The following is a 71,256-nucleotide window of genomic DNA, read 5'->3' on the forward strand; positions in this document are numbered from 1 at the left end:
TACAGAAAGTCTTGTCAAACAATGCGAACGCCAACTTGTGGAGCTTCTAAGGCAAGTTCAACAGTTGCAGAGAGCTTCAAGGGAGAAACATCAGAAATCCATTTTCCTGTGGCGCAAAATGCATAGAGCTTCAAGAGCGAAACAGTTCATTGTGTTTCTAATTTTTCTAAATATTTTCTATTTTTCTTTTATTTTTTCTGATTTTTAAGTATTTTGCCGGGTTTTAGCATCTTGGTTGCCAAACAGTGGCAGAGAATTACACCCGAGTGAGGAAAATCCGTTTGTTTCCCCGTTTATTTCGTTGGAATTGAATTCTATTTTAATAATTATAATTTAGACAAAACTAATTAAGTTTATATATTTATATATGTAATATATTTGTATATTATTCTAAATCACATGAGAAAGATAGTTATATACCACATTTATGTTATAGCGAAGTAAGTAGAATAGTGTGTTATAAATTGTACATCAGAAACATAGCATGTAAATCTATAGAATCAATTTCTATCTCTCACCCCATGAATTTGATATAGACTTATATGATAACTTTGGAAAGTGGTGGAATGTCACATTCTAAAAAAATTAGCCTATTCCATTAGTAAGATTCCAAATCCTCAAAATAAAATGAAACAAACGGGACCTTAAGAAATTGAAGTGTCATTTAAAATCCTCTTAATGGATTACTAGGTGAATGCCCGTGCGTTGCAACGGGACCACTACATTGCAACCTTTAATATCATACAAACTTTTATATATGATAGTACAATACTTGCACATTGCTACGGTTTGTATATATCATGAGAGCTACATGTTAGATCAAGGACACACATAATCGAGAGGTGAACCCGTCGTTTGGGTCGTCGTCGAGCCCGCCACCGACGCGCCCGCCACCGCCGAGGTGCTCCGCAGCACCGGCGTCATGTACATGCACCTCGCCTTCAAGCCCGAGGACAACTTCAACGCCGCCGACGCCGAGGCTCACGTGCAGCAGAACGCCGAGCTCGCGCACGTTGAGAAGCACCGACTCACCGGTGTCCTGCACTTCGCCGACATCTAGAGCTGCACTTCGCCGGCGTCCTGCACTTCGCCAAAAAATCAAGACTTGATCATTGATAAACCAACATGGAAGATAGTTTGTTTTGACACCCACATCTAGAGCTGTTGTTCACTGAATTAGTTTAAAACAAATTTTGATATAAAATGGAAATAATACTGACCAGGCATGGCTAATCGTGAACGGTTAGAAAAACGTTGCCTCTGAGATCCAATTTGAGATGTTCGGTTATTCTGATCAATGCGCTTATTAGATTTCAATCGCTGTTTCTTTGCAGAAAGTAGCCGTACATGAGTACATCCTCTTTCCACAAGTGACGATATGCCTTGAACTTCATTGTAAGAATCTGCTCTTTCAACCTCAGCCTGGTTTTACGTACTCCAAGTCTTTCTTTGCCAATCAAATCAATCTTCCGTTGGCTAAGAAGATCACTTGATGCCAACAAATCAAGGGCAGATGTATCAGCAGGCAATGATTTAAATAGCACTTCATTCATTTCTTTGGCTATATCATTATTTGCAGATGTGAAAGAACTGTGTAAATCAGACATATGATCACAGTATGTCCATTGCTTCACTGGTAGTTCATCACTAACTTTTATTTTCATGGAATCAGCATGGCACAGAGAAGTTTTCGGCCTGTCATTGTTAATATCATTTTGAGACCCAGCTTCTTTAGAAGCTATCCATGAGCTAAGATCAGCAGCTGCACATGCCTTACCCTCAGCAACTCCAGGAGATACATCACTCTTCTGAAGGAACTGTTTTTGCATTGCGAACTGGAGCTGTTTCAACCTCCATCATATCGGCCCCTTTGACATCAGCATCCTGCACCACAGGTACCTTAGGAGAAACAATGAGCTCCCCCGGTTCTTTTATCATATCAAATGTATCACAAATATCAGCACTTCCAGAACCTTTGATGTCCCACCAGAAGGTGACAGTTTTTCTGTATGTGTCACCCTTGTGGGAGAACTTTCTAGAGTAGTTACAGCCTAAGTATTCACAGATTTAAGTTCGCCATCCAATGAATCAATCTGGAGTTCAGTCTTTTCAATCTCCTTGGAGATGCTTTCCTTCAGTTGGAGCAGCTTATATCAAGTAGTTTTATTGCCTGCAAACCTTCAATTCCAGCCTGCAAGCACAGAACATCAAACAATTAAACGAGAGAGTGCCAAGCTGAAACACAACATTATGACAGTCATTATGATAGTTAACCAGGCACGTCAAGGGCTTAATTATATCCCTATAGATTGTATATCCATCATTCATGCCCAAACAATTAGCAGAGACCTAAGATTTTAAAGTCTAGATAAACAGGTACCCAGTTTAGAGGTGAAACATATGATCGCTGATCGGTATATAGGGAAGGACTGATAGTATTTTTCAGGTATTGTAGTATGGTTTCTGCTATAGTCTTGCAAGACTCAGCTAAAAACTACAATAAGAAAACTGTTCCAAAGCTAACACTGAAGCTAATAGGAGTAAATCCAGCCCCTCAATCCTAACCACACTGATGATTTTAAAAACTACATTTCGCCCAATGCAAGGACATTATATGCCTAAGATCCACAAATCTACTCACCTGAAAACTGAATCATAAACCCAAATAGTCAACTCTATCTATTTCAGTTCAAATCAGCACATCAAACAAATAAGATCGCTCACACCTTCTTGAATCTGAAGCTCATGGGCGAGCAAGCAAATCACACGTTCTCGGAGAAGCATCTGTACATTCCCACCGACACCGCGAAATCCTACGCCATGGGCGCTGAGATCCAAGGTTTACCTTCCCAAACGCACCAATTCAACAACTCAACCCGATATGCCACGAGAGTAAAAAATTAGTATTAAACATAATTTTAGAGGAATCATACAGGAATCAGTTCGTTTTCACAGGAAAAACGCAAGAAACGGGAAAAATTCCTCTGCTCCAAATGAGCCCTTAGAATAATTAATTACTCACGTAGGTCACTATCAACCATTTTGCATAAGAGAAATTGCACAATCATACTACAAGAGATCGAGCAGAATGCTACTTACGAACAATGAAACAATGAAACTGTTTTACAAACGATTGAGCATACTGCTAATTTCTGAATAGTGTATGCACCTCAACGCAGCAATCAATCCTAACCTGATAGCCAAACTCTCGCCAAGGCACCACACAAACAAGCATCAGTCACCATGAGAGGAGAATTGACAAAAGCGAGAGAGACCGAGAAGCAGGCAGGGAAATCGTACCTTCTAGGCCTTGTTCGATCCACGAGCTGTTGCAGCTTCTCACTCTGGCAGTGCTAGAGCACGTCCAGCACGCGGATGAGGAGCGCAGCGAGCGAGATCAGAACGGATGTGGGGACCGCCGGCGCCGGTGGGTGCCACGGAAGCCGAACGGCGGCTACGGGCGGATCTGGAGCCGAGGTACGGGTTTTCCTCGGCTTCGCCATCGTCCAGCGAGCAGCCGGAACCACAGAAATAGTGGCACTCCGTGCAAGCGCAGCCACAGCAGGCGGCGGCAGCGGCGAGGCCGAAGCACGCGGGCGTCGCAGACTCCACTGACTGGATAGCCTCGTCGTTGACGCGGCGGTCCGGAATCGGTGCGGGGCTGGCGTGGGCCGGCTTCCTGGCTATCGGCGTCGTGTCGGAGCAGCTCAAGACATGCTTCGAGGTCTCGCAGCAGCAGGCCAACACCAAGTCAGTGCCACCCCCATTCACCATGCTTGCCGCAGGTCGTTAATTCATTCCGTTACAAAACCGCCAATGCTCCTCTCGGTCTAAAAATCTGATCAAACTTGAGACGACTTGACTCTCTAAAAAAAGTTGAAATTACATAATAAAAGCAATGTATCTAGAAAATTCAAAATGTGAAACAGAGCGAGTATATACAGACGGAAGGCTACAGCATAGTGACACCTAGTGTTATGAGAAGAACCAACATGAATGTCATATGTGCATAGCAGCTAAAATAGTAAAATGGCAAAATCAGTGTAAAGGCACCACAGGATTCATAAACTTATCCTCAGTTGCTGATAGATTCTCTTCATAAAGCTATGCACAGTAGATAGACAAAGTGGTGTTTTCTCTTTACCGACTACTACAGGAGGTTCCTGGCAGAGAGTGATGAGCAGCAGTATCAGTATGGATCTAAATGCTGACAACCTTTTCTGACTTACTGAAAGCAGCAGTGCGCATGGATGCAATTCTCACTTTCTAACTGGCAAACTGCAGATAGTGGAATTTAGGAGTATCATATATGCGTCACAGCAATAGGAAAACAAAATGGGGACCAGCGCGTGAAAGGCACCCAATGACTTGGTTTTTTGCCATGATCGTCGATCGACCACGACATTTCCCGCAGAAAGCTAGCATCATCAGTAGAGCGAACAAGCGTGATATTGGTGGGTTCATTTGATTTGTAGTAGGAGTATCTTCCAATTGGATCTAGTATTTGTTTACCGGATTCTCGCTGGCTCGTAAATCGGTGGGGGAGTGATGAGTATGACAGCAGTGGAGGGCCATCGCTCCTGCGATCGAAGAACCCAAGCGACAGATAGGTGAGTGACCAATCCAAGACATCCGAATCCAAGATAAGCCCATAACTTAACCTTGAAGTAGGCGCAGATGGCGCGGAGGTTGCTCTGGTACTCCTTGAGCGGCACGTGCTGGTGCGCCTGCACCTGGTCCGGCAGAGAGGCGTCGTTGGCGCCGAAGAAGACTGTCACGGCCGCCGGGTCCGCGCCCGCGCCCGCCGCGCCCTCCATGGCCCGCGGCAGCACCTTGAGCGCCCACCGCGTGTTGTAGCCGCTGAGCCCGCGCAGCACCACGTCAGCCTGAACAATAGGGGCGCGCAGTCACAGCCAGATCGGGGGTTCGCTAAATCAAGGCCAGCTCGCCCCCACGCTCAACCATCACGTGTGGCCGGCGACGGCGCCGCCAGGGCCAAGGGAGGAGCGCGCAAGGCAGTACCTGGCGAGCGAAGCGGTCGGTGAGCGCAGCGCCCCATCCGCCGGACGTGAAGGACAACTCGGTGATGGAGTCGCCGAAGAGCACCAGCCGCGGCCGCATGTCCGGTTCCTTTTCTCGGGTCGGGGAATCCGCCGCGCGGCACCAACTCGCTTGCTGATCGAGTGGACCGGCGACTTCCACCGCGAGATCCAGAGAGGAGGACTGCGAATCACGGGGCGCTTCACTTCCGAATTCCGATATGCAGCTTGGAGGCTCTGGGGCAGTGCAGTGGGCAGGTGGCGCCGCGGCGACTACCTCTGCTGCATCTGGGAGCAGGCAGATCAAGTGAGGTCGAGGTCGAGGGCGGCGCCGAGGCAGGAAGGACAGGCGGGGAAGAGCCGAGCGAGAGCGAGGGCGGGCGCCCATGCACGAGCAGTGGGGGATTCAGAGAAGCTGGCATGGATGGCGTCGGATGGTTGAGGAGTATTGCGGTGCGTGCATTGCGGGGTACGCCGAGACGTGCGAAAAGGAGAGGCATCACTTGCACGCCGAGGGGAGGGGAGGCGAGGGCGGTCTACAATAGACTCTTAATAGTTAGTAGAGATTTCTCTAGGTTTTTTGTCCTTTTTGTCAAACTAACCTGAAAGTATCTAAAGGCGACGGTCCCGGCAGACGCTGTTCTCCAACCGGCGCTGCCTAGTCCCCCCGGCCATGCATGGGTGCATCTTCCTTCCACGTACGTTCCTAATCGCTCGGTGACGAATAAAAATCCATCGGCCGTGCATGGGGCAGGGCCGGCTCTGAGGGTATGCAGGGTATGCGACCGCTCAGGGCCTCCAAGATCAGTAGGGCATCCGTTTGTCCATATTATGTCCAAATACATATATGTTACAAATAAATCTCTATTCTCGTTTCTTTGTTGCGTCTCTCTGATTTTTTGGAATCATCTCTTCGAGGCCGTGCAACATTCTGCTTATGATGAATACTAAATATTGATTGATTCGGGAAGGTCGTAAGGTAAGGTGTTGTATACCTGTGCCTGTCGCGTTGCTTAATTCTAAGGGTCCACCCTGATAACCTAAGTTGCTTAATCCAAGTTTAGTTTGCTGAAATTTGTTTTCAGAAAATTTGCTCTAATGCATTTAAATTTGGTTTAGTGTGCATTTTAAGGTTTAGGCTAGTTCGAAAAATTAAAAGTAAAATACTCGCCCTCAAAGCAAATGTAGAGTTATATTACATAATATGTATAATTTTACAACTCATAAAATATTGTAATAGTCTCCTGTCATATCATTTTGAAAAAATGTGTAAATCATCAAATTTTTTTATTTTTCAAATATCATATTTGAAAAATAGCAGAATCAAATTTTCGTATAGGGCCTCCATATTTATTTTCGCTTAGGGCCCCAAAATGTTAGGACCGGCTATAGATGTCCAAACAGTGCGGGCCGCCCGTTTGGCCCGTGGCACGGCACGAATTTAGCCCGGTCCAAACACGGCCCGGCACGGTCGGTTACGGGCCCGGGCCGGCACGGCCCGTTTAGCGGGCCGGGTATGGGCACATACGGCGGCCCGCGTGCTTTGGCCCGACCCGGCCTGATAAATGGGTCGGCACGACAGCGGCCCGCATATTTATGTAAATACTAAATATGTAAATACATTTAATTCTCTCATAGTATGTAAATACTAAATACGCGGCCAAACATATATAAAATGCATACATAAATATAAAATGCATACATAAATATTTTGTTGTCTTAATATATATAAATAATATGTTATTATATATGATTAATTCTGTTAAATATATGTATTTATATACCGTTCTACTGTTGGTTCGGGCTAGTGCCCGGCCCGGTCCGTTGAGGCCCACCGGGCCAACGGGCCGGCCCGGCACGATTTTTCCCTGTGCGTGCCGGGTTTGGTCATGTCCCTAGGCACGTGGGCCAGCCCGACCTGGCCCGAAGCATCATCGGGCCGTGCCTGGCCCGACCCTATTCGTACCGGGCCGAAACGGGTTCGGACCGGGTCCGTGCCGGGTGGCCCGTTTGGACATCTATAGGACCGGCCCTGGCGTGGGGAGTAGGATGGCAACGGAGAATAGGTTCAATACTACGTAAAAGTTTCCCCGTGGGGTCTTTACGAATGTTTGTCGGGATATTTTTTCTCTATCCCTGAACTTTAGTAAGGATCCTCGTCCCTGTTTAAATTATAATTAGGATATACAACCTTTGTTATTAATATAAAACATTTTTACTCGTTATGTGTATATCAAAATGAATACATTTATACAATGATTGACCTCTTAATAAGATAGTTATTTATTTTTATCTTTAATTAGTACTCCCTCCGTTTCTTTTTATTTGTCGCTGGATAGTGTAAAATTACACTATCCAGTGACAAATAAAAAGAAACGGAGGGAGTATATAAAACATCATCAAATATAGGTTTAATGGGTTACCGTGAAGAACGGGGAATCCTCATCTCTGATTACTCAATAGGGGAAGAATTTTCCTGGTTTATATATACGTGGGGAATAAATTTCTCCAATCCTATTTTCTAATGGAGGAATTTCCTGCGGGTAATCTAGTATCGAGATTCATTGTCATCTCTAGTGGGGAGCAGAAGTAAAGCAGTGGGGGCAGGTGCGCGATGCTGCCGCGGCCGCTCACCGCAACGCCCGACATGCCGGGTAAAAATAATCCCCGCGGGCCGCGTACGGTGGTGTCTGCCCCCTCGGCGACGGGGGGCAGACTGTGTTCAGCGGTTTCCCCTAAATTTCTCCCCCTATATCTCACTCACGTGTCACGTCAGCGTTCTCTCTCCCCCTATATCTCCACGCTCTACAGCGGTTCCCCCTATATCAAACCTCTATACCCCACCACACCAATATTTTATACTTTCATCATCAACTAACTCAACTACCATCCAATATTTGTTTTATTTTTATTTGCGCTATGAACAGTGCGCGGTCGTAACTTAGTGGCCTGCACCACCGTGTTCGTAATGAGTACGCTTCCATCAAAGACAAAGCAATAGCAATAGCATGATAACTTGCCGCTGTCTGTCATTAAAATATTGAGACATAAGATGGCCTTTCGATGTTAGCCTTAGTTTAAATAACAGACATGTACTCTAACTGTTAGAAGTGTACAGATCAAAACTGATGTGAGCACTGAGTAGGCAGTAGAGTCTGCAGCTGTATGTATATTCATGAGGCATAATACAATCATGCCACAGACAGTGGATGTGGTTGGGTTGCCTACCTATATGTGATCAGCGCCAAGCAACCGTTGGTTACATTTTAGAGCTTCGTGCAGGTAACGGAGTGCAACATGGACATTGCCCAACCCTAGGGATGGCAGTGGGTAAGGTACCCAGTGGGCACACGAAGCCATACCCATACCCACTACCCATCATGGGTACAAAATTACGTCATACCCATACCCACTATGGGTAGCGGGTACCCATCGGGTACCCATACCCATTAACATTACGATAGATATGATCATTTGAATCGCAAAAATAAATACCAGCATAACAAATGTATCGAACCCAACATAATTTTATCACAGGTTCAACAATATTCAACATTAAATGGCAATATCATGCCTTCAAATCACACAAAACATAGCGGTTGATTCTACAAAACTGTGGACAAAACATAGCATTCATTTTATATGAGACATATAAATCTGGACCCACGTGTCATATATTAGCGGGTTCCCCATCGGGTAGCGGGTATGGGGCAACAGAGAACATACCCACGCCCACCATACCCGATGGGCATAACAAATGACCCAATAAAATACCCATTGATATCAAAATCCGCCATACCCGTGCCCTAATAGGGTTTTTACCCATCGGGTTTCGGGTTTCGGGTACCCATTGCCATCCCTACCCAACCCTTCTTCCATCATCACAACATTGATATAAGTTGCAGCGGTGTTACGATGAGAAGGGCCACATGTAAGGTGCAAAAGATATAGGGCACGATTGACATACCTGAAATATAACAGTCAGAACATAAATAAAGTAGTTCAAACATGAAAACGGTAAATGAAACAAGCTCCACAGGTAAGTGGGAAGAAATAAAACTATAGTGTCGTCCATTGTTTACCATGTCAGCTTAAGTAGATGACTCTGTGAACTATCGGAGCCTCATTTTCAAGCTTCTGCAGGCTGTCTGTTAATATCTTCCGGACAAAAGTTTGAGTAGCCTCATTGTCTTCAGGATCACTAGTCTGCAACCGTTGAACTCCAGGTGGTTGAGCACATGACTTATGAAGCAGCATCCTTAAGCTGATACAAGGGAAAATGGTCATCCCATTGGTCTCATCTAAACAATACAACATGGCAAGATGAAGTGTGTTAAGAGTAGACAGCTATCTATGCAAAAACTGAACCATACAGACATAAATTATGTAAATCTATTTGATAACATAAATTCAGCATGTGAAAAAAAACCTGACCTTGTTTTTGCTGATGAGTGCTCGCTTTCCTGCAGGGTTGAATCCTTCTTGGGATGCCACAATCGTCACCGGTTTCTCGTTACAAACTCGCACCTGCATACCTACCCAGATTCTAAGTGGTCTACAAAAACAAACGCGAGCACTCATCAACAAAAACAAGGCACCGACTACTGTCACTTATATAAGAATTTTATTGATGATGCCACCACAAGAATAAGCTAACAAGAACTGGAGAACCAGGAGGGCAGCAGGCAAAATCATTTGCAAATGCATGCAGCTACCGCGATGGAATGCGAAAACATATATTTACCTCGTTTGGTGAGCGAAATCCTGAAGAACAAACCAATAAAGAGTTCTCATCCTCTGTCAAAGCCTAAACAAATCATAGCGGGTTGGTAATATTATATTATAAGTAACTATATTACCTATTTTGACTGCATTAAGCTCAGTAGGACAGTAGGCAACTTACACTTGTATCAGGGATGTCAAATGCTGCCTGTGGGGAACACCTGATCTTATGCCGGGGTGAATAGAATTTGTAATCTCTTGAACAAATAGCAACTTCACTTCGACTAGTCAACCTTTTGAACCTTCACAATTTTTGTTACAATATAAAAATGGGAAACAAAGTCAGTATGACATATCAGAGGATTTATGCAATCAAATGAACAAGCAATGGTACAAAAATAAACAGAAGTTTTTCTAGGAAGGTGTAATCGATTACAAAAAACTTTTCTGGATTCTTTTTGTAAATTCATCCTAAACTGATAGTGTTCAAATATTACGGGTGCAGATGCCATGCCAATCTATTTTCAATGAATGACCTTTAACAAAGAAATCGATTTTGTAGTTTAGCATAGTTTTTTTTTCTGAAGGGGAAGATACGGAGGGGAGAGATTCTGTGCCTGGATTATATTAAGATCCAAAAGAGAGACTTCAGTTACAGAGCGACAAAACCGGTAGGGATCCAGGGCCAACATGGGGTCCTCGCCGCGCCGGCCGTCGTCTTACCGGGCGAGGGCGACCCGTCTTTGGCGGACTCGGTCGCGGCATCCGCCACATCGGGCTTCGGCTGGGGCTTCTTCGCCGCGAACACGGTGGTGCAGGCGACGATGTCGAGCAGCCGCCGCACGTGCGCGATGGCGAGCTCCTCCGTGTAGTCCTCTGCGCGCGACGGCGAGGAGGTGGTGGGGGTCAGTGAAGCTGGAAGGCGGATCTGCGTCGAGGTCCCACCGGTGGTCGCCGCACGGAGCAAGAAAACCGAATCGCGGGAGAGGGCGGCGCGACGGGTACCTTCTCCGGCGGGCCGACCGTCGCACTTGGTTTGCCTCGAAGACCGTCCTCGAAGTATTCCGAACCCGCGGGCGTGTGGGCGAACGAAGCGGCTACGGAGGAGGAATGCGGCGTAGCGTGGCCCTCCATTTAGCGTGAGAGAGAAAGAATCGGGGAGGGAGAGGAGGAGGAGGACACCGGTGAAGGGGAAGGGGACGCACTGTAGCCCCTATATCGTGTACAGTATTAGGGGAGGGGGAGGGCTGCGGACCCCGTTGAAGACAGTCTGATCTCGGTGGGATGACTGGACGAGGCGTCGGCGTGGCTGCCCATGCGATCCGCCTTGCCCCCGTGCAGTGCGGTGCCATTGCCATGCTACCGGTGACGGCGAGGAAAACGCGGCTCGCCCATCCAATCCACCTCTGTATCGATCAGCACGGTATATACGTACTGTTGCACTGCCTGGTAGCGTAGCAGTCGACGACGCCGGTAATAAAAATAATAACGAAACGATTAAACTACAGCGACGACGCTAGCTGTTGCTGTTGACGCGCAGCGCATAATTGAAAGCCGGATGGGGAGGGAGGAAGGCTGCCGCCATTCCTACACGCAGCAGGGCATCTCTGTCCGACCAACACTCTCTGCGCCCGCCATCCCCCTATCCCTCAACCAGGCCCTCACGTCGGCAGATCGGTCGCCACAAGAACGTAACACACAGTACAATCTGATTCGACCTCCGTAGCACGAGCGACGCCGATAGAAGGAGAACAGGAGACGATTCCTTCGTTCGTGCGTGCAGCGTGTCTGCCCTGCGTGCGTCGCCGTGTTTCCCGCCTGCCAGCCTTTACCCCTCCCATATAGTTTTCAAAACATAACAGGCTCGTCATATCAGATATATATGTGCCCAGAAAGTCCACACATACAACAACGAAAGGTACGTAAGGACATTAGAAACAATGTTATATAGCGGAAAAAAACATAGTTACAGTTATATATCACTGTATCAGAGTGTAGCTAGAGGGATAGTTACTGATCTTCTCTCTTTCAGCCTCTGCTAGCTTACAAACAAACGCAGGTACATACGTACTAGGCAATTACAATATAAAAGTTTGAGGCATGGGCTTAATGTTTTTTTAGATAATGGAACAGAAATAAGGTCCCAGCCTCTACACCATCCAAGACAGCGTACACAGCGTATCGATACATCCAACAAGCGCTTAGGCTCACAAACAGACTCAAAAAACCAAGTTTACCCAAGACAGCTAGACGACTAGGCCGCAATTCTATTTGAGAACTTCCACCCAAACTTAGCGAACACCTCCATAACGACCGACTCCAATAAGCGGCATGCCCTGTTCAGATCGGTCCTCGCGTCCTCGTCTCTAAGTAGCAGCGACCAAGAACGTGCCCAATATGTCGCCCTGAAAATAACCTGCATGAAAGTGTTAGCCTTGGCGCAATTGAATACCATATCATTTCTATTCAACCATATAGCCCAACAAATAGCAGAAAAACCTACACAAATCTGATTTCTAAATGCTCGCCGAAAACCAGCAAGCCAAGAACCAAACAAGTCGTGGGTGCTAGAGGGAGGTTGAATTCCAAAGGTGATATGTATTGTATTCCAAATAAAGCGGGCGAAGTGACATTGGATGAAAAGATGTTCAATAGTCTCTAGAGAACTACACGAACAACATTTTAGATTTCCTTTCCAATCCCGCTTTGCAAGGTTATCTTTAGTGAGAGTAACTCCATTTTTGATGTACCACAGGAAAATTTTAATTTTAAGTGGTATCTTAATCTTCCAGATTGGGGACTTAAGTGGAACAATACCATCACAAATCAATACCCTATAGAAAGAGCGTGTTGAGAATAACCGAATAATGTTTATGCTTCGCATAGTTGTTCTCACCCCCAAGATTTGGAGACGATAGGGAGAAGGGTAAAATTGTTCTTCAAGTCTTCACACTTCTTTTGATTGGAGATTGATGAGATATAAGAACAAGGATAGATGATAACCAAATGATAACAAGAAATATCAAGTGTGATCTTCATGCCTTCGTCTTCCCTTCATTTGAGATTAAGGCCGGAGGTGCAATAACATAAGGATCATGTGTTAGCAAAAGACGATGAGGAAGATATATATAGAATTTGGGTCTTCAATTCTTCAATGCCTTGTCGTTTGAGCAGATGTTATGAGGCCGACAACAGGCATTACCCCACTTAATTAACAAGAGCATTGCCACGTCCAACGCCTTGTTTTTAGAGCCCCCTCAAAAAAACTCAAGGACGAAGAAGGCACACGCACACAACACACCAAACAAGGCAAGCATGCATCACAACCTCGACGCTAGGCGTGCTTCTGTTCAAGCGGTAGTCATCCTGAAAGGTAGATTATGGATGATGAAGGACCATCTAACATTTGAACAAGGTAAGATTACAAAACCTCTAATTTTAAAGGAAATGCTGATAGAATAGAGGATATATAAGGTCAATGATATAATAAATACTATCTCAAAGGATCTTATATCAAGGATGGGAGACAATAGGACAAGGATAGAAGATATACAAATCAAAGGTCAAGGATTACAAAGGTTGTGCGGCTACACTAGCTACCGACTACCAGCAACAACATACTTGACGGTGTGGACTCTCAACTTTCCACTATGGCACGATATGCTCGACACTATGGCACATCAAAGACGTGCATTGTATACGACTCCACACTACAGTAAGATATAAGTAGTTGGGCCTCTGCTAGGTGGAACCTGCTGTATAAACAGAAAATATAACTCAAAGAGGCTCTCAGAAAGGTAGTACCTTTAGTATTTGTTTTAAATTTTCCCAGTTTTACCTAGAAAACTATGTAAAGCCGAAAACTTTTTCAACAAGAAACTGTTTCATCAGGATTTGTTTCGACGTGATTTATTTAATAGAAGAAGCTGAAAAAAAAAGTTGCCTGAAATTTCCTTATTATGAAAGCAGCAGGGAAAACTGCTCCCAGAAACGTCCACGTCACCCGAATTATTTTGGCCGTTGGATTCACTCCCTGTGCGCCGTGTGTGTAGATTCTTCTATCATCCTCTCATCTCGCTCTCGCGCTGTCTCCTCCTCCCCAGAACTCCAGCTTCCCCTGCTCGGCCCCGCTCACCTGCGTTCTCCGGCGAACTTCCCCTACTCGCCCCCGCTCACCTGCGTGCTCCGGCAACAACCGCTTTCAGACTTCGGTTTCCCTCCACCGGCGCTCCAAAGGTAACCACGCTTCCTCCCCCGCCCCCTCCGTCCACCCCACCCCCTCCACCATATTCCGATTTCCATTGCTAGGGTTCGTCGTGTTGGGTTGGAGTAAACACGGCAGCGGCAGCGGCTCTTCCCCCTCCCTCCATCGGATTTCTCAAGCTGCGATTTATTTAGGGTTTAGGGTTCGTCGTTCGATTCGTATGCTTCCCATTTTTTCCCCCAAATTTCTTTGCTTCTGCAACATCCGGTGTCTTCCACATTGGACCTCCGTGTCTCCAGAACTCCGTTGTGCGATGGCTTCCACATGCCGACGGCCTCCATGGGGAAAAAGCGGTGAGTCTTCACTCCCATCGTCGTCTCCGCGTTGGACGACTTCCCGGTCGAGTCTGGCGCCGCCCTTCGCTCTTGCCCACTGTTTTACATCGCGGATCTGTAGCTTTGCTGTGCTGATGGTAGTAGATGGAATCTCGCCCCCGAATTGGTGACGTCGTTCCGGCCAGTAACCCTCCAGATCGACGACCAAGCAAACAGCGACGCACAGTGCAGCCTCTCGCCGCACAGGTCTTAGCTACTACACATTTCAATGCATTATTTAATCTCCAGCAGAGATGCGTGATAGGCTACAGGAGATGCGAAGGAAAATCCCTGATCACGTCGTGCTTGCTGATCGTCTCCGTGTCCAGAATCAACTCCATAAGCTGAGGATGCAGCTCCTCATCCCTTAGAATTTCAATCCTCCTTGATACCGACTGAACTGTGTGTATTGACACCTTCAGCCGAGTATGCAAGCTTCTCAATGCTGCACAAATCTTATCAACAGAGGTAGGTTCTTCGCCTTTCACATCTTGGTTCCTCAAATGTGTCAGCCTCTTCTCATACTCGATTCTTAACCGCTCACCTGCCTGCAAGTGACGAAAACAATTATGGCTTTTTCATGCATTTGTCTACTGGTGTAAGCCCCTGACAAAGATCATACCTTTACTTCTTTGTATAATTTCTTCTCCCATGTATAGAGTCTATCCAAGGTAGAGTGGTGACTTCCAGACATGGTACTGCAAGATTCTTCAGAGTAGCAGCTGCTAGTCTCATTGTCAAAGAGATCATCTATTGAGCTAGAGGGAGCAAGAAGGAAACGAGATGATGATGAACGGGATGACGCAGAACGCAAAAATGCAACTGGGTTCAGCATCTTCGCTGCAATACACAATTGGCAAGCAATGTTCAGTAAGTGTCAAATCTGGATCTTTAAGAGTAATTTCAGTGTGGATCATAAAAACAGTACCAGAAAGATCGTTTGAGGTTGATTACTGAGCTCTACTTGCCTCCAACATTACTGAGATTTTCCGAGCAGCGTCACATATCCCCGAGAACTGACAGTCGATATCCTTCATGGCCTCAACCAAGCTTGCTGGCCTTCGATTCAGATATACTGTGAAACCAGGAGTTTCTTCTGCATTTGCTACTCTGTTTCTCATCAACTCTTTCTTGTGTGCCTTTATCTCAAGTTCTACTGTCTCGCAAGGTTCTGGTGCTTCAGTACACTGAATACCTTTGGATTCAAATCCCTTTGTTTCTTGCTTCATATTGGCATCGAAATTCACATTAGAAACCATACACTCAACTGAATGCTCATATTCCTCGCCATCGTCTTCATCATCGTCTTCATCATCATCTGCATTGTCGTGCTCTTCTTTTTCCTCTTTTCTGTCCATCTGTACATGCTCTTGACACTCATCATCTTCCTCTTCGAGTTCTGGGATTCCTTCCTCCTCTCGTACCCGTTGTAACCTCACGAGTTCATCATCAGTGACCACATTGTCATAGCTACTCCGAGGGCGGGGATATGTAAAGCTGTCCAGTGATGAGAATGGGTTCCAGAAGAAGTCCCACGGTGAAGATGCAAATCGGTTGTGCTGCTCCAGTGCCTGCTTCATCAAGTCCCTTCTGTCCCGGCACATCTTGATAGCCTCCTCATCTTCTAACCTGGAAGCAGCACATCCCATCTCTCCAAAGCCTTGTATAGTGTTCAAGAACCAGTCATGCTTGCATCATAATCTCTTGTTACAGAAAAGTTTCAGCATCAGGAAACCAGGTATTGCTTTATCCATCGATGTGGAAATTAAGATCTTCTCGCAATTTTAACAGATTATTGTTGACACCGTCACCATTTGAACGTTGTTGCTTCTCGAGTCGCCTTATCATCCTCTAAATCTTCCGTCTCTCCCCTGCTTCTTTATCACTCCTACTTTCCAGATGACATATACATCGAAAAAAGGGGGTGCTCTTTGTTGGCTTACTGCTCCTGCGTATAACATTCTAATTTCGCTATATAATATACGTATATACCTTAACTGCGGCATCTACTGATTTGTTATAACATTCTAATTTCGCTATATAATATACGTATATACCTTAACTGCGGCATCTACTGATTTGTTTTTTTTTCTCTTCATAGCAGACCAGGATAAACTAGAGTTCGAAATCAAGTTCAGTCTCACTAATCTTATCAGGTCATCTCAAGTCCAGTGACTCATCAACCAGGTACTTTGTACACACTTTGATACTTCACCATCAATATTATCCAATATTCCAGTTCATGCACATATGTACAATTGCAACTCCATTTTTCGTTTAAATTATGAAACATTGCATGTGTTCCTATACAATTGTGATTCTATTTTTGGTTAGAATTATTAAACACTGCATGTATTCCTTATTTTACTGGTACATCAGTATATATTCATATAACATTCTAATTTCGCTATATAATATACATATATACCTTAACTGCGGTATCTACTAATTTGTTTTATATATATATATATATATATATATATATATATATATATATATATATATATATATAACAGACCAGGATAAACTGGAGTTCGAAATCATAGCCCGTGTCAACAAGTTCAGTCTCACTAATCTTATCAGGTCATCTCACGTCCAGTGACTCATCAACCAGGTACTTTGTACACACTTTGATACTTCACCATCAATATTATCCAATATTCCAGTTCATGCACATATGTACAATTGCAACTCCATTTTTTCGTTTAAATTATAAAACATTGCATGTGTTCCTATACAATTGTGATTCTATTTTTTTCGTTAGAATTATTAAACACTGCATGTATTCCTTGTTTTGCTGGTACAGCAGTATATATATATATATATTTATATACCGAAAGATCACTATATACTTGATCTACGTATATATACTTACATATTATTAAAAAACGTAGGTTTAAAGCGTGAAATGTTCCAATTTGCTACATTATTAATGTGTAAAAATTAATATCGCTGATCCAAAATGGAACATGCTGTTTCAAACATCACAAGGAAGAGGAGTAAGCGCCTTCGTACCCTGTCTACATACATCACCCAAATCTAAACGGAAAAAAGGTATCATCCATGGATTGTTATGCTCATACAACAATTTATCATGCCAGAACAAATCAGTACATGTTGCGCCCCATCGTCTGTACCTCCTGTGGAAGCTCGTCGCATACGTAGACAATTGTTGAATGAGAGAAGGTTAATATCCTCAGGTAGCGTGACCATCTACCCTTTTATTTTTAATTTTTAAAAAAGGGAGACCATATAGGTACCTAGTTCTAAAAATATAGATATACTATTTTAGGTGTATTCGCATCCTCTCAGCAAGCCTCAACATTACAATGTGGTCACTTCGACCCAAAATTTGTTGAAGCACTCAAAGGTATGTCCAATTCTGGATGTAACCCATTTTTTAGACAAACTGTACTTACTAGCTACACCTAAACAAAATTTACAGATTTGAATAAAAAAGATGGTGAAAACTGCACCTAAAAGAGTTTATAAATTTGAACATAAAGATGGACGGGAACAAAGGGAATTTTTTTTAAAAACAATTCTTTTAAAAAATATTTGCTAATACTACTTTGTGTAAACGAAATGCAGCTTCTTACCATGCTCGATCTTACTATGGACCGCCATGCTACCAATGCACCCACTGTTCTGCTCTTTTCTGGTATAATGAAAGAATAGGATCGTCAAGTGGAAATCGATCAATTGTTTACAATAATTGTTGCAAAGGCGGCAAAGTCCGTCTTCCTCCTTACAGCCCTAGACCTGAACCATTGTTATCACTAGCCCGGTTTGATGGCGATTCGATATCTAAATCCTTCATGCAAAATATCAGGCAGTATAATTGCTTGTTTGCATTCACATCTATGGGAGCTCATATTGATAGGTCAGTGAATGATGGTCATGGTCCTCCAATCTTTAAGATATGCGGTCAAGTCCACCATCGAATAGGATCATTACTGCCAGTAAACGACCAGCCTCCTAAATTTCTTCAGCTTTATGTGTATGATACAGCACATGAGGTCAACAATCGAATAAACTCTCTATCCGCTGCTGATGGTCCTACCTCTTCTATACGACAAGATATTGTACAAGAATTATTAAAAATGTTGGACGAGCACAATCCCTTTGCTAAGAAATTTAGGCTTGCCAGTGAAAGGCTTAATGAACACACAAATGAAGAATTTATCATCAGAATTATTGGGGCTAGAGAAGGAGATCCTGTGCAGTACAATATGCCAACAACCGATGATTTAGCCATGCTTGTTATTGGTGATTTCTCACTTGATACCTTCAAACGAGACATTATTATAGAAACAAGAAATTCGGAATTGAGGCGTATTTCATCATTGCATCCAGCATATATGGCTCTCCAATATCCACTTTTGTTTCCATATGGAGAGCGTGGATTCCAAGTTGGTGTTGCTTATAGTGATACAAGGGTTAGAGGAACAAATTCAAGGGCTCATATAACCATGCAAGAATACTATTGCTATCAATTTCATTACAAGGTTGGCCAGCCAAATCCATTTCTATCTTATGGTACACTATCAAACCAGGCTAAGGTCGATGCTCGTGCCTGTATTGATGAAAATAGACTTATGTATATTCTAAACAATCAAGATAAATTACGAATGGAAAATCTTCAAGGCATATCAGATGCTGTTAGTAGAGGTTGCATAAACGGTGACGAAATGGGAAAAACAATCGTACTTCCGGCATCACACATTGGTGGACGACGATATATGATACAAAATTATCATGATAGCATAGCCATCTGCAGAGTCCATGGTCCACCCGACTTTTTTGTAACATTTACATGCAATGCAAAGTGGCCTGAAATTATAGATGGTCTTCAACACTCTGGCCAAAAATCTTCAGATGCACCTGATATTCCTGTAAGAGTATTTCATATGAAATTAGAAGAGTTGTTACAGGATATTAAAGGTGGTAACATATTTGGCCCTTGCAAAGCAGGTGCAAATACATTTTACTATGTTTTCTATGACGAAACTATTTATCATTGCTAATCCAGTTCGATTTTTTTCCCTTTTTCCTTTTTTTTTCTTTCCCTCTTGCCCATTTCCCTACCTACATTTACAGGAATCTGTTTTTATTTATGGTTCTACCGTATTTGTAGTATACCTTCACATATTTTTTTATGTTTATTGTATTACGTAAAAATAGCGCATAGGTGTAAATTCTGCTACCAATTTAGATAATATTAAATATAAATTACTTTTGCTTGTCAAAACTATGAATGATGTGCATTACTTTTGTTTATGAAAACACAAACACAACAGCTTATTTACTGTTGATTGCGTTGTTGCGACATTTTTTTAGTGTGGGGTGGTTTGCTACATGCAACTCTATAATCGTAGGAGCAGTTTTCCTTACTGCTTTAATAGTAAGGAAATGTGTTCAACACAAATATTGATTACAACTATGTATCCCTTTTCAAAATAACCTTGCAACAAATTTTGTTTATTCTTAAAAAAAAGAGAGAGAGAGAGAAAATTCCATAATAGTTTAAATGCTTATTGATACTGTATTGTTCATACTTTGTTTTACTTAATACTACAATCAACAGCTTGTAATAAGGCATAAAACTTCTAACTTAACTTTTAAAAATAGATTTGTCCAGAAAAAAAACAAGACCATAAAAGGAGAAAACATGCATGTAAGCTATAAAAAGCATTCATGGTTTCCATAATAACAAACAGATGGCTTCATAACGCACATTTACAGTGATTAGTTATCCTTTACCAAACAATTTTACTCCTCCTATTAGTTTTATTTTTACTCTTCTTATTAGTTTTATTGTCAGTACACGTGTTTCTGCACAATGTGTATTTTCATAAACATGTCTTGCCTTACACACACGTAATCTTCTAGGTATCAACTAACACTATAAGACAAACGACTAAATTTATATGCTCTTTCATCACTGCTAAAAAAATACATCCAACAATTAGTCCCTTGTGATACATTTTGCTTGTAGTATTAGATTCTTCTTGACCAAATATTTCTACATTTCTTAATAACCTTATTGTCAAAACATGCAGTTCTACACACGGTAGAATTTCAGAAACGTGGATTGCCTCATGCACACATTATTTTTTGGGTTTCAACTGACACTACGCAACCAACAGCTGAATTTATAAACTCTTTTATCACTGCTGAAATACCAGATCCTGCCAATGATCCATTAGGATACGCATTGCTTGCTGAGCATATGGTTCATGGACCATGTGGATCCTATAATCATAACTCACCCTGTATGAAAAGAAACCACTGTTCCAAACACTATCCTAAACTGTTTCAAACTGAAACTGTTGTTGACACAAATGGATTTGCAGTTTATAGAAGAGTAAGCAATGCTAGATTTGTCATCAAATCAAACACCAAATTAGACAACAGGTGGATCGTTCCTTACAACATGACATTACTCAAGAAATATCAGGCGCACATCAATGTAGAGTGGTGTAACAAAAGTATATTCATAAAATATCTTTTCAAGTATGTTACCAAAGGTCCTGATTGCAGCAAATTATACCTACAACGAGTTTTAGATGGCCAAGACACTCCTGTCGACGAAGAAACAAACACAAGGAATGAGGTCAAGGAATATCTAGATGCTAGATTTATTTGTCCATATGATTCATGTTGGAGGATTTTCGGCTTTGAAATTCATAGACACTTCCCTCCTGTTACCAGACTGCCGGTACATTTGCCTAATGAGAATTACATCACATATCATGCCAACAGCAACATGTCACATATTTTATCACAGGAATACCTACGTCGAACAATGCTAACTGAGTGGTTTGTCGCTAACCAAGTACATGAGAGTGCGCGATCCCTAACTTACACTGATTTTCCGTCTGAATGGAGATGGGACGAAAAAAAGAGATCATGGGAACAAAGACATAGACACGGTAGCATAGGTCGCATTCATTTTGTACATCCATCGGCGGGTGAAAGATATTATCTTAGAATGCTTTTAATGGTTGTCAAAGGAGCTCAAAACTATGAATCTTTACGAACATACAATAATGTTTTACACCCGACTTTCAAAGAGGCATGTAAAACTCATGGACTACTTGAGGATGATCAGGAGTGGTACAATGCCTTTGATGAGGCCGCATCCTGGGCAACATCCAGTCAGCTTCGCCATCTTTTTGTCACAATGCTCCTTTTCTGTGAAGTAGGCGATGAATTCTCGTTCTTTGAAAAAGTCTGGAAATTACTTGCTGATGATATCCAGTATAACGCAAGACAACTGCTTAACCATCCATCCTACCAGATGAGTGATGAGGCGCTTAAAAATCAATTGATAGAAGAGCTCACAACTTTATTCAGTCGAAGAGGAAGTCGTATACAAGATTTCAATTTACCAAATAGATCTGATTCATATAATCAGGTGAATTCAAATCGTTTTATCGATGATGAACTATCATATGACATTGACACTATGCAGACTGAATCTGAAATCTTAGTTTCAGGATTAAACAGTGAACAATTATATGCTTTCACAGCTATTACAGAAACTGTTTTATCAAACAAACCAGGTTTTTTTTTGTATCAGGATACGGTGGCACAGGTAAAACATATTTATGGAACTCTATCATAACATTTTTACGCAGTCGCAAACAAGTTGTTTTATCTGTGGCTTCCTCTGGTGTGGCTTCATTACTTCTACCAGGAGGACGAACAGCACACTCTCGCTTCAAAATTCCATGTGAACTAGATGAAACAACAGTTTGTGATATTAAATGTGGCACGATGCTTTGCCAATTGGTGCAAGCTGCATCTTTAGTAATATGGGATGAAGCATTGATGACACATAGATTTGCCTTTGAAGCATTAGACAGATCATTTCGTGATATCTTGGCTACTTCATCACCAGCAGCAAGAGATTTACCTTTTGGCGGAAAAGTTATTGTTCTGGGAGGAGACCTCAGACAAACATTACCTGTAATTGAAGGCGGGAGCCGTTCAGAAATCGTTAATGCAGCAATAATAAACTCTCCCCTTTGGTCTCATGTACGCATCCTACATCTTACTCGGAATATGAGGCTTTCAGGAACAACCTTGACACATGAAGAACAAGAAAAACTATCCCAATTCAGTAAATGGATGCTTGATGTCGGAGAAGGCAAAATAAATGCTACAACACAAGAAGGCGAGGATGAACCAACATGGATAGAAATACCCCATGCACTACTCTTGTTGCCACAAGGTGACAAAATCACTTGCATAGTTGATAAAATTTATGATGATCTAAATAAAAGTTATATGCAGCTTGAGTATTTGAAAGATCGTGCCATATTAACTCCTACTAATGATATAGTTGATTCCATAAATGAATACATTGTGTCTCTTATCCCTGAAGAGACAAAAGAGTATTTAAGCTGTGACAAAGTCATCAAAGCTCCCAATACTCATGAATCTTATGACCTTTTATATCCTGTTGAATTTTTGAATACATTGAATGGAAATAGCTTTCCACAACATCGAATAGTCCTAAAAAAGGGTACACCAATTATGCTTCTCAGAAATCTGAACCAATCAGAAGGTCTATGCAACGGTACAAGATTAATTATAACATCTTTGGGTGACAAAGTTATTGAAGGTCAGATAATGACAGGTACTCATAAATCAAAAATTGTGATAATACCTCGTATATCATTGACATTAAAGAATACAAGATGGCCATTTGTTCTACAAAGACGCCAATACCCTATAAAGGTATGCTATGCAATGACAATTAATAAGAGCCAAGGACAAACACTTTCAAAAGTTGGGGTATATCTGAAGAAACCAGTTTTCACACATGGGCAATTATATGTTGCAATATCAAGAGTTACATCACAAAATGGTCTTTTTATCCTTATCGAAGATGATTCAGGCAATTGCAGTACTAAGACTCGAAACATAGTGTACAAAGAGGTCTTCACACGTATTACTATACAAGGCATTGATGGATAACAAGTCGTATTTCTTAACTTCATGTATCTTCGTGCATTTCCTTATTATATATCCATATAGAAAAAAAAATTGTGTACATCTAAACATGTACAGATAAATTAATATATCTTGAATAGGTATGTTTTCCACGCTACATATAGGCAATTTCTTCATAAATCCTGCATATTAAAGATTTGTAACCATTGTTCCATGTTAGTAACAAGTTACTAAACGATCCCGTCTCATTATTTGCAGGTACAACAATTAGCAATGCTGTTCACACCTATCACAGAGCTAAATCCTCAGAAGATAAATGTTGTGATAAGAGTCCGTGTCATCAGAAAATGGGAGTTCCGTGGTGCAACAAATGACGGTCCTCTACGCCATATCAATTTGATTTTAGCTGATGAGCAGGTACTGCTCTAATTATTGTGCGTTGTACATCATGAAATAATTACAAAAGAAAAAAATGTTTTCTTCAAAATTATTAGTACTCAAATTGTTTGGAAAAAAACATTAAAACATCCATATACCTTCTCTCTCTTTTTTTTTATTCTTTTCATTCCATACAGTTGACTCTATTAGGTATTTCAAATGTATACACTTTACAGCATACAACATACTATACCCACTTTGTAAATACATATTATATTACACATGGTACCAATCCTGTTTTCCACGCGCTTTTACATACATTTACACTCTTATTAAGATTATGTAATTAAGAACAACTAGGCTGCAAATCTGTTAAATGAATTGGCAGTTACTGTTTGCTATTTCCTTTTTAGGTAATTATATTTTTTTAAGGTGATGCCTCTCCCCAAAATATACATTATGGTTATCAAACTTTTAACAAAATCTGTCCCAACCATCTGAAATGCACATGGAGAGGTTCTTTGCGTGCCATTTGATACATCTTTGCATGTAACTTACAGTTCATAATGCAATTTTGTAAAAAAAAATATGAGCACCTTGTTACACAAATTTATTTACCAAAATGTCCATATATAGTTTTTTCCTCACCTTTTCTTATTTCATAGTTGATGCACTTCTTCAATTCAATCTAGCAAACATGTTTTTCATGGTCTTCAAACTCCATTTTTTTAATGGCAGGGAACAGCCATCCACGCTGAAATTCCAGCAGCCTTAGCCATTCAAAAGGGCTCACTCATCCAGATTGATAAAGTATATGAAATTAGGCACTTTCGCGTTATGCCTTCCCGAGGCTATTTCAGACCTGTTCACAACAACCTGATGATACAGTTTACTCTTTACACTCAAGCCAAAGTGGTTAATGATCCACCTCATATCTTTCCAATATATATATACAACCTCACTTCTTTTGAAAAGGTAGAAGAAAACGTCGACAACAGAAACTACTTGATCGGTAAGAAATATTTTACTATAGCATTATTATGCCACTGCTGCTAGGTGAAGTATGTTATCCATTTAAAAAAAACTTACTAAACCAACAACACAGATGTCATTGGAATGCTGACACAAATTGGCGCTCCACATGTAGCTGGTTACAACAATTCAAGCATCGTCAGGGATATCTTCATCAAAGATATAAGGTACCGACATATTTTTTAGCTATGTACTGTTGCTATTATCTTGCACCACAAATAATGTATCAAATCCTACAATACCTTTTCCATTATAAGCCTTACAATATATAGTGTGATTATAATTGACTATGTTATTCTTTTTTTTCCCTATTCAGTGATGCTTCTCTAAAAATTATGCTTTGGGGAGATCAAGCATCAGGTTTCTCTATTGACAATGTCTGCAATGAAAGCAATAATAAACCTATTGTCATAATGTTTGTTGGATGCTTAGCTAAGCAATTCAAGGGTATGTTTTAAAATAGTTGAAAACAATGTCTACATTGTTTATATATACAAAAAATCTAACAAATGTGTTATTTGTTACATAGGCCAATCATATCTAAGCAGCACCACAGCAACTACGTGGTACTTCAATCCAAACATTCCTGAGGCACAGGAATACTACATCAAGTAAGACAGAGTAATTAGAAAATTCAGAAGTTTAGAACACTCCATACTTTCGTTTTTTTCACTCCATACACGTATTTCAAATAAGTAATTTATGCCTGCAGTTAATTGTTCCAATATAATATTTTACCACCATTGATTTTTTTATAGAAAGGTTATAATACTACAATATTTTTTATAGCCACTTTTACTCACAAATTCACATATACTCCATAATGAACTAATAAAATGAAAAAAGGATAGAGGGGATGAAAGTTTACGAACATTTATCTGATGCATAACATCATATTACCTGAAGGTTACAAAGCAGCGACCTCCAACTGATTAGACCCACAATAGCAGAAGAAAAATGTGAAGTTTCTCAAAAACCAAATATCGAAGACAAAACTATCCAAGAACTACTTGAAATGGATCCAGATATGTTCCCTGTAATTATTGTCAATCCTTTCCTGTTCCACTTTTTTAATTCATAAAAAATTAAATTATTATATTTATAATACTATTCTTGTCTTATATGATGCAGCCACAAGGGTTTAAATGCACCGCCACTATATCACGACTCATACAAGATAACAAATGGTGGTTTCCAGCTTGCACCAAATGCAGAAAATCTTCGCCTCAAACCTCCAGTGGATACCGCTGCACATCATGTGGCTGTACAGACGTAAAGTTTAGGTAAGCGTAAACATACACATTTTATCTCCTATGATTTGTTTACGTAATGCTAACACATTCACTTGGCAGCTATAAACTCAGCTTCGTTGTCACTGATGGAACAAGTGAGGCTGAGTTCTTCTGTTTCGATACCATAGCCAAGCGAATAGTAGGGAAACCATGTGATACTCTTATTACAGCAACTATGACTTCTCAGGGTTTCCCACCAGATCTAGCCGCCATTGTATCTTTGAAATTTACCTTTGTAGTCACCCTTAATATGTCGGCATTCTCAGTGACAAACAGAGTCTTTTCTATCCTATATGTGCTAACAAATCATGGAAGACAAACCTCAGTACCACCTACAGTGCTCAACTACCCTCAAGAACAGCTACTTACACAAGATGATATATTTGAATCTACGGCCACGCAGGATTCTCCAGCAACATCATTTGCTAAACTATCCACTTCAGCTAGACAGGAAAACACGGTATAAAACTTCTTGCATAATAATGTATTCAATTTTCTGTAAACCATCTCGAAAATACGTAACATATTAAAACATATTTGATAGGTCCGACGCTTACAGTATTGCGACGCATCCAAGAATTCAGAGGTAATTTCCATGCAATTATAATATTAACTTATGTTGTAAGACTGCTATAAACAATGATTAGTTGCTTAGGACATTTAACTTCTTGATGAAACCATTGCCTTGTCATGGTTCATCCATGTTGTGAATGGTTTGCCTATATACATAGCTTTGCCCTGCCATATACTCAGTAATCATATATTTCAAATTATTAATGCTGCTAGTGCTATGGAAAATCAATATTCTAAGATCCAATGATAAGAGATTTTCTTTATCCTCTGCTTATTTACAGTTTGAGAAATGCAAACAATGTGATTACTCTGCAGAAGTATTCACTGAAACTTAAAAATCTGAATGCTACTGCAAATGAGAATTACATGCACATACTGTCTGATGTAAAGATGTTGCCTTGTCATATATCTTATGAAAACCTACAACAATCAGAGGTTACCATGCATGTTCTTGATTATCATACATTAGATCATGAGCTAAGTTTATTTATTCTTACACTTCAGTTGTTTGTAATTTAAACATAGATCATCTTTTATACGATCCGATTTTATCCATTGTATTAAATCTCTATTCTGCACCCAATGTTGTGTGAATCACTATCTTTTCTTTATCCTCTGCTTATTTACAATTTGAGAAATGCAAACAATGTGATTGCTCTGAATAAGTATTCATTGAAACTTAAAAATCTGAATACTCCTGCAAATTACAGTTACATGCACATACTGTCTCCTGTATCCTCTTATCTAACGACCAGAGGCTGAACATTAATATACCTATGCTACAAATACTGACATAGTACATTCAATACCTCAAGTTCTGATTGGGATTTTGAACAAAGGTTATACAGATCAGTATGTAGCTTTTCACTCCTTCTATATTGAAATATATAGAATACAATGATTGAATGTAGCTTACAAATTATTGTTAAAGTTATCCTAAATATGTTATTATCTCATATAACTTACACCTTTTCTTTTAGTCACAGAATGTTGACGAATATACAGATCAGCTGACCAAGAATGAATTATCATCACCACCTAAAAAGTATGTATGGAAACACATTGGTTATACAATAAAAACAAAGCATGCCTTTTAAGCTTACAACTACAACTTTTATTCCATATTAATATAATACACTACATGCAGGATGAAGCACACCCAGGTTAGCCAACGTATGCCAGATTCTACATGTTCAAAGAATGACAACAGTTAGTCCATCATGAAATACATCAAGGTATGGCACCATTTACTTAGCCAATTAATTAAGTGTCTATGTTCTTCAAACTTTTTTTCCAATACTTAGAATTTACATGGTTTTAGCTTTTCGACCCATTTCCTTAGTTTCTGTGCTCGCAAATTCCTGATGAGTCAGCTTACCATTCTAAAAAAAGTATCAATTCTATGGAAAGTTATTGGAAATCTGCATTTCACCAAACTGGAGTAACACCACTAGGGATTTAGTAGTCAATAACCCAGCCTTTCCTTTGTTCCTGCTCTGGGCTTATACCATCTCTCGTCAGTGCTTCCTACGCTTCTGACCTATGGGGCTCAGGCTACCATTCAAACCCTCTTGGAAGCTCACTGACAGATAAGTGTCAAAATTACAAAGTTCAAAAGAACGAAATCAAACATATTTACATAGTTCAAAGCTGAAAGCTGGTCTCTTTCGTATGGCCGTATGGCTCATGTACCCATTTCATCTTCCAAGTCAGGCTCTCAGATTGTATAAGTATATACTCAATTTCATACATGGACAAACTAAAACTTGGAGCACCTGACAATGCATAATGTCTGTCTTCAGATTACAACCTCTGATGATTGACCATAGGTTTGCCATGAACAATAATCTGTACTGCCCCTTTCGAACAAAAGCCTCCCTCTTGTCTATTTAGTCTGTAGTTCAACTATGCTTCCGGATCAATGGTCATAGAATGTTGGATGGTTTGTTTTGGGCCTTAATTTTTTGCTTGCTCACGCATGGATCAAAATAGAATCTTTGATGGTTTGTTTCTGATCCTTTGTTGCTTTGATATGCTGATACATTGTGCTGGTCTGTTCATGAAGTTTTTTGGCTCCGCTTGTGATTCAAATTGTTGCCTGATGATCAGTTCATGCTCTTCAATCTGTAGCAGTTCACTTTTCCTGTATAAAATGCTGCATTGGATAGTTGGTCATGATCAATGCTCCAAAATACACTAGCTGTACTGTCACGCAATCCTAGTCTTAATAAACATTCTGCACATCTGCTCAACTAATCAAACAACAGAATTTGGGATTTGTTTGGAACCACCTAGTTTGAAAAAAAAATGGTTTATAGAGACTGATGCAGTTCCAAACATACCAGTTCCAAACATACCAGTTCCAAACACTAGCTTCAGTCTACACTGGTGTTCCAAGCAAATATTTTAGTCGCTTTTTAAAATATGGTGATTATCACTACTTCATGTACAAAGTCTGCCATACTTTTTAGCCAGCTAAAAGTATGGTGGACGCTGCAAAAACGACACTTCTTTAGTTCTTGTGTTATAAAATTATAACAATGTGTTAGATTATTAGCATACTCATATACCTTATTCGACAAACACTTTAACTGACTTAGTACCTGCTTGCCGTGATCAAAGGGAAAGAGAAAATAGACATATAGTATGTTACTGTTTCTATCATTTCAAATAATGTTCTTTCTTATATAATCCTGATATTGCATTAAAATCTTTAGTGTTGTCTATACTAACATACTACTCTCATTTATATACAGGTATGAGGTTCTATCACTTTTGGCCCTGAGACTTTTATGTACATATTAGTCTGGTGTTTAAACCTTCCTAAAACGGTGTCTATGCAAGAAAAGCTAGGCCACTTTTGATCAACAGACTCATTTGCACCTTGCACACATAAAAAGGCTCCATCACTTTTGGTCACAAAACTTTTATGTATATATTAACCTGATGTTGAAGCCTTTCTACAACTATGTGTGTATCCAAGGAAAACTATGTCACTTCTGGTTAGTAGACTTTTATGTACATATGACTCCCCTGTTGGAACCTTTGTACAACTATACTTGCCTATGTAAACTCTGCAGATACACTATTACTGGACACTAAATTATGCTAGTTCAATGTAACTTGCTACTTATTGTAATCTAAATTTGTAGTACTACTGCTACTGCGTTGTTGGTATAAAAAAAATTACGCGCGCAGGCGCGCGCGTAACGCACTAGTTAGTACAAACGCCCAAGCAAACGTGCCGGTGGCTTTCCCGCGTCGTCCGTATCCGGTGTGGGGGTCCACGCCGCATAGAGGAACGGGAGAGAGGCGTGGCGCGAGGGCGAGGACAAAAGGCGCCTCGCGTCCCCTCCTCTCCTCGACTCCTCCCGCTCCCCCCACTCTAGTGCAGTGCAGTGCGCGCCATTTCCTGCGCTCCTGAATGCTCTGCCTCGCCTCGTCCTCATCCTCGCCGAGCCGCGCCTCTGATCTTCGTAACAGAGCAAGCTACCAAAGAGAAGCACAGCAGCGCACGCGCGGGCAGAGCTTTGTCGCCGTTGCAGCTTGTGTGTGTGCTTCACCCCGGCGCAGGGAGCCATGGGGCGGCACAAGTTCCGGCTGTCAGACATGATGCCGAACGCGTGGTTCTTCAAGCTCCGGGACATGCACGCACGGGGCGGCGGCGCGGCGGCGACCAGCCCCCGCGTGGCCGCGTCGCGGCCGCCCCCGAGCACGCCGAGGGCCGCGGCCTGGCTCCCGCACAGGGCGTCTCACTACTACACGCCTCGGGCAGGGGACCTCGGCGGCCTGGGCTCGCCGCTGCACCCCAGGGCCTCCGACACGCACTTCCCGCCGCTGCAGCTGTCGCCGCCGCGCCGGTCCAGGCGGCGCCACCGGAGGCGGTCCGTCAAGCTGGCGCCGCCGCCCTCGGCCAGCAGCAGCAGCAGCAGCGGCGTCGCGTCCTCGCCGGCCTCAGCCGCCTGCCGCTGCCGGCAAGAGCTCGTGGTGGTCGAGGCGCCCGACACCCCGCCGTGCCGCCGCGACATTTTTGCCGGTTACAGTAGCGACGGCGACGACGAGTGCGTGAAGAAACCGACGGTCGCCGTCCGCGCTCACCACAGGCTCGACGGCAAGGTGATCACTTCCGCCACGGATATCATCTTCGACCTGCGGACCAAGAAGAGGCCCGCAAAGTCTCTCCCGCCGATCGCGACCAAGCCGGCGACGAAGAGGGAGCCCGACGTGTGCCAGCTCGAGGACAAGCACATCGACGTCCTCACACACGCGGCCCGACGCACCTCGCCAGCTGTCCCCGAGCAGAGCACGCTGAAGCCACGGCGGCGGTCCGTGTCGTCGGCGCGCCGCCTCAAGACGCGCGCGAACACCCCGCGCTTAGCGTCGCCGTCGTCCAAGAAGTGCAAGTCACCCACGACCACGACGGCCGCGCGCTCCCCGCCGCCTCCTCTGGCCAAGAGCTTCGCGGTGGTGAAGTCGTCGCGGGACCCGAGGCGGGACTTCCGGGAGTCCATGGAGGAGATGATCGCGGAGAACGGCATCCGCGCCGCCGCCGACCTCGAGGACCTCCTCGCGTGCTACCTGTCCCTCAACGCCGCCGAGTACCACGACCTCATCGTCGAGGTGTTCGAGCACATCTGGGTCACGCTCTCTGACGTCAAGGTGTAGTGTAGCTGCAGAGCTCATGCAGAACGCAACGCACTCTTTTGCATGGTGAATTAAACGACCCCAAGAGCAAGAGTGGTGGTTGTAAATCGTAATTACGTTCCTGTCAATGATCCTAAATTAGGTACGCAGATATATTTGCTAAATCCTGTGACGCCAACCATGATGTTGTTCTTCTTCTTCTTCTTTTTTACCTCGATGATACAGTGGCGCTTGGTTGGGCGGGCCTAACACGACACCTGCGCACTGTACCTACCAGGTACAGTACACTGTAACCGTAAGTGATATATATATGCTGTGGGCGTGTGGTATTAATCTGGAAATCGACACTGCTGCCTGTTAAAAGAAAAGAAAAAACTGGGGTAAGGAACTGCATACCATTTTGATCGGTCTGGTTGAAGAATTGAAGTCGGCCGAGCATCCGAGGCCGATATGTCTCTGCCGTCTGCCTCTCTTGTTTCTTGAATACCCAGCGCCTTCCTACTTGTACTCTGCAATTCTGCATTGTCGGAGAGGCACTGCATATACAGCAGTGTAATACTGAGGCAATAAACGGTAGGTATATCGTGTTGGTATATTACTAGTATATTCGAGTCCAGATGTTTATGGGTCAATCGCACAGTGGTATGTCCATCCACTCCACTGTCTTAGCTACTGTATTTAGTTTAGACGCTTGATGAGACCAACTCCTCAAGACATGAAGGATTTTTTTTTTTTTTTGAACTTGCCTCCGATAGCACCACAGGCACTTGCGTTTCAGTAAAGAGATGTGATAGAGAACAGTACTGTCTGTCTACTTCTTGAAGTAGCGATAGGGAAACTTGGCTTCCTCAGTCACTGCACAAATTTCAGTTTTCAGTAGAACATATTTTACAGATCAAGTTCTTCTTCCCTCGCTTTTCTCCGTCTGTTTCTGAAAGAAAAAAAAAAACTGTCCAGGACCAGTCAATGTGCAGCACGGAACTACTGATGGAGTAGTACAGTAGTAAACTCCCTGTGCTTTTTACCTCTTGACTCTTGTAGTCTTGTTCCTCCTCTTGATAAGGCCGGGTGGTTTTTTTTTTGGGTGCGCAGCTTGCGTGGTGTTTTGGGTACTTGTTACACCTAGGGATCTCTCCTTGAGCCTCGCAGCTGTAGGCTGCAGAACTAGCTAGGGGACAAGCGTGACACCAGCTGAAGACAAAAAAAGGCTAGCAAGTTTTTTTTAAAAAAAAACACTTGGCAATGGTGCTGCTGCTTCGAGCCGGCCGTCAGGCATTTCTACTGCTGCTGCTCTACATGTACATACTACGAGAGAGAGAGAGAGAGAGAGCCGTGCGAGACGGGCCTGTGAGAGCGTCGCAGGTTCCCGTTCCCAGCGACGACGAGAAGCGCTTGTGTTGTGTGTCCGAGAAATACTTGTAGGCGTCTCTGTCCGATGCGGTAGAGTGCAAACTACTGCGTTCTGAAAGTTTTATAGTCTGTTACTGTTAATGAAACAAACAATGAAGTCTCCTTCCTGATCCTTCCACACGACGAACATGGGATACCCCACTGTAAATGGTTGTAGATGCTGTATGTAGCAGCAGGACCGCCATTTGTCCCAAGCGTGCAGCGCAGCGCAGCGTAGCGTATATGGTCCCACGCGATTAGGAAGAAGAAGAAAGAAAGGGGAAAAAAAGAGAGGCGCCGTGTATGTATGCATGGCATAACAAAAAAAACAATAGAGCATGATTGGATACAACCACCGCCGGTCGACGTCATCGAACTATGAGAACCGCCGGCGAGCCCTGTAGCGAGCGCGGAGGGCCTGGTGCGACGGAGTCGGAGGGAGCTAGCGGCTAGCTGCTAGCTGCTGTTCGAAGAGTCCAAGCCACCAAAGTTTGGTCGCGGTAACGAATTCAGTAGGTAGGAAGAAAAAAGAAATTACGGAGTTCGCCGTGTTCTCCAACCGAGCGGGGTCCTGTCCTCCGTCCACGAATACCCTCGCCAACAGTGTTGAGCGCAAAACCGGTCGTGGTCGGTCGTCCTGTCCGAACCACCTGAACCCACACGCAACGCCAATGCGTACGGTACGTTTGTTTTGTTGGTGCAGGGGAACAAGGTTGTTACTGTCGGAAGAAGCTTCGGCTGGGACCAGCAGTGGAAGAGGATTTTACTGCGATCAACAAGATGGACCAACTGCCGAAAGTAAACAACACTTGACACCTCTTCCACTGCTGCAGAGATGAGCAGATAGTACACATGTATTGTACAGCTGCAGGCTGTGCAGCCTACAGCAGCAGCAGCAGCAGGAGTAGATGCGACGCAACGCAACGCAACGCAAGAAGGCTCTGCGGCTGCACATTATCGCTCATTTATTACTTGGGTTTCTTCGGAGGCCTCAGTGAGTGAGCGCCTTAACTTTGAGACATCACATCAGGAACGGCAGGAGTGATGAACGGTTAATTAGCAGTTCAACGAACGAGTGCATGTGTAAAAGAGTGGGAGCGGGCCTTTTTGGACTCGCCGCCACATAGTAGCCAGTGAACGCCACTGACTGGAGCATGGTGCTGCTGCTCGCCTGCTCTCTCGATCGGCAGCGGTCTGACAACACGAGGCAGAGCTCACTGCGCACCACTGTGCGATATTGACAGAGGCAGTAGTAACTTGCGTAGCACAAGCCCAGTATTTTTTACATTGACCCAGCATTGCTTGCTTCGTCACGGCGTTGGAAACACAGTCAAGGATATCAAGGACATGACAAAATGGGCAAAAGAAAAACATAAAGCAAGAACCCCCAAAAAAAAGGGCTTGACGAAGCAGAGATGGCGCCAATGATTGCAATGATTAGCAAGACGCAAGGCACACAACAAACAGGATGGAAGGACGGGGTGGGGGTTGAGAGATCGGCATCAGCCACCGCCTCCGCCTGTGCTTGCTGCTTGGCCCGGGCAGGGCAGATCCCCCTCCGCATTGATGAGGGAAGGAAGGGCTCACGGTCCGCAGGGGTTTCACTGCACAACCACAGCCACAGGGGCCGCCACGGCCTGGACGACTCCGCTGCAGGATCCATCCGCACAGGCCGCGCGGGCCCCTGGCGGTGCACGGATGCATTTGGCGAGACAAGGACCTGACCCTTTGCATTCTCGCGTCGTGGTCGTGGCTGGTGGCAGTGTGCACCTGTGTGTGTGAGTGCGAGAGCCGAGAGACCCCCTACTGTCTGTCTGCAGTTGTAGGCCGGAGCGTTGCGTCGCAGACTTGCTGGTGGCCGTTCAATTCACTTGGACCCCCGTTCCGTCACGGACTCACGTCACGGGGGCCACTGACTGGCGGCCGCGATCCCGTCACAGCGGACACCAGTACCGTCGTCTCTCCGGGTGATTAGTCAGGATCGGACGTGCCGTTTTTTGTTGCCACCGAAAGAGTGCCAACCCAAAGGACGCTGTACTGTACCAGCATGAAAAAAGGACGTGACAAGGCAGGCAGGCGCACGGCGCAGATGAATGACCACGCGAGAGGCCGCCTAGCCACCAGTCAGTCTACCACCAAGAGTCCACGGTGATAACAGCATCGGCGCTGTTCGCACCGCTTGGTCAGCAGTACGGCCATTGTCACTTGCCGGACCGACAATATCGACAAACTATTATAGCAGTAATAGCACGAAGACAACGAAATGCAAGGAAGCAATTCATTTCTTCGTTAAGAAATAGTTACAGTACAATCCTTTCTTTCAGGCAACCATAATTACACTACAGGGCTTCACATTGCAAGGAAGCAATTTCCCTAGTATATCCTTGCCACACAGCCAACAAAGACCAACACACATACAATTATTACATACATGATTCAGCAATGTACTTACAAAAAAAAGAGAAGAGAAACCACTATCACAGTAAACACTTCAATCGCAGCGTCGTCAACTCTCTCAATCGGGAAAAAAAAAATCAACCAACCCCACATAGCATGTCCCATTTCCCCTCAACTATCACAAACTAACAGCAGTATGTACCGGACCTATGACCTATCCCTCCAAGAAAAGAAAAGCCATGCAAATCACCACAAACACTCGAACCACCTGTTGCATGCCACCGCAATCCACGCGGTGTTTTCCCCCATCATCTCCGTAGCCAGCCAACAGAGAAGGGCAGGCAGTCGTCACAGGTCCGACAAGGCTGTAAAATCTAGCCATCTCGGACGTCGCAAAAGGAATCGACAATCCAGTCCAAACGGATCGATCCACCCGGATCAGCCCCGGAAGAGGTAGAACAAAGACAGCAAAACCAGAGCGACCAGTATCTGGTCCCTAAAGGAAACGATCGTGGCACGGTCAACGCGGCGGCTGGCGTACCGGCCAGCCTCAGAGAGACGCAGGTCGTGTGGACAGTAACAGTACACGATGAGTTCCGCGGAGACGAAGGGGCCTGGTTCGTCGGTCGTCTCGAACAGTACTACCTCTCCTCCAACAGCGGCCTTGAACTGCCCGTTGGACCATTCCTGGGTTCAGAGCAAGCGCACTGTCATGGTTTCAGTTTCAGACCTGGGACAGAACATCCGACAGTGGAGCATACACATACACTGCCCGAACTGAAAGCGCTGGACGTATCTCACAGCACGCGACAGTAGTAGCTAGGCTAAGCCATTTATTTACGTGCTATAATTCGAGATGTTTGTCAGTTCTTAAATGAGACAGTAACGACGGTGGCTAGCTTGTTACCTGAATCTGCTTGCCGACTGTGACAAGCATGCAGCCCGCAGGTAGAGTGGAGACGGTCGAGCCCCCCAGACTCCGCCGCAGACAGATCCGCCGGTCTTGTCCGCAGAGGTGGACGCTCAAAGCGTGCGAGTTAGGAGCAGTGGTGCTGTCAAGCTCGTTCCAGCACGTACTCGACGTGTCACTGCTGTACAGTGCCAGGCGCAGGATTGACGGGGCGGCTTCTCTGGGCTCGGCAGAGGCTTTAGGGTTTTTGACGTTATCGTGTAGAACCCTGATGACAGCTTTTGCTATATCCTCCATTTTGGACGCCAAGGTGTCCACCTTCTCCCTGGCAAAATCGAACGGGCTTATGTTAGTGTGGTTGTGACGACAGTCAGAGTTTGCATGGGCCGTTGTGCTGAATTCGAATGTGTGTGTATATATATATATCCACATGGGCCTACCACACTCCTTGCATAGTTGGTCCTTAATTTTTCTTTTCACAAGAAGGCCTTTGGGGATTGGTTTGGTTTTGTCAAGTAAACACACATCTTCATCTACCTAATTGGCTATTTTGTAGTGCTTACAAGTTTGACTGCTCGCTTGATATCTATCATGATAATTCAGACCTCCCTGTCAAACAGAAACTGATCCCTATAAAATTTCTATGTGATTCTTTTGAAATTCCCGTTCCAAATAGGTCTTCAATATCGGTCGTGAAAGTCACGTCAGAATGTGAGCGGCAAGCTAGCTATATTTGTTTCTGAAGCCACTTGGCCAATCATCTACTACAGCCACTACTTAATCTTCATTTGATGGTATCATTCTGAACTAGTGTGCTTCTGATGAAGTCGTATGACACTACTACGATGCAAATTACATGGCTACTTTGTGAAGACTTCGAGTATTATGGCTTGACATGAATAATAAGGACTGCTGCTATTTTTTTAATATTTGCTACAACAAAATAGCAAAGTCATGAGATTAAGAACCTGTTTGCCAGATCTCTAGAAATCTGTGGATTTTCTACAGCTGTTCACCATTAGCTCTAGGAAAACCCTAGACTATTTAAATGACTCATTTTGCTTATATTTTAGATTAAATAAAAATATTCTAACCACTTAACTGAGTCTATAAACTATAGATCCATCATAGATCTCAGAACTAGAGCTATACCGAATGGGTGCTAAGAAAACAATAATAATGGTGATGATACGAACTATGGTATTACCTTGCCTATTTGAGTTGTTTTGCTGCATATGACTCTTTATGATTGTGTGATATGCAGGGATGAAGCTAAAATTTAGATATGGGGGAGAGTTAGCCTATAAGTGTAAACAAAAAAAATTAGGAAAACAATGTCAAACATCAATATCGGTTTTAAAATATTAAACTTAATATTAACTTCAAAACTATAAATCATCTTTAATATTTTTACTTTTTTATTTCAGACAAGTAATAATTGTTTACATTGAAGATAAAATAGAACATTGTTCACAAAAGTAATGATTCGCATTATATTTATTTTATCTAACCTAGAATTATACAGTAAGAAGATATAATTTAAGAAAAGCACAATAGGAAGATGTATGTTATTTTAACTAAACTTAGTTACATTAACTCGAGTGCTATTTTACCTATATTGTTCATAATTAGTACAACTAAAAAGTAGTAGTATAATATACTGAGCAACCTTGGGGGGCTAGGCCCGTGCCTGCCCCTCTCCCCCTGTCTCCGCCCCTGGTGATATTTGTATTAGTTCATATAGTCATGTTATTAACTCAGCATATGCTTGCTCCTGCGCTAATAATGGTAATTGTGTAATGATAATGATGTAGTTTTTTTCTTGGGCTTGACAACCCACGGGTACTTCCTACCCGCATGAACACGGACATGGGTGAGAGAATTTATATCTGCAATTGGTATGGATTCCAATATCATCACACCTTATATCATCACATTCACACCTTATATAGAGTTTGACAATACGTGGTAACTGGTATACACCCAACAATGCAAGTGCGTTCTATCATAGGCTCAAACCGTATTTTGATTTCATTATCTATTTTGGCTTACAACTGAACCCATATTTTTTCTTAATAGATTTGGCTTCTGAAATTCTATGCATAATTGCATTTACCTGCACCGAGCTAGCACAAGCTATCACTACACTGACATACGGTACGGACATACGGATGTGGGCACCTGCCTGGATGACAAGGAACGAAGGAAAGAGACAAAACACACTCACAAAGGAGGTATAAATTGACACCACATACCTGAACGCACGGTACGTGGAGCCTGGGAAGGCCGCGGCCATCGCTCTGTCCTCGTCGGCGCTCATCGGCCGGAACCAGACGAACTCCTCCCGGGGCTCCCGATCTCTCCTTCGGTACCATCTCTCCAGGCCGCGCTTCACCTCCTCCGGCGCCGCGAACACGAGCTCCGACGCCGCCTCCACGGCGTCGCGCGCCTCGCGAGCGTCGACCGCGCTGGTCACGCGGAACGCGCCGGTCTCCGCTGCCGCGGCAATCGCCCGCTGCTCCGCGTCCGCGTCGCCCGAAACGAGGGCGTGAGAAGGGATCCCGTCCGGTTCCGGCGCCGGCGGCGGTGGGAAGCTGAAGCGCTTCCGTGGGGGCAGGGAGAGGTCCGGCACGCGGAGGGAGGCCTCGAGGAACTCGGCGAGGACGCGCTCGTCGGCGGCCGCGGTGCGCGCGCCGCGCGCCGTGCGGATCGGCGTCGGCGCCGGCGGCGGGCCGCGGGGGCGGATGCGGGGCCGCCGCGGAGCCTTGGACGTCGCCGTCATGCCTGAGGGTGGGTGGGTGGGGAGGAGGGGATGGGGAGAATCTTCGGGCGGGGACGATCGTGCTCTGCTGATCTGCTCAGTCTGCTGGGTTGGTGCCTGCCGGTGGTGCCTTGCTCGTTGCCACCTTTGCCGTGGTGGTGGACTGGTATCCGTGGTTGCGTGGGTTTGAAACTTGGAAGAAAGAGGGGCCGGGAGGACGGGGACGGGTTGTGATTGTGAGGTGCTTGCTGCTAGTGACCGTCAGATGAGGAGCGTGGATGGCTGGATGAGCGTGGGGGCCGATGATGCGGTGGGAAAGCCGAAAGCAGAAACTCTCGAACTATCGGTGTCGGGTCTCGGCGAGCCGCGGGGCAAAAGTTGACGAACTGACGGTGGCGATTGGCTGGGATGGAAAAGCCTTTAGATCAGAAACTCTCCGATGAGCCGATCACCTAGCGCTGGCGCCTCGCGGCAGTGAACGCAACCTGGCAAAGGACGCGACAGGGGTGAGTGATATCGTGCTGGACTGGTGGTGCTGCACAATCGTGGATGCACGTCTCCCTGACATCCAACTCCCAACCGGTCGCCTGCTCCACCACCATGAATTAGAGCGGTTAATAGATGACGATCTAAATGTTTTTTATATTATTTTATTACCATCAATAATTTTAGTTTAAAAATAAATAAAAATATAGATCTATTCTAATCTGATCGTTAAAAGTTATAGCGTAAAATTTAGAACATAGAGGATCCCGAAAACTATTGATTTGCCTTGAGCCCTTGTGTTAGCTCCACAACGACGACACAGAGAAGAGCAAGACGATGGACAATGAAACAAAGCACCAGGAGAACGAAATCCGATAGCGTCGTGCGAACGTGATCCTATCTGGGCCATAATGGACTCTGTAATCGTGTATGAGCCATTGCGTGCGTGGGCTTGAGCCTGAAAATGAGGTATATGTTCGGATGGCTGTATCGGCGAACGGGGGACAATAAGAGAAAGCATATGTGCTGTGTGCCCTCATCTCTCGTCTTCCTCCTCTCTACCTGCTCTTCATCCTACTGCTTCTAGAAGCCTCTAGCGAGTTGCTAACACCTTGACCCACCGCACTCCCAAACCAAATCAATCAGGCTACGTCTGGATCATAGAAGTACCGAGGAAACAGATGAGAGGAACTCTTGTGAATTGTAAATCGCCGGAACTTTTCTAGATAGATAATGTTTATTGTGTACCTAAAAAGATTAGAGCCGCTTATAATCTAAAATAGAGAAAAACAAATGTCGATCTCTTTTCTTTGGAATCATAGAGACGCTCGTCTTAGAGGGAAAAAACATTCCACTTTAACATCGAGGGCTCCTTAGAGACGCAGAAATTTAAAAGGAATTATACAGAAATCTCACATAAATCAGTTTATTTTTATAGAAAAAACACAAAAAATAGAAAAAATTCTTTATTCCAAACGATGCCTAGGCTACAGAAGTCAGGGGCTGACGTAGCTAGAATAGTAGCGTCTAGGACCATCACCGCACTCACGCCATCCACCACCATAAAATATGTGATAGCTAGACAGCTCTAGGCCCCACGGATATGAGATAGACAGGCAGACTCGGGTCTCACGAGTACACGTGGCCTCACCCGAAGTAAAACGTTGGTGTTACTCCTGCCTTTTGACTCCTTGTCGAAGAAGCCACCGCTGGTCGACTTCTCTCTTATTCCAAATTGGATAAGAAGAGGATTGGAGGTGTGAACGTGATACTTTAAATTTTAAGGTCTGATTTGTAAGATGAGATCCACATATGGATCTAGCTACACGACAAGTTATCATTCTTATCCATTTGGATCTAGCTACACTGTCACACACAAATTAGTAGATTATAACTATTACTCATTTAAAAATAATTATTATTTTTTACATTTAAGGTGTGAACGCGATATTTTAATTTAAAAGTCTGACTTCTAAGATGGGACCCACATATGAATCTAGATACGTTGTTACACATAAATTAGCAGATTATCATTCTTACTATTATCAAAAAATAATTAATATTATGAAAAATTTAAGGTGCGAACATAATATTTTAATTTTAAGGTGAGACTCACATATGGACCAAGCTGCACCGTTACACACAAATTAGCTATTATCATTCTTACTCGTTTAAAAAAAAAATCAAATAGTTTTGTAAAAAAAATTAAAGTCCAAACACAATAGTGAATCCACTCTAGTAAACATGAATCTTCCATGGGTTTAGGTAATGGGTTTAACCCACCAGTTATGACGGGTTGGGATTGTTTATTTAGTTAAATTATTGAGATGGGTGGGGTGAAGAAGACTACTCATTTGCTGGGTTGGGATGGGTTTCAACCTATTAGCAGTGCTGGATCATGATCTTGATCAAAGGGTCAAAAGGAATCGAGTGTCGAAGAGAAAAAAAAATGTTTAGAGTATGGCGTGAAAATTGCAGACAAGTAATTCAGGAATATTTGTAGTTTTACAGAAAGCCACGCCGCTTGCCATCATCGTCTTTTTGAACCACATGTTGCTGTCCTATCCAACTTCCAAAGGAGTGGTGACTTCCAAAAGAGCTCGAGGAGGCACCTCGATCAGCTCAGAAACTGGATGAGACCATCCGATCCTGATTCCATGGTCATCCACACGCACCCCAAATGTTCGCTTGCAGGACATGGAATCCATTTGCTATGTAGGCTGTTGTGGCTCCGCCTCATCAGGACAGCTGAGCTGAGGCCGACGGCGTGGAGCGCGGCTGGGCCGCCAGCCCCATCAAAAGCAAACGAAAAGCACGCGCTGGTTTTGTTTGCATAATCGCACGCGCGTGGCCGCCTGATTTGCATTGCACGCCCAGCACGGACAAGACAAAGCCGAACAAGCATCAAGTGCATGCGAAACAAACAAGCGTGCGACACGCACACAGATATTTCTCAAGCGAGGCGCGAACTTTTGGAAGGCCAGGGCCCAGCGTAAAGTGACCCGGAACCGACCCTCCGCTCCAACCGCCGCCGAGGAGCAGCGCTGCGTCTCAGAGCTCCCCGGCGAGTCGTCCATCACCATCAAAAAGGCCGCACCACACTAATCACAAGCATCGAACTTCCTAAAGCGCTCTGGTCGCAGACTCGCAGTGGCCGCAGCTGCAGCGTCCCCTCCCTTTTCGCCATCGAGCGTCAACTGTGCTGGCCGCCGGCGCGTAACTGCACCAGGGTCACTGCTTACGAGGAAGAGGAGGCACAACAGTGTTGTTGGGGTGTCTCGTCGTGCGGTGCCGGTGCCGGTGACCATGGGCGTGCACGCCAGGGCGATGAGCTGGTACACGAGCCCGCCGGGGTCGCCGGCGCCGGGGAGCGCCGCCGAGGCGGAGCACGCGCTGAGCAGCAGCCCCCGGGGCGGCGACACCAACATGGTCATCGTCCTCGCCGCGCTGCTGTTCGCGCTCCTCTTCGCGCTGGGCATCAACTCGCTCGCGCGCTGCCTCATCCGCTGGGCGCGCCGCGCGCCGGCAGCGGAGGGCGGCGGCGCCGGCGGGCTCGAGAAGCGCGTGCTCCGGAGCATGCCCGTCGAGGTGTACGGCGCCGCGGCCGTCACCGTCGCCGACGTCTGCGCCATCTGCCTCGGCGAGTTCGCGGACGGCGAGAAGGTGCGCGTGCTGCCGCGCTGCGCCCACGGCTTCCATGTCCGCTGCGTCGACACCTGGCTCCTGTCGCACGACTCCTGCCCCACGTGCCGGGGCTCCGTGCTCGACGGCGCAAAGGCCGCCACTCCCGCCGGTGGGGGCAGCCGGTGGCAGGGCAGCGAGGCTGCTGCCATCGCCGTTGTCATTGGATGACGTGGACAGGAAGGGCCCGCGTGCCCATTGGTGGTGGTGGTGGAGCTAGGTCTGCAATAATACAGTTTAGTTCGGTTCGATTTAGCACAATTTTGGAGCATTGAGCTGAGCACATATGGCCCGTATTCTAAGATGTACGGTGGACATCTATTTTGCAGGTCACTAGACGTTGAAAACCATTTCCTTTCTTTTTTTCATATTAGATACGTATTAGTTTTAGTTTTTGGATATTGTATTTGTCGACAGCTATCTAGGCGCCAAACACCGGAGATGAACCGCTTGTAGTGCTCTCTGTGGAGGTGCAGACGGTCCACAACACAGGACCAGACGATCCACAATCTGGGTGCAGGAGCGGTTCCTTCTCTGCGTTTGTCCGGATGGTCCACAATTAGGGCTTGGACGGTCTACGATGGCGTAGATATTCGTCTTCTTCGTAGCAGACCTAGACTTCGCATCACGGGTGAGACCTCGTCGAGGAGGAGAGATTCTATGGTGTGTCTTGACATCGGTAGGTCACCCAAGACGTCTTTAGTCGACGTATAGTTAAAGAGAGGTGAAGATTTAATGTAAAAGGAGGCTAAACTAAGACTATTACTAATACGTAAGGTAAAAATGATAAATAGAATTGATTGTGAGATTCAATCGACCGTAACCCTTTGTAAAAATAAAGGGAGAAGGTTTGAACACATTATAAATCGATTTCCGAGTTAATTCCATAATACTAACAAATATCGTTAGAAATCTAAAACCATAACTGTTTATGCACACATGGGAACCGTCCCTGTTGGTTGCCACCATGGACCGTCCACTGTCCTGTGGCAGGCATGTCGAAACCGGTATGATTCCATCAGTCATGTGCTCTGAACTTGACGCATTGCTGTGGACTGAAGTTGCTGTCGTGATAAATAACGCTGAGGGTAACGTACGAGACTGATATTGCGTTGAAATGAATTGACGCCAAATTGATCGAATACTCTAATGAACCAGTCACCTTAATGAACTAGATGATTGCCAAATAGCCATTAGTTGTTAGTTGTCCTAAACCATCTAATATATGGTTGATGACCAAATTGCTCATGACCCTTTCTGCCTATTAGATTATAGGAAAGAGATATGTGTAGTAAGGATATTTAGCTTATAAGAACAACATTAGCTTTAGACTCTGTTTGGAACCTCTAGAACTAATATTTAGCTACTAAGAATTAGTTGTTAGGTTCAAACACTTTGACTAATACCACAACTAATTGTTAACTACCTCACAACTAACAATTACTTCCCCGGTGTATTATTAGTTGTCGTTTTGGACAAGGTTTGAGTCATATTTATAAAATTTTGAATACAAATAACTATTTTATCATTTAGTTTTGAAACCTAATGTTTATATGCACGAATTTGTCTTAATAAGTACTTTTATAAAAGTATAAATGTATTAAGAGTTTATTTATACTTTAACAAAAAACATAAATAAAAGTTATATTTTGGAGACCGTGTCTCTGTCCCAAATGACAACTAATAGAAAACTAGAGGGAGTAGTTCATTAGTTGACTCAACCCAGCTAATAATTTATTAGCTAGCTAACTATTAGATCTAGAGGTTCTAAATAGGGCCTTAGAATACCCCATCCAGCAATTAAGCTAGCTAACAACTAATTCTAGAAGTTTGGAACATAGCCTAAATCACATCAAGTAAGGTTAAAATTGTTTTTTTCAAATATGAGAAAATGAGTAAAAATCACATAAGGATGTAATATTGTTACAGGGAAGGTTTTTAAGATGCTAGTTTGTAAGTGCCAATAGGAAGAAGACTAAAAAGTAAGAGCCTATTTGGTAATGTAATTTTTAAAATACCATATTTTACAATTGTATACTACATATTACTTTACTATATTAAAACCATCATATTGTTTCAAATTAAGATTTGTTTGGTTCTATTGGAAAACCAAGGTATGTATAAAAGACAATAAATGAAAACTGAGGTCCCGAGTGGAGTTTCCAAAACTCCAAAAAAACACCGTGGCTTTGGGTAAACCATGGTATTCAAAATTATGTTTTGTTTAACCAACCAAACACCTTTTGGTTTCCAATACTATAGTATCATTAATTATCATAGTATTTTTTTAAAACTATAAAAAATATTACGCTTCTAAACATGGCCTAAGGGTCTCTCGCATGGTTTTCCCTGTTTAAGGGTGCAACCTCGTTTTTATCTTTTTTTAAAAAAAAATTACATATAAGTTCCTCCATTTTTTGAAACGAACTCCCTATTTTATTATCAGCACTTGATGATGTTAAGTTAGTCAAAAAAACATCTTTGTACACTTGCATCGATGTCCCTGCTTTTATTAATTGTTTATAAATTTGCACCTATTTTGATATAAAAGTCAGTAATGTAACTATAACATTGATTTTACTATAAATTTTGAAAATCAACATTTTAATTTAAACTTAAAAATTTTAGGATTAATCAAAATAAATTGAATTTAAAATTAAAGTTTTTAAAAATAACACCGGTTTAATCATAGTAAATATTTAATTTGAACATATTGTCATAAAAATAATTAAAGTATCGTTGTTTTTTTGTCAAATTCAATATTCTTTATTATTTTCTAAAAAATATTCTAAATTCAAAGTTGAAATATTTATTTTCAAATTTCAGGTCGGATCTATGTTATAATTAAATTTCAAACTTTCATATAAAAGTGAGGATAAATTTGTAATCAGTTAATAAGAAGAGAGGCAATAATGTAAGGTTATAAACGTGTTGTTGTGGACTGAGTTAACGTGGTTAAGTGATGATAATAGAATAGGGCAAATTGATTATCTATTTTAGAAAAAATGAAGGACATATATGCAAAAAAATTAAAAACTTTACTAGGTTAAAGCACCAATTTCAACGCCGTCTCGCGTCACCCTTTCCGCTTAAAGCAAAAATAAAGTATAATTGTGTATAAATGAGTTTGTAATTTTGTTGTTAATTCTATATTTACACCCGGCTAACCAATAATTTATACATATTTTGTGATTTATAAAATTAAGTTTACTTATATACTATATAGAAGCCCTACCAATACACGATGTATGGGCAACAGACTAGGAGAGGTAAAAACGAACGAAGTTGCATCTGGGTAGACGGTAGAGGTAACCACACAATTGCCCCAAAAGTAAATGTCATAATAGGAGAAAACAACTGTCTTGCATCACCACGAGCGTGGGCTCTCTCTCTCCTTTCTCGACGACGACTGGGCCACCGTCGCTGCCGCCTGCCGCCCTACGCCAGGTGCCAAGCAGCCAGGTGTTCTTGGGGCCCTTCGCCGGCGACGAGCACCACCAGGTACGTCCGCCCCTTGGTCTTCCCTTCCCGCTTAGCGAAACCAAGCACTCAAATTCTAACTATTCGTGGTCGGATCTGATCTAATTACAAGTGCATATGCATGTATTATGCCTACTGACTTCAATAATTTTGCAAAAATTTCGGGTTTACATGCTTACCTATGTCGTTTACTGGATCCGCCCCTGGACCCTGGTTCTATGGCAGCTGAAATATGGCGAGGATACCGTCTCTGAAGAGCCTCAATGCGTTTCCACATGCGGAAGAGCACTTGTTGAAGAAGACTTACTCTGGCGCTGTTGGTATGGTCTACGGGGACCCTATTGTTCTGTAATTGTTCCCAATGGTTGCTTAAATATATGGTTTCGAGGCTTGTCTTTAATTTCCACGTCATCGATGTCTTGGCAGTGACAATTTTTGGGCTACTTATAATGATTACACTGTTTGTGCATGAGCTGCAGTTTTATCTTACCACCTACACGGTGCATCAGGTATGATTGGCCACAGCTTATATCTTCATGTTTGACTGCTCACTGCTATATGCAACTTTTCAATGTAATATTCACAGAGACTTTTGTTCTCCCCTTCAAATATATTTTAGTTTTTTTCCGAGGCACTGTGAATATGCCTGTAGAAAACAGGGCCTTATCCAAAGTAAATGCTTATATTTCCTTTTTCAAGATAATTCTAGTTGGCATGTTGGGGGCTGAGTTCAAGCGTCGTCCAGCAACCTGATCAAATTATCATTTTGATGGCAATTCCTTTATTTGATATGAAACATGATTATAAATCAATTTCATTGTTCAATTATTCATGCGTTTTCTGATGTTGTAGTTTCTGTTAATTGTCCTTGATGAGATTGTGGCAAAGTCATTTTCCTTTCATTGAGCTTATCCTTCCCAACATCTGTATCATGAACCCTTCACCAGTTATTACGGTCTGCAGATGTCTGTAGATCTGAAACGAGGAGAAACTCTGCCAATCCATATCAATATGTCATTTCCTTCTTTGCCATGTGAAGGTCAGTTATTGACAACACAAGTTCAGTAGTTCACCCATAAGTATTTTGTGACAAGTCTATATTTTTGATATATCTATTTCTGTGTCTTAATTGTTTAGTATTGAGTGTGGATGCAATTGACATGTCTGGGAAACATGAAGTTGATTTGCATACAAATATTTGGAAGGTAACATCTCCTTTTGAAAAAAAAGAATCTTTTGTGTACTATTTTTTTTAAATTACTGCAGTAGCTGGACTAACGAAAAAACTTTGCCTCTGTAAGTATTATTGAGTGCATACGCTCACTAGGTAGAAGCTGGTAACCAATTGTTTTTTTTATGTTAATGCACAATTGCAGAGTGTATGTACTTTTACAAGCTTTGATTTGTGTCTTTGTGCAGTGTAAACAATACTATTCATATGTATTTTCACATTTAATAGTTTTCCCAATCCAGCGAAAAAATTGTATTATGTTTTGTAAAAAAAATTATAGTTGCCTTCCTCTAATCTCTAATAACCTATTTCTTTATATTTGTGTAATACAGCTTCGCTTGGATAAGTATGGCCATATAATCGGTACAGAGTACTTGTCTGACCTAGTTGAAAAGGGGCATGGGGCACATCATGATCATGGTATACTCTTGTTCCTGCAAGGACAAAAAACATAGACTAGTTATCTTCAGCATGTATGTTCTTTTCTTATTTTACACAACTAGCAAACATATGTTTGTGTAGCAAGTTAGCAACGGAATGCACAGCTTGTTATGTAGTCACATGGGCGATTTGTGGCTTGGAGATTTATTCGATGATTGTGCCATCTGTTGCAATTCGTCTTGGAATTGGACTTAGTACCGTTGCTGTACACGCACCATTGTAACTTGTATCGGCACGGATGGTGAGTCCGGGTCACATATGGGACCGGGAGAGGTGTGAGGGCATTGTGGGAAGTAAAAAAGACAGTTGGGAGAGTTCCTTCTGTCTTTAATATTATTTATAGTTATAAATAGATGTAAGAAAAGTGCAGATGCAACTTAAGTATATTTTTCTGCTGTAAATATGTTGAGTTAGCATGTGCTGTACTGCTGTTATTGGTTACCCTGTCGACTCAGGCTTCAACCCAGTGCCTACCTCCATAGAAGCTGGAAGTCCTAGCTGTTTCCTTTTGCAAAAGATAAAAAACTGGCACCTTTTTGGTAATCTATAACTGTCAGAGAAGTGCATATCCTCAGTGGTGATTATCATGGGGAAACCTGTATAACAGTGACTAAATCACTAAATTGATGGACCAAAGATGTTTCAGTTGGAATAACTCTATGATGGTTGGACATGAACACAGACCATGATCATGACCATCACGATGAACAAAAGAAGCATGAACAAACCTTCAACGAAGAAGCAGAAAAAATGATCAAGAGTGTGAAACAAGCACTCGGAAATGGTGAAGGCTGCCGAGTATGTTATTCATCTACTGGCTCTTATTTAATTGACAGAATGGCACTACAGGTTGTGATTGTGAATTGCATTTTATAGTATTGCTAATAAAGCTGTGCCCACAATTTTCACAGGTCTATGGGATGTTGGATGTGCAGAGAGTGGCTGGTAACTTCCATATCTCAGTGCATGGTTTGAACATTTTTGTTGCTGAAAAGGTCAGTAATCCAAAATCCCAGATACCTAAAGTTATTCCATCCTTTGTGCATTTTGATTATGAAGTATGTGTAGTTTCTTTACATAAGATTAAATTCTAAACTGCTAAAAAAACTTAATTGCAATGCTAGTGATTTTGTGCTATTAGAAAAAAATGCTAAATTTAAATGGGAATAAAAAGGAGAGAGAGAAATAACAAGTGAGCTACGAAACTACCAAAAACTGCCATTGGAACAAAAGATATGTGATCCCTTGAACATAGGCTTATTCTCACCACCATATGATATTGAAAATTTGAAATAACCATGATTTCTTCTGAGGCTCTTTCATTGGCATTGTGCTTTTTCCAGTCTTTCCACTGGTATGAAAACAACATGAAGTATCTTCTCTTCTTTAGGCATATGCTACTTCACAGCTATTTTTATGATTTAGAATATTTTTTTCCTGCAAGGTCTTTCAGTTCTTATGGATACAAATAGTTTCATCTGCATCAAAGGAATCACAGTTTTTGTCGATTTTGATGTTTTTATTTATGTAAACAGGCAGACTTGCTTTCTCTCCTTGCCCCTTAACAGAGGGCTCCTGTGCAATATTATACTCCAATTGACATTATCGATACATTTTTCAGCTAGTTATTTCATATATGTTAACAATACGTATCTTCTTTATGCAGATTTTTGAAGGGTCAAACCATGTGAACGTCAGTCATGTTATCCACGAGCTGTCATTTGGCCCAAAGTATCCAGGAATTCATAACCCACTGGATGAAACTTCAAGGATACTTCATGACACAAGTGGAACCTTCAAATACTATATTAAGGTGGGTTGCCATTCATCGATCCTTTTTAATCAAGCATGTGCATGAAAAAGCTTCCAAGACTCAACATTTAAGGCCTCGTTTGGATCCTCGGAATTGAAATCTATTCTGATAATCATAATTCAGGCACAAACCAATTAAGCTAATATGGTTGTACGTGGAGTATATTTATATACTATTGTTGGTCATACGAAGAAGATACTTAAATGCTATATTTCTGCTATAGCAGAGTGAACCAAAGAGCATGCTATAAGTTGCTGAGTAGAAGTATAGCATGGTGCCATGGTGATTTATAGAATCAATTTCTACCTTTCACCCTATGAATTTGAGATATGTTTATATGCGAACTTCGGAAAGTTGTGGAATTTCAACCCAAATAGCCTAGTTCATTAATGTAAGAATGTGAAGTGTTGTATTGATAATAGATGAGGTTACAATATATAGAGACACAAGAAACCCTAACCCTAATGGGCCGGCAGCCCAGCAGTGGTGCCGGCCCACACACTCACACACACACACAGTCTAACATCCCCCCGCAGTCGCAACGGGGGCACCACACACGATGAGACTGGAGTAGAGGCCGAAGGTAGGAGCCGACGGGTTGAAATCCCCCCGCAGTCGCAGCGTCGTGATGGTGCGAATGTTGCGGCTGGAGTAGAGACCGTTGTGTGCTCCAAGAAGACGATAGCCCCTAGATGCCGAGGTAGCCGAAGGCGAGGTGGTCGCGGTCGGAAGACGCGCAACAAAAGCCTGATCTTCGGGAGGGGTCGACGTTCGAGCGTCAACGATCGGCAGGGCGACACAGCAAAAGGGCACCGGCAGGCCGACCTTTCTACGTCTTCGATCATCCGGGCCTCAACGAGCCCCGCCAGGGAGGCCGACGGCAGCGCACGCGTCTGCGCCGGTCATGGTGTCCGCGCCCGTGGCAGAAAAGACGGGGAATCGGTGGATCCGGCCGGGAAGGCCACGACAGCGACGAATCCAGCCATGAAGACGACGATCCGGCCAAAGGGATGGCGGATCTAGCCGAGAAGACCGCAACAACGTGGATCCGGCCGGGAAGGCCGCGGCAGCGACGAAACCAACGATGGCGGCGATGAAGGGGGAGGACGACGGGGCGGGTCCAGCCGAGCAGGGGCCTGCGCCGGACCTGGCAAGGGGTGTTGGCAGCACCAGCGACGGGAGAAGTTCGAAGGGTGGAGCTACTGGGTGCTGCTGGGCATCAGCGCAGGCAGTTAGGAGGTGGCCAGCGCGAGGATGAGGGGAGGAAGGGCCGACGACCGTTGGGGACAAGAGCGCCCGCTGCTCCCCTGCGTCCCGCGGCCGCGGCTGTACGCGTACCCACGAGGCCACGACGACTGTTGCACGCGCGCCCGCGTGGCCGCAGCGGCAGGTTGCAAACCGCCGGCTGCACAGGGGAGATGGGGGACCACGCGGCCAGATGTGCGGAAGAAGGCCGCCGTCGGCGGGTGCGAGAAGGGGGGCACGCCCGCGACCAGGATAGCGGCAGCAGCGCAGAGCAGGACCGGCGAAGAGGGGGAGGGAGCCCATGGCGAGCACGGCGGCGGGGCGGAGACCCGCGCCTAGATGGGGGAGGAAGGCCGCGCCCGTGAGCAGGGAGGCGTCGGCGCTGGCGGCCTGAGAAGGGGAGGGGCGGCATCGGCTGCCATGAGAGCCGCCGTCGGCGGATCTAGGCCGGCTGCTGGACCCGCGTGTGCACCGCCGTGGTTGGAGCCGCCGAAGGGGCCATAGCCATCTGCCGACGGCAGACGCGCAAGGGGGCGGGGGGAGCCGGACCGTCGGTTGGGGGCGAGGCGGACGACCGCGCCCGCACCGCGAGAGGGGAAGGCCAGGGCCGCGCCCGCCAGAGGCCGACGACGGAGGTTGGGGGCGGGGCCGAACGCGGCGAGCTGCGGGCGCTCGCGCCGACGAGTGGAAGCTGCTGGGGGCGGGGAGGAGAGGAGAGGGGACAACGGCTGGAAGGGAGCCGCCCCGGGAGGATCCCTCCCTCCCGGGGCGGCGGCTGGACGTGGGTGGCGGCTGGTGTTTGGGCAGCCGGCGGCTGCTGGAGGTGGGAGAGAGGAGCAAAACCCTAAACCTAATCCTCTGATACCATGTAAGAATGTGAAGTGTTGTATTGATAATAGATGGGGTTACAATATATAGAGACACAGGAAACCCTAACCCTAATGGGCCGGCAGCCCAACAGTGGTGCCGGCCCACACACTCACACACACACGGTCTAACAATTAAGTAGATTTCAATTCCTCCAAAATGAAAGGATCTAAACGGCCCCTTAGGGAATATAGCAAATAAAGCCTGAAGGGAATTAGGTAGTTTCACAAACACTGACATTCACATTATGATATGTGCCCATCAATGGGGGCAAAAAGAAAAATTGATATTTCTGATCTCCAACGAGCTAATGTTTGTTGAGTTGATTTGAGCAAGTACACCAAAACATCTGTAGAGTGGATACTTACTAGCTCATTTTCCTATGCAATTTGTAATAGCTTGTGAGAAAGCTCTCTATTTTTTGTCCAAATGATATACAGGTTGTTCCGACTGAGTACAAATATCTGTCAAAGAAAGTATTGCCAACAAATCAGTTTTCTGTCACTGAGTATTTTCTTCCCATCCGTCCAACTGACAGGGCCTGGCCAGGTAACTATCCCCCCTCCATTCCTTGTCAAGCATGACATCTTCATCTGTTCTCGAAGCTAAACTGTTTTTTTTTCTCTTCATGTAGCGGTTTACTTCCTGTATGATCTGTCACCAATTACAGTCACCATCAAAGAGGAAAGAAGGAACTTCCTTCATTTTGTAACTCGTCTATGTGCAGTTCTTGGTGGCACATTTGCCATGACAGGTTAGCCTGCACCCAACGATTTTTTTCCCGGTCTGTCTTTGCACATTTTGCATTCTTTTCTGACCCAATTCCACTGACAGCATCAGTTGCGTTGCATGCAAGGTGGTACTGACAGCAGAACCTAGAAAATTAACGGGCTGTTATAGTTAAATGTTTGTTACAAAGCTCTCACCGATATCTGTTCTGTTGTACAGGAATGCTTGACCGGTGGATGTACCAGCTTATCAAGACAGTCACCAACTCAAAGACCAGAAGTGTACTGCGGTAATTGCACAAGTCATGATGGATGGAAAACCGTTGGTAGTGTGGTACCCGTGGCTAATGGAGCCCATAGATCTTTGCCCGAAGCTAACTGATCAAGCCATGTTGATTTTTGCATGTTTTATTTTCTTCTTACATGGTTAACTTATAATACGTCGTTGTTTTTTTTTTCATCAACTATGTTAGATTAACACAGTCCACGGACTACATTGTTAACTATGTTGGTAGTGGAACTGAAATGCCAAGCCGATCTTGATCAACCCTATAGTCCCATCGTGCCAAAACTGTTGATCGGTTGTCTAAGTCTCTCAGGACAGTTTGGTGATTAGGGTTCACGAGGGGATCCATGAGGAGGAATCCCCTTGTTATTCAAAATTGAATAGTAAGGGGATTCTTCTACATGGATTCTTCTGTGATCACTGGTCACCAAATCGACGCTCCGTTTTTCATGAGATTTGGTGTTCTTCGCTCTCGGTCCTCTGCTGGTCAGTCAGTGAAATCGTCCAGTTTCTCGGGTCTCCTGCGAAGAAGGGAAGACGGTACCATTCCTCCTTCCATTCACAGAATGACAGAATCAGGAACCAATCGCTGCACTGCATGTGTCTAGTCTCTGAACCGCGGATGGTGCAGAAAGGAAACGCGATGACTTCCGTAGCTGTTTCAGTAGTCACCGTTCACACGGCTGAATCGCGCGGTGTAAACCGTTCGCTATTTGGGACGCATCAAGGCCAAGCAGCGACCCTAGTCGACGACGCTTTGCAAGCACTCGTAGTAGTGTATATATCGACGTGTGAAAGGAGATGACTAGTGTGCACAAGTCCCATCGGCCGCCATACCCCAGAAAATAACACAAACGGTGAAGATTATTAACCAGCTGGGGATTGACGACGATTGAGCCGGTTTCGGTTCAAAATTGGCATGGATCGATGCGTCGGGTTGTTCTGGATCTGGTCAGTCAGCAAGTCGAAGTCGAGACTGCTGACCCCGTGGAGGCGTGGACTAGGTATTAGAGAGGATTGGAAGAAAATTAATTTATTTCTCTTTAAATTCTCTTCAGTCAGAATGGGAATTTAAATTTCCAAACTAGTCTTAAGAACGAGAGGCAGAGTTTGTTGGTGGTCGAATCCACCGGGCAAAGGTATACATGTACATGTGGGCCGGCCTGGTCCGGCATGGCACAGACCCACAAAAGCACGGACCATAAAAGCACATATCTAATCATAGGTCGTGTCGTGCCAGCACGTATATCCAATCATCGGCCCACGGCACAGCCCACAATTAGTTATGTGTGCCAGACCGACCCAAATAGCCCAAAATAATTTAATGTGTCAGATCTGGCCATATACATACAACAACAATACATAAACAAAAAATATAGAATATATATATGACCAAAATAAAACTAAGATGTTTTGTGGATGCACATTAAAAACCTTGGTCAGAAAGAAAAAAAAATATTACAACTAGATCAGAAATAATATTCAGTTCTCTGTTTAGTATTTAATTGAGTACTATACAGCCATACAGAATACATATACAATAATCATCATCACTATTCACTATCCCCATCTAGGTATTGGTTCTCGAAGGCCTATTGAAGCTCTAGATTATCCAAGTTGTGCTGGTCATGTGGTCTTTGACGGATCTTAGTTAAATACTGAGTCTAACTTAGTGGGCCTCGATGTGCCTTAGTTAAATGGTCCGTGCCAGGCCGGCTCATGGGCTTGACTTGAGGCCCAGGCACGGCCCACATATTAGGTCGTGTCGGCCTAGGCCCACAATTAGGTTGGGCCGTGCTAGATATGTGTCGTGCTAAAAATTGTGTGCTTTGAGCCGGTCTATTAGACACAGCACAAATATACACCTATAGACAAAGAGAAAAAGTAAATACTCCTATTGGCGCGTGCATTATACGTGCATATTAATAATCTTACTTGATATAATAAATATAAAATACTGCAAATAAATATTGAGTACTAATTATTTTTATAAAATATTACTTTTATATTGGAGTCATAGTGACCTTGAATTTTCTATCCAATCAATACATGTATCAACTCAAGCATGCTTTAGGTATCCGCGGGTACAACTGTACGTTAAGAGCAGACAACCGCTCACACAGTACATTATCACTCCTAATCAACTTTAGAGAGGTGATGAACAGACTCACGACATGCAGATGGCATGGGCCCCACTGATATTGGCGCACAAGAAATCTGCATGTGTTTATCAGTTGCGCAGATGGGAAAGACAAATCTCATTGTAGGGAGGGGATATTTATCTGCTGCGTACAAATCTCTTCGATGGCTGACTATAAAAATGGCATACCCGTATTTAAGGGCCAATTCAGGCGCGAATCAAATGTGTTAGAATCAAGTCTCACACATATGATGACTCATGATATAAAAACGAATGTTACATTTTTACTATATAATATGAGTTATATAGAAAAATAGTAAAATAATTATATCACTAGGTGGGTACCCGTGCGTTGCAACGGTAAAAAAATAGTGCAACAATAACATAAATATGGCCATGTGTTGTGTTGTTAATCAAAGTTAAGTTGCCTATAGAACTTGGTAGAGACAATTGGTTGTAACCTTGAAGACTGGAAATTGATATGTTCTTGATCCTAACCGCGCTCCAGACTTGCTTGTCGGGTTCATCTATATAGTCAAAATTATAGACCAAACGACCAGTTGAATGGAAATTTTCTTTTCCCGGTAAACTGCATATTTGCCATAGCCTTTAACTATTCATTGGTTTAATCTCTATATATGTAAGAATAGTCATACAAAGTTTGTTTATTAAAAAACCGTTGCTATAATAACAATACTTTTTTGCTACTTCAGCATTCTTGACCATCAATCATTCAATCCAGTGTTGTATCTTGATGTCTGAGAGCAGTAAGAATAATCTTTATTGCACCCAGTAGTCTTGATTGAAATAAGTGTATACAACTACACTTCTCTAAATTTGTGGACATTTCTCTAAACCTAAAATACATAGTTGATATCCAACCCTTTTTTATAGTTCACTCGGTCGCTTGTCCTCTTTTAGACTGTGAGGTGGTAGTGGTACTATGTGGGAGCGTTGCGTTGCGTGTGGTTTCCTATCGTGTTGGGGGTTAGGTGGTTTCCCACGATCCATAGATAAGGGTCCAATGGTAGGTGAGAAGTAGCGGAGATGAACAAACCTATACGCTTCGCGCACGATACACATGTTTGGACCGTGGGTTAGATTAGAAAGAAGTATAATGACTTTTTTTTCAAAAGGGACAACGGTGGAAACCAAAAAAACAGGTGCTTTATAGGGGTAGAAAAGTGTAGAGAGATAGTGAGCCTTCAGAGATTTGTTTTTATCAAAGAATTATATGCCATATCGTATCTAGCAGTAATGTGTGTCGATCTTGCTTGGATGCACTTATATACACGGTAGGAGACATGTTTGGAATGCAGAAATTTATTAGAACTTGCACAAATTTTACCGGAATTAGTTCAATTTTACAAAGAAAATTCCCTTATTCCAAAAAGGCTCCTAGTAAGGTTATGATGAATTAGGATACAAAATTAACTAATGTATATCATAATCCACTTCACCACAGATGAATTGAGGTGAACATGAATAAATAGATACTCTTGTCATTGCCCGTGTGTTGCGATGTCACACAATCACAATAATGGAGAGCTATATTTTTAGAAACCGCAAGAAAACATTTGGTCTTTCGTGGTCACGACATACAAAATTGAGATGGAAATGAGAAAACCATGTGAGTTTCAGCTGCAAAACAAACATCAGGAATAAATGACAGTAATTATAACACTATATACAATAGTTAACAACACACGTTTGTCGAGCGAGCGTATGCACGGAGCTAGCACTCTTCTAGCAGGCGCATCCACTCCCCGCCTACTACTGCTAGTTGGATTGGCTGGAAGTCAGCTTTAGCTTCATGTTCACGTCCACCATGTCCTCCTGCTTCGCTAAGAGCATCTCCGTTCTCGATAGGGCCACGACGATCTTGCGGAATAGCGACTGTAGTAACACAAATGAGAAAAGAATCGATGAGATGCAATGTGCGCAACAGGGTACATCAAAGAGATTAACAAAATAAATTCCTACTCAAAGAATCGATGAGATGCAGTGTTAACCGAAAAAGAATAACGAGTATAAGATCAGATTATTGTCTTGCTGAAGAACATTAGAAAATTCCTACTCAAATAACTATTTTTTAGTTAGACCATCTCGCTCCTTCTAATGAGTACATTTACTACCGAAAAATGAAAACAAAAACAAAGTACCTTGTGGATAGGTGGCTCCAGTATCATCTCTCTCTCTCTGAGTTCGATACTCTCTCTAGAAACCTCCCTTGTTCTGCAATCACAATCTCACATGTTCAAAAGCAATAAACTGAACCATCAATTATGACACCCACAATGAACTATTAGCAACATGAATATGTTTTAAATGTGCTCGTGCGTTTTGACGGCGTACAAATTATTCGATAATTCAGTGCATAATGATTACATAAAATCATCATCAATCCATCACCTAATGATGTTGAGGGTCGTGGTCTCTCGGGCTCAGGCGCTTGTACTCGTGCACCGCCAGTCCTATCACTCGTGCAGACGCTAGCACTTGCAATGAGCCTGTGCTAATGGTAGAAAGGTTATATAAGCCATGTATTCTCAATAAATAGGTTCTTATACTTGTGATGTCTCTGTCCAAATAATTTTTAGTTATTTCCTAGTTCATCAAACAACAAACAGGTTCTTATTTATGTCAAGGCATGTATTCTCAATTCCAATTTCCATCAACACAACCATTTACTATTCCTTCAAGAACTGATATAGATTGAGATGGACTGATAGTTTGAAACAGGTAGAATAATAAAGATAAAAACACAGATACAAGTAGTGAGACAAAAACTACAGAATGGTTCAAGAAACCAAAGTCTTTGGGATAGCATTATTTTGAGGCATTAGGTATGAATAAACGTTGTAAGGAAACAAACCAATCGAAGTGATTATGACTACACCAAGAGGGAAAATGATAGTCCTTGTACATGACCGCTGGTACAAAAACACACACATGGGCAGGAACTAGGCAAGTTGTGTCCAAGGGAATGACATTTAAACTTTTTTTACTGGATGATCAACAGGAGCACTCACATGGCATGATTGCTGAAAACTACATGACAGAGGTGGAAAGGAAGTGAGGGATGGTGGAGCTGATTGCAAGATCTTCCAAGCAGCCTGAAAAGGCAAAAGGTGCAGCGTTAGAGCGAAGCAGAAATGAAAGAGTTTCTTGCAGATAAAGGCTCATGGTGTTAAGAGTAAAATAGAAACAAAAAAATGTTCTTGCTGATAAAGGATCCAACAAGATGGCACAAATATGCAGGGTGGCATGAAACTAATCTTTAGCAAGACAGATAAAGTGCTGCTGATCTCTTATTCTGTAGAAACATGGGTATCGATTATTGCCGGTACAGTAAAGAAAAGAAAATTTTTGCATAGAGAAGGCTTTGCAATGTTATCAACACAAGACATGATATATTTAGAGTTATGAAGTTATCCACGAATTCAGGGTGAGAGAATCTCTTTGTGGCGAACAATATGTTAGAATGATTTCATCTTTACCAATGGAGATCATGTGCGTTTAGAATTTCTTTACACTACATGCTATGCGCCTAAAGATAATAATATATTAGATGTTTATAAACACCTCAGGCTGAACACCAAATAAATTTGTACATCACCCATTCAATCAAGTAGTGAGAATATAAAAAAGCATTATACAATTTACTACATAGTTCATATTTCCCATCTTTAAATTGTACTAACAATGAATTGTAGTCTGGTACAAACCAATTCTGCTTAAATTTAGTTTAAGTCCACCTCAAAAAGGAATCTACATTCAGATACTACCTAGGTCGAAGTCCCTCGAACAGATCATGTCGTTATGAAAAATTGTACAGCATATACAGTCACCCATAAAGTTATTTACATAGCAGTGACCAGACACATATTTGCTCCTTTGAATGCACGATAGAAATGCAAAAACGTTCAGATATCAAAGGATGTGAATTTAATCGGCAAGTACTGATAACATCTATTGGTGATAAAAGTGGAACAGAATCAAGCTTGTGCTGGGGATTGGGGACTCAAGGGTAGTGCGTATATTGGCGGTAGAATATGCTGCTAATCTGTAACCTGCAATAATGCATTCTATTGTGTTTATCCTCTGCAAGATTGTCCAGTCTCTTTTAACCTTTGGTTATGCAGTTTTTATTCACCAATTGTCAGCACTGTGGTCTAGAGCTTCGATCCTGATGTCTGGTACCTTTTCTCCTAAGATTCTAGTCCTGATAGAAGGTAGGGTGTACCTTTACCTGAAATTCCAGATCATATTCTAGTCAAGTGCTCTCTTGGATTTATGAACCAAAGTACACATAAGAAAATCTCATTAACTACTTTTCTAGAAAATAAAAGTTCTAAACCTATCTATAATTAGGAAACATCATTCTCCTCAATTTTGCATGAGAGACACAAATCAACCTATCAAGAAGGGGTCCGAAACCGTAGCAACACCACACATACAAACTTGCACCCACCAACGCCTCCACACGATCTAGGTCACAAACGACATGAGAACGAACCTAGGAAGACACCCAACGCGAGTGAATAAAACAGATCTAATCGTCTGCGGACAGCACCCGGCATGAGTGAGGAAATCGGATCTGTAGGAAAGAGGAAGACAAAGAAAGACGAACCGTAGACGGATGTCTTGGAACGCTAGGCGGAGAGGAGGTAGAGGAGAGGGAGGAGGTAAAAGGGGAGCTCGGTACTAACCTTATGGCTGTCTAGATGAGAACCACACCGACGCCCATGCTAGGTACTGCTGCCGTGACGTGCCTTCGTTGTGGAGGCGATGTTCCCGCGGACTCGATGAAAAAACAAATCAAGGCTAAATCACAAAATGGCATGCTGGTTGCACTGAGGAATCTAGTTTAGTGAATCTTTATTAAATCTAGTACATTTTCTTGCAACCGGTTCATGAAAGATGCTTTCAACAAAATCCATCTAAATTAGACACAGATTGGTGATGAGGTAGTTATGGGCTTAAGGCCGTACAGACAACACAATGGTGCACTCAATCTAACACAGTGGTTAAAACTCAATAGCTATTCAGACAAGATAAAATGGTTTATGAGCCTTCAATGTAATAAAGACAGGTCCCACTACCCGTGTAGAACATAATATACATCAACCACCCTTCAACTAAAAGTACCTAATGAAGAAACAGTGCAAACTGTATTAACACCTTGACAACATATCTGCATATAAGCTAGTCATATTAATCAGACCTAGGCAGTACAGAGCATAGCAGCAGCAGCGAAGAGATCCAACCATGTACACTACCAAAAAACATATTCGAATCTATGCCCATATGACACTGCCACATTTACATATTCCAGCCATATTATGACAGCTCTACATCTATGCATCATAACCAACCAGTATAGACTCTAGTCCAGATAAGGGAACATGTTTTCTTTGTCATGATGATGATATTATCTTTATTATGGATTTGATATGTTATACTGTAATGTTAGCAGCAGGTAACATATGAAAACTCAAAGGCAGGTATCACACACCAAGATCATCGTCTTCACTTGACCAAAACTGAGGCACATGAGTTCGGGCGCGGGCTGGCGGGCGGAATTCACGGCGGCGATGGCTGGCACGCGTGCGGTATGTCGGACGCGGGGAAGGAAGACGCGCGCGGGGGCACGGTGATGCCTGTGGACGCCCTCGTTGTGCCCTTAAGGTGTAGTAGAGATAAAAATGCAAATGCAAATTTAAGTTTGTTGATACTTCACAAATAAAAAATCTGAAATAACAAGTGATATGTATTAATAATATAACTTGGAGTTAGAATCTTACCCCTTCAAAATAGCTCCAAGTTCTTTCAGAGCCAGAAGAGCTGGACAAGAGAATGGGATGCATCTGTCATCCCCATACTCGACTGGGCAACATGAGGCACACTACAGAACCTGCAAGCATTTGGCATAAGACAACATGTATATTTATAGTTTATATAAAATGAACCTCATTTAACTTGTCTAGAGTGATCAAGGCATTGGAGTTGGGCTGCTCCTTGGGCTTCCCGAAGATCCTGTTGAACTTGGACAATTGGACATGGGTGCACTGGCAATAGAAACTCAAAGCGCCTGCTAAAATCAACAGCTGAAACAACGTCATTTCGCAAGCTAATTCAAGAAACTCGTCGGATAGCAACTGCAAGCATTACCCCAAAAATAACTAAAGAGGGGAAGGATAGCTTTTCTATGGTGGAGCCCCCACCTATGCGCAACTCGGACATACAAGGAAGGAGAAGGGAGAGAGGGGAGGGAGAAGAGCCATGGATCCAGCGCGAGAGGGGGGCTAGAAACAGGCTGATCTAGCGCCAGTGACCTCTCCGCCGATTTAGTGCCTCATATCTTGAATCCTCGAGAGGTGATGACACCTTCAAGCCATGGATCCATTGGAGACTGGCCCTCCATGGGATGCGACCGGGCTCCATGTCGCGACTGCACCCTTTCTGCCTTTGTTTGAGGTCGTGAAGAGCAGGTGAAGGGAGGGAGGGGGATGGAGGCGCTGGTGTCTTCTGACGGCGGCGGCGTGGAGACCCGGGTGGAGGCAGGGGGACGGAGGCGCTGGTTGGCTAGCAGCCAAGCACGGCGTCACGTCACGTCGCTCTGCTCCCACCACCTTCGACATCGGCGCATAGCCGGCGGCGCGCGCGCTGCGGACGGAGGAGTAGGGGGGTTGCACGAGCGGTGAGGAGCCGGCTACGGCTCGTGCGGAAGGGGGTGAGACAGGGCGGCGACAGCTACGGAGGGAGGAGCGAGACCTAGGGTTGCTCTCGCGAGCGTAGTGGACGGCCAGGATGCACACGGGCGTAGGCGGGGCCGCACGAGCATGGCGGGGGCGGGGGCATGGTAGGGCAGGGCGCCGTTGGTGGGGAGAAAGCCGCGCGTAGAAGGAGGCATCTCGGCAGCCGCGTGTGGGGGAGGAAGCCACGGGTGGGTTTGGGAAAGGGCGCCGATGGTGGGGAGGAATTTGGGGGTGCGGCTGCCGGCGTTGAAGGCGGGCGGCGAGGATTTAGGGCGAGGGAGGAAGCCGCGCGTGGGGGATTGGCGGGGGCACGATGAGGTGTGGACGCCCTCACTATGTACTTAAGGTATAGTAGAGATATGAAGACAACGATCCAACAACCATAGTTGACTAGGAGATGACGATCTAGACCTCTCACGAACTTATCGCGACATCCTTCATGCTCCTTATCTTGTGATACATGTCCTTGACCTGGGGATGTGAGTACAACAAGAGTGAGCTCACATACGTTCATTACTCAACAAGTTATGAGGAATAATGTGCATGAGCCCACAGTGGGGACTCATGTGAAATGTAAGGCTTACCAAAGGAGATGGTTAAAACTGAGCATTACTTTTAAAGTTGGTCAAAATTTTATTAACAGTTACTAAATATAAGTAGTACCAACCCAAAAAAATAATAGATCATAATTAATAATAACACCCACGATGCAATGCATATGACAAATTAAGTTTAGTTCCATAAATTACTTATGTGAGGGTCCGAGATTCTCTTGACCGTGAGCACGGCTGATATGCCAGTTTTACACTCTGCAGAGGTTGTGCATCTGTAGGATCTAGGACACCGGCTAGAGGGGGGGTGAATAGACGGTTTTGACTAAAAACAACAATACTAAGTAAATTTAATCAATTCAACAAGGGGAATAAATTTACTAGTGTCAATAAGTAAACAATGTATGAAAGACAACTACGGAGATTGAATACTTGAAGAACTATAAGCAAAACACTAATCAATTGCAAGGCAATAAGTAATGCTAGAAGAAATGGACACCGGAATTTATCCCGTGGTATCGGTGATTTGCCGATCACCCCTAATCCACGTTGAGGTGGACTTCAAGCTCTCACTTGCTCCTCTATCAAGACACGACTTGATCTTTGAGCCAAGTGGACAAGAAATCACTCAATACCTCGATTCCACTAATGTCACCTTTGCCGCTCCGGCGAGGTAGGCGCGAACCCCTCACAATCAACACCGCGGCTTCTCAACAATCTTCTTGGAGAGCTCGACGGAGACAATCACCCGAGCCGTCTAGGAGGCGGCAACCTCCAAGAGTAACAAGCCAACGACGCTTGCTCGGTGTACCACCTAGTGCCTCAAGAATCACCAAATGATGCAAATGCACTAGGAACCCTCAATCTCTCACTAGAATGCAACCTCAAGCAAAGAGTGTGAGAGAGTGAGTTGGAGGATCACAAATGAGCTCAATGTGTGCAAGGAATGGCCAAGAGAGAACTCACACACGAGCTACCCTTCTATTTATAGGCCCCCATCTAAAACCAACCGTTATGCACAAAAGAGGCCAGTTCTGCGCACGCGCGGACCGTCCGCGCCCTAGGGCCGGACGGTCCGCCGTACACCATAACGGCTATAATGACCGTTGGAACATGTCAGAGACGACTCAAAAGGTGGGTCCGGACAGTCCGCCCTTCAAGGTCGGACCGTCCGCGACCAGGCAATTTCAAACACCTGAGCCTCGGATCAAACGGAGTTAACACACGCGGACCGTCCGGCTATAAATCCCGGACCGTCCGCGACCTGAGACAGTACTGTCCGGACTGGTCTCCCGGACCGTCCGTAGTACAACTTAATAAAAACACACAGTCCCTGTCCAAAAACGAGATAGACACATGCGGACCGTCCGCCCCTCACAGGCGGACCGTCCGCCTATAATTCAGGGGCTGACCCGAAGCCACCTTCTTCTGGTCAGGACTGCGGACGGTCCGGCCCTAAGGCCCGGACGGTCCGCAGTGCAATAGAACACAGTTCCAACACAAATGGTCAGACTTCGGACCTTCTGGAGGATCGCGGACGGTCCGCCCCCAAGGGCCGGACAGTCCGCGCGACCAAGACTTCTCAAATTTCAAACATGCTTTTGAATGAACTTTTAACTCACGAAATGAGAAGCGCTGTTAGTCCTCATGCAAATGCAACTACTTGATGCTCTATGAGGCACTAAGTTTTACACAGATCTAAGTCATTGACCCCTCTTAATAGTACGGCTATCTAGCCTACTAATCCGGTCAGGTATCTTCTCTAAACTCCTCAAGACCGGCAAAAGTAAAACCTATATTATACCTTTGCCTTCATCTGATCCACAACCAATGCGTATGACTCTTCAACATTTCCTGTTCTATGTGGTCCAACCCTGCATTCTTATTTCTCCAAGAATCGTTAGTCCACAAGTAGTTGTCATTAATTACCAAAACATTACTAAAGGGGCCTAGATGATTCACAGCATCTTTACCCACAAGACATATTTCCCGATTAGCCAGGGTTAGTTAGACCCTTAGACACTTCTAAGGTGAATGGCTAGGGATCCACTACGAGGCATTTTTAAAGTTCCACTAGTTCGAGAAAACTCACTACGGTTTCAGGAAGAAGGTAGCATAGGAATCCCTCGTCTGAAATGTCATCGCAGCAGTTCGACCCGAGAACCTCCCTATACTCTGCAACGATGCCTCCTCGCTTGCCCCTTTCGGGTAAGGTAATCTCTCCCTAGCTTTCCTAATTACTTAGCCAAGGGCGTTCCATTCCACCCTTGTGGTAGCACTGTTTTCCCGGATGGTTCTCCTTTTCCCATTAACAAGATGATCTTATCATAACAATAAATAAAACAACAACATAATTGTAACATGATCATAATATAACATGAATTTTCCAAAACTAGGTAGAGCAATAGCAAATCTACCCAATAGTTCTTTTGTTTGCAAGGTGTGGGATAAACAATACTAGGAAAACCTATTAGGTCCCATCAAATTAACGTAAGCATGTCAAAAAGTGATTAATAGGAACATTATTAGGTAATAAAGGAGAGTGATCAAGGGTACAACTTGCCTTAGACTCAAGATTCCCAGACACTTCACCAACTTGGTCTCCAAGTGACTTGTGACCTCACCGCTATTCGTATCAAACATACAAATAAACAAGAAGTACATAAAAATAATAGTACACCAAACATGAGAGCAAACAACGAAAGAATATTCTATGTGATGCTACGAGATCGTGGGTTTGAGAACCACTAAAATCGGAGTTACAGTTTAAGATGTATAGTTTTTGGGAGACCTACGTGATTGAATAATAAAAACTAGATTCTATGTGGATTAATATAAATTATATGACATATATATTAAAGATATAACTAATTTAACTTTACTCTAAGGGCCTGTTTGTTTCCCACTCAGATTATATAATCTGGATTAAATAATCCTAAGAGGCAAACAAACAGTCCAGCTTATTTGCCGAGATTATATAATCTAACCCCTTGGATTATGATAATCCATAAGCAAGTGAGGAGGTGCTTATTTCAGATTATTTTTTCCCACTTCCCCACTACCCTTTCAAGTTTCCTAGAAATTACCCACCATTGCCATTATAACCCACCATTGGCATTATTGTCTTCATCATACAAAAGAATCCTATTAACAACTCAAATAATCTGGATAAACAAACGGGACTACTCAGATTATATAATCCAGATTATATAATCCAGATTATATAATCCTCCAAAAATAATCTAGATTATATAATCCATGGGGTTAAACAAACAGGGCCTAAGTCACAACTTGAGTAGGGATCATATCGTAGTTTGGTTATAATTATGGATAGATTAAGAAAGATTAATCTACCCAAACATGCATACACTAAATCTACCCCGCATAGTCCGAATCCGAATATCCAATTAATTCAAATTGAGCACCTTTGGGATACCATAGACCAATATTGGGAGTATACTTCAAATATCTTAGAATTCTTTTAGCGGCCTTCAAGTGAATCTCTCTAGGAGAAGCTTGAAATCGAGCACACATGCATACACTAAACATAACATCGGGCCTAGATGCGGTAATATAAAGCAAACTACCAATTATTGAACGATAGAGTTTTTGATCAACTATTGTACCTCCTTCATCTAAGTCTAGATGACCATTTGTTGCCATTGGAGTCTTGATAGGCTTAGCATTTTCTAAACCAAACTTCTTGAGCATGTCCTTCAAATATTTTGATTGACTTATAAAAATTCCATCTTTCAATTGTTTGATTTGAAGGCCAAGAAAGAAGCTCAATTCTCCTATCATAGACATTTCAAATTCCTTTGACATCATTTTTCCGAACTCCTCACAAAACAATTCATTAGTAGATCCAAAAATAATATCATCAACGTAGATTTGACAAACAAATAAATCTTTACCAATTCTTTTAGTGAATAGAGTAGTGTCAACCTTCCCAATTTTGAAGTCTTTGGAAAGCAAGAAATCCCTAAGCCTTTCATACCAAGCGCGTGGAGCTTGCTTAAGCCCATAGAGAGCTTTAGAAAGCTTGAACACATGGTTAGGTCTTTTGGGGTCCTCAAAACCGGGAGGTTGTTCAACATACACTAGTTCACTAATCTTACCATTTAGAAAGGCACTCTTTACATCCATTTGGTAGAGCTTGATATTGTGTGCACAAGCATAAGCAAGTAGAATCCGGATTGCTTCTAATCTTGCTACGGGAGCAAATGTCTCCCCAAAATCCAATCCTTCAATTTGAGTATATCCTTGTGCAACTAATCTTGCCTTGTTTCTTACTACCACACCATCTTCATTGTGCTTGTTGCGAAACACCCATTTTGTACCAATAACATTGTGGTTCTTTGGTCTCTCAACAAGCTCCCAAACTTCATTTCGAGCGAAGTTATTTAATTCTTCATGCATTGCATTCACCCAATCAACATCAAGTAGAGCTTCATCTACACGGTTAGGTTCCATACAAGATACAAAAGAGAAATGTTCACAAAATGAAGCTATGCGAGAGCGAGTTTGAACACCCTTACTAATATCACCCACAATTTGATCAACCGGGTGATCCTTCACAATGGAATGATGAATTCTTGATACGGTTTGATAGTTGCTTGTTGAAGCATTGGGAGGAACCGTAGGTCTTGAAGTACCTTGATCATGAGTATCCAAGGTTTCATCGAGTTGTTGGCTTTGGTGATCTTCCTTATTTATAGTTGAGGATGAAGGAATAACAACTATACTATCTTCATCATCATCTTCCTTAGGTTTTATTTCACCAATGGCCATTGTTTTCATTGCATTTATCAATTGAGTTCCCCCAACATCATCGAGATTATCACTCTCATCTTGAGACCCATTTGTTTCATCAAATTCAACATCATATGCTTCCTCAATAATACCATGAGATTTGTTGAAGACTCTATAAGCCTTACTATTTGATGAATATCCAAGAAGAAAACCCTCATCACATTTCTTCTCAAATTTAGAAAGCCGGCTTCCCTTTCTCAAAATATAACATTTGCAACCAAATACCCTAAAATATGAGATATTTGGCTTTCTACCAATGAGCAATTCATATGGAGTTTTCTTCAAGAGTTTGTGACAATATAGTCTATTTGATGAATGACAAGCGGTATTTATTGCCTCGGCCCAATAAGAATCCGATATATTATATTCCGCTAACATAGACCTTGCCATATCAATAAGAGTTCTATTCTTTCTTTCAACAATACCGTTTTGTTCTGGGGTATATTTAGAAGAGAATTCATGTTTGATACCCTTGTCATCACAATATTGATCAATCCTTGCATTTTTGAATTCCGACCCATTATCACTTCTAACCTTTTTGATGTCGAAATCAAATTGATTTTGAGCCAATATAGCAAATGACTTGAATGTTTCAAACACATTGGATTTGTCTCGTAGAAAATAAACCCAAGTAAATCTTGAATAGTCATCCACAATCACAAGACAATAAGAATTACCACCAATACTTACAAAAGATGTGGGCCCAAATAAATCCATGTGAAGTAATTCCAAAGGTCGATGAGTGGACATTTGACTTTTATTTGGATGAGTATTTGCCACTTGCTTACCGGCTTGACAAGAGCTACACAATTTGTTCTTTTCAAACTTCACATCTTTCAAGCCTCGAACTAAGTCATGCTTGGTTAACCGATTGAGTTGCTTCATCCCAACATGACCAAGTCTTCTATGCCATAACCAACCTAGTGAAGCTTTTGAAAATAAGCAAGTTGTGAGCTTTGCCTCATTAGATGAGAAATCAACAAGATAAAGATTTTCATGTCTAAAACCTTTAAATTTAAGATTGCTACCGTCAACACTAGAGATAATAACATCTTCAACTGTGAAATTGCAACAAAATCCTAAATCACATAATTGAGCTACGGAAAGTAAATTAAAATTCAAAGACTCAACCAATAGCACATTTGATATAGAATGATCATTTGAAATAGCAATTTTACCCAAACCTTTAACCTTTCCTTTACGATTATCTCCAAATGTGATACTATCATAATTTGAGCAATCTTCCTCACTCATTTGGGTAAACATCTTCATATCCCCGGTCATGTGTTGAGTACATCCACTATCCAACACCCAATGATTCCCTCCCGCCTTGTAGTTTACCTACAAAAGGAAATCAATCTCTTTTAGGTACCCAAACTTGCTTGGGTCCTTGGATGTTAGTGACCAAGGTCTTTGGCACCCAAATAGCTTTCTTTTTGTTTCCAACAATTGAAGTACCAACAAATTTAGCATGAACACCTTTTGCATTATGAGAAAGAACATAACAATGCTCAAAACAAGTGGAGGATACATGTTTGAACTTGGGACAATTTTTCTTAACATGTCCCTTTTTGTGACACTTGTGACACACTTTGTCACATTCTTTCACAAACAATGTCTTTTGCTTTACAAAAGCATTCTTTCCTTTCTTGGGAACATATCCAAGACCTTCACGGTTAAGAGAACATCGTTGACTTCCCAATATGAAATCCAACTTCTTCTTACCACCATATGCTTTTTCTAGGTCATGAGTTAGAGTATTTATTCTATCCACTAACACTTCATTCTCAACAATAATTTTTGATTCATCAAGAGCAATATTATCATTGAGAGAAATTTTGCATTTATCACAAATAGAGTTAGTGGGTAGTGGTTCACTTGTAAGACTATCAAGTAAGTCACAAGTGACTCCAACATCCTTAGTGACCACCTCAACTTCATGCACAATAGAGGATTTTTGAGCATCCGCAAGCTTCTCACAATTTTCTTTGAGATCATTGTGAGAGATCTTGAGCTCCTCAAAAGACACTTGGAGGTTTTTATACAATTCCCTCAAGGCCTTAAATTTTTCTTTTTCTTTGTGCATGTAGTCATCGGCCTCACCTAACATTCTAACAAGATCATCATATGAATAGCCATCATCATCAACATCATCGATATCATCATCATCATTTATATCATTTAAATCGGTGATGATTTTTACCTTAGCATCTCCCTTTGCCATGAGGCAATGGGGGGATGAGAAGAGTGAGGGAGCTTCCTTGATGGCAATTCCGGCATTAAGCTTGGATGAGGTGTCATCATCATCGTCATCCGAGCTATCATCCGAGTCCCATTCAACTAAGTAGGCTTTGCCATCTTTCTTCTTGTTATAGTATTTCTTTTTCTTCTTGTCACTTTCATCTTTGCCCTTCTTCTTCTTGCTTGGACAATTCATGGCAATGTGACCGGGTTCCCCACACTCAAAACATTTTCTATCATTGAAAGCATTTCTTCTAGATGTTTGACCTCTTCTAGGTTGACCTCTTTTCATCTTCATGAATTTATTGAATTTCCTTACAAATAAAGCCATGTCACCATCACTCTCACTTTCATTTTCTTCATCATTGCTATCTTCCTTTTCAATTGCCTTTGAGGCCTTGGCTTTGAGAGCAATAGATTCATTTTTCACCTTCTTTGCCAAACTTAAAGCATCGGCTTGTGACTTCTTAAATATATCTTGAGTGAGAATTTCTCCCAATACTTCGGTTGGAGAGGTTGTAGATAGATCACTCCTTACTAGCATTGTCACAATAGTCTCATATTTCTCCGGAAGTGATCTAAGGAACTTGTGTGTGAAATCCACATCCGGAACATTAAAACCAAGTCCTTTGAGTTCATTTACAATCTCATTCAATCGATTGAACATATCGGATACACTCTCATCTTCTTTCATAATAAATTGCTCAAACTTCCCTTTGCACACATATAGTTTGGCACTCTTCACAATTGTAGTTCCTTCATGAATTTCCATTAGTTTTACCCAAATCTCATGAGCGGTTGTGAGATTCTTGATACGATTGAACTCATTTATATCAAGAGCATCATAAAAGACATTCATGGCTTGATCATTTGTGAGGATATTCTCATTATCACTAACGGATGGTTCATCTTCCTTCAATACAACAAATCCATCTCTGACAATTGGCCAAATTTTTCCACCCATTGCTCTAAGATGCATAGACATTCTTATTTTCCAATAATCATAATTGTTTCCATCAAAGTGCGGTGGCTTCCCTATGTGCACATTGTTGTTACTAGCCATTTTGTCCCACTCCGGGATGATTAGATCCACAAACAATGGAGTCCTCGGCTCCGATACCACTTGTAGGATCTAGGACACCGGCTAGAGGGGGGGTGAATAGACGGTTTTGACTAAAAACAACAATACTAAGTAAATTTAATCAATTCAACAAGGGGAATAAATTTACTAGTGTCAATAAGTAAACAATGTATGAAAGACAACTACGGAGATTGAATACTTGAAGAACTATAAGCAAAACACTAATCAATTGCAAGGCAATAAGTAATGCTAGAAGAAATGGACACCGGAATTTATCCCGTGGTATCGGTGATTTGCCGATCACCCCTAATCCACGTTGAGGTGGACTTCAAGCTCTCACTTGCTCCTCTATCAAGACACGACTTGATCTTTGAGCCAAGTGGACAAGAAATCACTCAATACCTCGATTCCACTAATGTCACCTTTGCCGCTCCGGCGAGGTAGGCGCGAACCCCTCACAATCAACACCGCGGCTTCTCAACAATCTTCTTGGAGAGCTCGACGGAGACAATCACCCGAGCCGTCTAGGAGGCGGCAACCTCCAAGAGTAACAAGCCAACGACGCTTGCTCGGTGTACCACCTAGTGCCTCAAGAATCACCAAATGATGCAAATGCACTAGGAACCCTCAATCTCTCACTAGAATGCAACCTCAAGCAAAGAGTGTGAGAGAGTGAGTTGGAGGATCACAAATGAGCTCAATGTGTGCAAGGAATGGCCAAGAGAGAACTCACACACGAGCTACCCTTCTATTTATAGGCCCCCATCTAAAACCAACCGTTATGCACAAAAGAGGCCAGTTCTGCGCACGCGCGGACCGTCCGCGCCCTAGGGCCGGACGGTCCGCCGTACACCATAACGGCTATAATGACCGTTGGAACATGTCAGAGACGACTCAAAAGGTGGGTCCGGACAGTCCGCCCTTCAAGGTCGGACCGTCCGCGACCAGGCAATTTCAAACACCTGAGCCTCGGATCAAACGGAGTTAACACACGCGGACCGTCCGGCTATAAATCCCGGACCGTCCGCGACCTGAGACAGTACTGTCCGGACTGGTCTCCCGGACCGTCCGTAGTACAACTTAATAAAAACACACAGTCCCTGTCCAAAAACGAGATAGACACATGCGGACCGTCCGCCCCTCACAGGCGGACCGTCCGCCTATAATTCAGGGGCTGACCCGAAGCCACCTTCTTCTGGTCAGGACTGCGGACGGTCCGGCCCTAAGGCCCGGA

At 43.2% G+C, this 71,256-nt stretch overlaps 6 protein-coding genes and 2 pseudogenes across 9 annotated transcripts; 4 read left to right on the forward strand and 4 right to left on the reverse strand.

Annotated features, from left to right (window-relative positions):
- Window positions 1-4,468: 4,468 nt before the first annotated feature.
- Window positions 4,469-5,121, reverse strand: LOC103636546 (GDSL esterase/lipase At5g45920). Its single transcript, XM_023300862.1, has 3 exons — window positions 5,023-5,121; window positions 4,662-4,886; window positions 4,469-4,580 (listed from the first exon to the last, which is right to left on the reverse strand). Exons 1-3 carry the CDS (start codon window positions 5,119-5,121, stop codon window positions 4,509-4,511), a joined length of 396 nt encoding a protein of 131 aa, XP_023156630.1. The 3' UTR covers window positions 4,469-4,508.
- A 3,452-nt stretch (window positions 5,122-8,573) lies between these two features.
- Window positions 8,574-10,844, reverse strand: LOC100501302 (uncharacterized; annotated as a pseudogene). Its single transcript, NR_157356.1, has 7 exons — window positions 10,767-10,844; window positions 10,485-10,637; window positions 9,943-10,063; window positions 9,784-9,846; window positions 9,474-9,594; window positions 9,122-9,340; window positions 8,574-9,006 (listed from the first exon to the last, which is right to left on the reverse strand). The product of NR_157356.1 is annotated as an uncharacterized protein (transcript).
- Window positions 10,845-14,605: 3,761 nt separating this feature from the next.
- LOC103637553 (protein ROLLING AND ERECT LEAF 2-like) lies at window positions 14,606-15,988 on the reverse strand (annotated as a pseudogene).
- Window positions 15,989-21,810: 5,822 nt separating this feature from the next.
- On the forward strand, window positions 21,811-23,327 carry LOC111589975 (ATP-dependent DNA helicase PIF1-like). Its single transcript, XM_023300902.1, has 2 exons — window positions 21,811-21,939; window positions 22,641-23,327. The coding sequence occupies exons 1-2, from the start codon at window positions 21,811-21,813 to the stop codon at window positions 23,325-23,327; spliced, it is 816 nt and encodes a 271-aa protein (XP_023156670.1).
- Window positions 23,328-29,448: 6,121 nt separating this feature from the next.
- On the forward strand, window positions 29,449-31,559 carry LOC103636549 (Transcription repressor OFP1). The gene has a single exon (XM_008658892.4). It carries the CDS (start codon window positions 30,158-30,160, stop codon window positions 31,241-31,243), a length of 1,086 nt encoding a protein of 361 aa, XP_008657114.1. The 5' UTR covers window positions 29,449-30,157; the 3' UTR covers window positions 31,244-31,559.
- Window positions 31,560-34,872: 3,313 nt separating this feature from the next.
- LOC103636550 (2-oxoglutarate (2OG) and Fe(II)-dependent oxygenase superfamily protein) lies at window positions 34,873-39,142 on the reverse strand. Of its 2 annotated transcripts, none has more exons than XM_023300840.2 (3): window positions 38,174-39,142; window positions 35,916-36,243; window positions 34,873-35,715 (listed from the first exon to the last, which is right to left on the reverse strand). In XM_023300840.2, the coding sequence occupies exons 1-3, from the start codon at window positions 38,698-38,700 to the stop codon at window positions 35,650-35,652; spliced, it is 921 nt and encodes a 306-aa protein (XP_023156608.1). In that variant the 5' UTR covers window positions 38,701-39,142; the 3' UTR covers window positions 34,873-35,649. The 2 variants fall into 2 exon arrangements, with proteins under 2 accessions (XP_023156608.1, XP_008657115.1); XM_008658893.3 differs by having other exon boundaries at window positions 34,873-35,695; window positions 38,174-39,119.
- Window positions 39,143-41,777: 2,635 nt separating this feature from the next.
- Window positions 41,778-42,600, forward strand: LOC100285343 (RING-H2 finger protein ATL5A). The gene has a single exon (NM_001158235.2). The coding sequence runs from the start codon at window positions 41,971-41,973 to the stop codon at window positions 42,514-42,516; it is 546 nt and encodes a 181-aa protein (NP_001151707.2). The 5' UTR covers window positions 41,778-41,970; the 3' UTR covers window positions 42,517-42,600.
- A 3,000-nt stretch (window positions 42,601-45,600) lies between these two features.
- LOC100192107 (DUF1692 domain, endoplasmic reticulum vescicle transporter protein) lies at window positions 45,601-52,704 on the forward strand. Of its 2 annotated transcripts, XM_008656057.3 has the most exons (12): window positions 45,601-45,846; window positions 46,051-46,145; window positions 46,252-46,334; window positions 46,789-46,864; window positions 46,963-47,030; window positions 47,389-47,476; window positions 48,180-48,295; window positions 48,409-48,492; window positions 49,164-49,310; window positions 51,863-51,971; window positions 52,057-52,176; window positions 52,371-52,704. In XM_008656057.3, the coding sequence occupies exons 2-12, from the start codon at window positions 46,058-46,060 to the stop codon at window positions 52,442-52,444; spliced, it is 1,053 nt and encodes a 350-aa protein (XP_008654279.1). In that variant the 5' UTR covers window positions 45,601-45,846; window positions 46,051-46,057; the 3' UTR covers window positions 52,445-52,704.
- The last annotated feature ends 18,552 nt before the right edge of the window (window positions 52,705-71,256 follow it).

This window comes from Zea mays, chromosome 8 (assembly GCF_902167145.1).
Source record: "Zea mays cultivar B73 chromosome 8, Zm-B73-REFERENCE-NAM-5.0, whole genome shotgun sequence".
NCBI classification, from domain to species: domain Eukaryota; kingdom Viridiplantae; phylum Streptophyta; class Magnoliopsida; order Poales; family Poaceae; genus Zea; species Zea mays.

What these genes read in the sequence shown, in the direction of transcription:
- LOC103636546 (XM_023300862.1), bottom strand. Translation starts at nt 5,121, where the DNA reads ATGCGGCCGCGGCTGGTGCTCTTCGGCGACTCCATCACCGAGTTGTCC. An exon ending in CCGACCGCTTCGCTCGCCAG is followed by an intron (nt 4,887 to 5,022) that starts GTACTGCCTTGC and finishes CCTATTGTTCAG; the next exon opens with GCTGACGTGGTGCTGCGCGG. An exon ending in CCATCTGCGCCTACTTCAAG is followed by an intron (nt 4,581 to 4,661) that starts GTTAAGTTATGG and finishes CTTCGATCGCAG; the next exon opens with GAGCGATGGCCCTCCACTGC.
- LOC111589975 (XM_023300902.1), top strand. Translation starts at nt 21,811, where the DNA reads ATGCAGACTGAATCTGAAATCTTAGTTTCAGGATTAAACAGTGAACAA. An exon ending in ATCAGGATACGGTGGCACAG is followed by an intron (nt 21,940 to 22,640) that starts GTAAAACATATT and finishes AGTTATATGCAG; the next exon opens with CTTGAGTATTTGAAAGATCG.
- LOC103636549 (XM_008658892.4), top strand. Translation starts at nt 30,158, where the DNA reads ATGGGGCGGCACAAGTTCCGGCTGTCAGACATGATGCCGAACGCGTGG.
- LOC103636550 (XM_008658893.3), bottom strand. Translation starts at nt 38,700, where the DNA reads ATGACGGCGACGTCCAAGGCTCCGCGGCGGCCCCGCATCCGCCCCCGC. An exon ending in TCCACGTACCGTGCGTTCAG is followed by an intron (nt 36,244 to 38,173) that starts GTATGTGGTGTC and finishes CGATTTTGCCAG; the next exon opens with GGAGAAGGTGGACACCTTGG. An exon ending in CAGTCGGCAAGCAGATTCAG is followed by an intron (nt 35,696 to 35,915) that starts GTAACAAGCTAG and finishes CTCTGAACCCAG; the next exon opens with GAATGGTCCAACGGGCAGTT.
- LOC100285343 (NM_001158235.2), top strand. Translation starts at nt 41,971, where the DNA reads ATGGGCGTGCACGCCAGGGCGATGAGCTGGTACACGAGCCCGCCGGGG.
- LOC100192107 (XM_008656057.3), top strand. Translation starts at nt 46,058, where the DNA reads ATGGCGAGGATACCGTCTCTGAAGAGCCTCAATGCGTTTCCACATGCG. An exon ending in TCCTTCTTTGCCATGTGAAG is followed by an intron (nt 46,865 to 46,962) that starts GTCAGTTATTGA and finishes TTAATTGTTTAG; the next exon opens with TATTGAGTGTGGATGCAATT. An exon ending in TGGGGCACATCATGATCATG is followed by an intron (nt 47,477 to 48,179) that starts GTATACTCTTGT and finishes ACATGAACACAG; the next exon opens with ACCATGATCATGACCATCAC.